The 66,842-nt window shown below is 43.4% G+C and overlaps 1 protein-coding gene across 1 annotated transcript; it reads right to left on the minus strand.

The window, feature by feature from the left end:
* Positions 1-35,554: 35,554 nt before the first annotated feature.
* vrtn (vertebrae development associated) lies at positions 35,555-41,779 on the minus strand. The gene is made up of 6 exons (XM_014206139.2): positions 41,430-41,779; positions 40,191-40,504; positions 39,311-39,927; positions 39,009-39,101; positions 38,468-38,806; positions 35,555-38,313 (listed from the first exon to the last, which is right to left on the minus strand). The coding sequence occupies exons 2-6, from the start codon at positions 40,500-40,502 to the stop codon at positions 37,458-37,460; spliced, it is 2,217 nt and encodes a 738-aa protein (XP_014061614.1). The 5' UTR covers positions 40,503-40,504; positions 41,430-41,779; the 3' UTR covers positions 35,555-37,457.
* Between the last annotated feature and the right edge of the window lie 25,063 nt (positions 41,780-66,842).

Raw genomic sequence — 66,842 nt, forward strand, 5'->3', positions numbered from 1 at the left:
TATAAACTCAGATCGATCTGATCATGGATAAATGATCACAGAATCCAAATCATTCAGACCCCCCCACCACCAAAAAAAGTTTCAAAGCAGCGCCAGAGGACATGTACCTCTGTCACAAATGTAGTGCTTTAATCAAACATTTTATTAGAGTCCACACTTGCAGCTTTAGATTTAATTCCTCTATGAACAAATTGTCAGTAACTAAACGTCCCTTTTTCAGGATCCTGTCTTTCAAAGATGAATTGTAAAAATCCAAATAACTTCACAGATCTTCATTGTAAAGGGTTTAAACATTGTTTCCCATGCTTGTTCAATGAACCATAAACAATTAATGAACATGCACCTGTCGAACGGTCGTTAAGACACTAACAGCTTACTGACGGTAGGCAATTAAGGTCACAGTTATGAAAACTTAAAACACAAAAGAGGCCTTTCTACTGACTCTGAAAAACACAAAAAGAAAGATGCCCAGGGTCCCAGCTCATCTGCATGAACGTGCCTTAGGTATGCTGCAAGGAGGCATGAGGACTGCAGATGTGGCCAGGGCAATAAATTGCAATGTTCGTACTGTGAGACGCCTAAGACAGCGCTACGGGGAGACAGGATGGACAGCTGATCGTCCTCGCAGTGGCAGACCACGTGTGACAACACCTGCACAGGATCGGGACATGGGAACATCACACCTGCGGGACAGGTACAGGAAGGCAACAACTGCTCGAGTTGCACCAGGTACGCACAATTTCTCCATCAGTGCTCAGCCTGTCCACAATAGGCTGAGAGAGGCTGGACTGAAGGCAGGTCCTCATCGATGTCGCCTATGGGCACAAACTCACCGTCGCTGGACAAGACAGGACTGGCAAAAAGTGCTCTTCACTGACGAGTCGCGGTTTTGTCTCACCAGGGGTGATGGTCGGATTTGCGTTTGAGCGTTACACCGAGGCCTGTACTCTGGAGCGGGATCGATTTGGAGGTGGAGGGTCCGTCGTGTCACAGCATCATCGGACGGAGCTTGTTGTCATTGAAGGCAATCTCATCACTGTGCGTTACAGGGAGGACATCCTCCTCCCTCATGTGGTACCCTTCCTGCAGACTCATCCTGACATGACCCTCCAGCATGACAATGCCACCAGCCATACTGCTCGTTCTGTGCATGATTTCCTGCAAGACAGGAATGTCAGTGTTCTGCCATTGCCAGCGAAGAGCCCGGACCTCAATCCCATTGAGCACGTCTAGGACCTGTTGGATCGAAATGTCCGGGAACTTGCAGGTGCCTTGGTGGAAGAGTGGGGTAACATCTCACAAGAAAGAACTGGCAAATCTGGTGCAGTTCTTAATGCATCTGGTGTCCACAACACATTATTCCATTTGTTAGTCACATCTGTGGAACTTGTTCAGTTTGTCTCAGTTGTTGAATCTTATGTTCATACAAATCTTTGTATGTTAAGTTTGCTGAAAATTAACACCTGACAGTGAGAATTCCCCCCCCAGTATAGTTGCTTGAAAATCCTAAAATATCAGAACGCTAAGTGTTTTTTGAAATTGTTTGAAGCCTTGATAACAAAAAAGCAAAAGTAGTTAGTCACCAGCCAGGCTTAAGAAACAATTCATATTTACATCTCTAGATAAGCTCTCACTTTGTACAAAATTAAGTGCACCTTTTAAAATCTAAAGTTTCTGCCAGGGGGTTCTGCAAGTGCAACCTCATTGTGGTCAGGTAGAAATGGATTGTGCAGAAGACCACATTGAGAGTTGACATATTTTTTACAGCTGAAAGCGATGAACGCATATACACGATTGCATCCATGTGTCTGGCCAGACCAACATTGTAGAACAGGCAAAATGAGTCAAGTTGATTTAATGTTTCTGAATAAGGCCAAGGAGAAACTTTAGCGTCCCTGGGACAGGTTAGTGACAGGCAATGGGACGATGAGGTAAACTGCACTCGCATTCTTTAGGCACCTATGGTAACAGGCAGATTACAGTAAATCAAACACCCTTCACAAAGGGACAGGTAAAGTATGAACATATGAGGGAGCTCTGACAATTTAGAGAACTTGAGCATTTGAACTACCAGAAACAAAGGTAAACATACCTGTTTACACAAGTGTTGTGATCCACATTCCCTTTTACTCCAGACCCACAGTCTGTTCCCAAACAGCAAGCACATGGCAGGCAGAAGAGAATATTATATTTTAAGGACAAGGTATATTGAAAGTCAAATTGTTTATTGAGCAGATCATGGAAGAGTAGCAGGAACACCAGGCTAAATCAAAAGCATAACCATAGAACCAAAGTGTGTCAGCAATATTGGCAAGTCAGAAGTCAATTTTAGTCCATTGTAGCGTCCACCCCTGTAAACAATTTGCATGACGCTGGACAAGTGAAGGAGATCCTCATTTCAAACAAGAGCATTAGTTGGCACATTTCCCCACCTCAGTTACCTTTTCTTCTAAAGGGAGGCACAGTAACAGGGGAACGACAATTAAGGAGTTATGCAAACCAAATTATGATCTCCCTAGTTGAGTGGTCGGGCGGTCTGTTAAAGGCTTGACGCTTCTGCTGAGGCGCCGGGGCCGGACGCTATTGCTGAGGCGCCGGACGCTTCTGCTGAGGCGCCGGACGCTTCTGCTGAGGCGCCGGGGCCGGACGCTTCTGCTGAGGCGCCGGGGCCGGACGCTTCTGCTGAGGCGCCGGGGCCGGACGCTTCTGCTGAGGCGCCGGGGCCGGACGCTTCTGCTGAGGCGCCTGGGCCGGACGCTTCTGCTGAGGCGCCGGGGCCGGACGCTTCTGCTGAGGCGCCGGGGCCGGACGCTATTGCTGAGGCGCCGGGGCCGGACGCTATTGCTGAGGCGCCGGGGCCGGACGCGTCTGCCGAGGCGCCGGGGCCAGACTTCACACTTGACGGGGCATTGTGGCCAGTAGCTTCTGCTGACGTGGCATTGGGGCCAGTAACTGCTGACGTGGCATTGGGGCCAGTAACTTCTGCTGACGTGGCATTGGGGCCAGTAGCTTCTGCTGACGTGGCATTGGGGCCAGTAGCTTCTGCTGACGTGGCATTGGGGCCAGTAGCTTCTGCTGACGTGGCATTGGGGCCAGAAGCTTTAGCATTTGGACTACGCACCACACTTGCTTGGGCATAGGATCCAATTGGTTCAGGTCCAGTGTAGGCAGGATGCCCATAAGAATTACCTAGAAAACAAAATAAACATTGTGGTAAAATGCCAGCCTTAAGCTATCGGAACTAGACTGATTTGAACTGAAGTAGTGTAAACCAAAACACACCTTTAAGTGTAAAACAAGTTATCCCTCCAATTAGCAGGCAGCAAATCCAAGAAACACTACAAAACATTCAGACAGTTAAACACAAGTAACCAGTGAAAACTTTAAGACAAGGTAAACCAACCAGATGACTACATTGAAAAACTAACCTCAACGAGAGTCCAAAAGTCACAGCCATTTTAGTGATCAAAACCACAACGGTATTAAGAACAAATGCTAGAGAGACACCTTGACAGAATATCCCTGTTGCTATGTCAAACAGCTGTTTTGGTTGCACCTCATAAAGGAATCCCAGACCCTTCTATCCTGGATGGCTAATTATGTACAGCTGTTAGCCAATGAACTTCATTTCAATTGGTTCAATTTCCCAATTGGATTAGGTGCTCTGGATTTCATTCAGCTGGTGTACACTGGTGTGCTGGAGGGTGGAGTTTGCACATTGATATTTTTTTTCATCTTTATTTAACCAAGTAGGCTAGGTGAGAACAAGTTCTCATTTACAACTGCGACCTGGCAAAGATAAAACAAAGCAGTGAGACACAAACAACACAGAGTTGCACATGGAATAAACAAACATGCAGTCAATAATACAATAGAGAAAAAGTCTATATACAGTGAGTGCAAATGAGGTAAGATAAATGAGGTAGACAATAAATAGGCCATAGTGGCGAAATAATTACAATTTAGCAATTAAACACTGGAGTGATAGATGTGCAAAAGATGAATGTGCAAGTAGAGATAGGTACTGGGGTGCAAAGGAGCAAAAAAATGAATAATACATTATTTTATGGGGATGAGGTAGTTGGATGGGCTATTTACAGATGGGCTATGTACAGGTGCAGTGATCTGTGAGCTGCTCTGACAGCTGGTGCTTAAAGTTATTGAGGGAGAAATGGGTCTCCAGCTTCAGTGATTTTTGCAATTCGTTCCAGTCATTGGCAGCAGAGAACTGGAAGGAAAGGCGGCCAAACGAAGAATTGGCTTTGGGGGTGACCAGTGAAATATACCTGCTGGAGCGCGTGCTACGGGTGGGTGCTGCTATGGTGACCAGTGAGCTGAGATAAGGCGGGGCTTTACCTAGCAAAGACTTATAGATGACCTGGAGCCAGTGGGTTTGGCGATGAATATGTAGCGAGGGCCAGCCAACGAGAGCATACAGGTCGCAGTGGTGGGAAGTATATGGGGCTTTGGTGACAAAACTGACTGCACTGTGATAGACTGCATCCAATTTGCTTAGTAGAGTGTTGGAGGCTATTTTGTAAATGACATCGCCGAAGTCAAGGATCGGCAGAAAAGTCATTTTTACGAGGGTATGTTCGGCAGCATGAGTGAAGGATGCTTTGTTGCAAAATAGGAAGCCGATTCTAGATTTAATTTTAGATTGGAGATGCTTCATGTGAGTCTGGAAGGAGAGTTTACAGTCTAACCAGATGCCTAGGTATTTGTAGTTGTCGACATATTCTATGTCGGAACCGTCCAGAGTAGTGATACTGGACGGGCGGGCAGGTGCGGGCAGCGATCGGTTGAAGAGCATGCATTTAGTTTTACTTGCATTTAAGAGCAGTTGGAGGCCACAGAAGGAGAGTTGTATGGCATTGAAGATCGTCTGGAGGTTAGTTAACACAGTGTCCAAAGAAGAGCCAGAAGTATACGGAATGGTGTCGTGTGCGTAGAGGTGGATCCGAGAATCACCAGCAGCAAGAGCGACATGATTGATGTATACAGAGAAAAGAGTCGGCTGGAGAATTGAACCCTGTGGCACCCCCATAGAGACTGCCAAAGGTCCGGACAACAGGCCCTCCGATTTGACACACTGAACTCTGTCTGAGAAGTAGTTGGTGAACCAGGCGAGGCAGTCATTTGAGAAACCAAGGCTATTGAGTCTGCCGACAAGAATGTGGTGATTGACAGAGTCGAAAGCCTTGGCCAGGTCGATGAATACTGCTGCCCAGTATTGTCTCTTATCGATGGTGGTTATGATATCGTTTAGGACCTTGAGCGTGGCTGAGGTGCACTCATGACCAGCTCAGAAACCAGATTGCATAGCAGAGAAGGTACGGTGGGATTCGAAATGGTCGGTGATCTGTTTGTTAACTTGGCTTTCGAAGACCTTAGAAAGGCAGGGTAGGATAGATATAGGTCTGTAGCAGTTTGGGTCTAGAGTGTCTCCCCCTGTGAACAGGGGTATGACTGCGGCAGCTTTCAATCTTTGGGGAACTCAGACGCTACGAAAGAGAGGTTGAACAGGTCTGGAGTTAACCACGGGATATATGTGTTCCTGGTTCAACATTTTTTGAATGGGGCATGCTTATTTGAGATTGTGAGGAAAGCACTTTTAAAGAATAACCAGGCATCTTCTACTGACGGAATGAGGTCAATATCCTTCCAGGATACCCGGGCCAGGTAGATTAGAAAGGCCTGCTCGCTGAAGTGTTTTAGGGAGCGTTTGACAGTGATGAGGGGTGGTCGTTTGACCGCAGACCCATTACGGACGCAATGAATGAGGCAGTGATCGCTGAGATCCTGGTTGAAGACAGCAGAGGTGTATTTGGAGGGAAGGTTGGTTAGGATGATATCTATGAGGGTGCCTGTGTTTAAAGAATTTGGGGTTGTACCTGGTAGGTTCATTGATAATTTGGGTGAGATTGAGGGCATCAAGCTTAGATTGTAGGATGGCCGGTGTGTTAATCATGTCCCAGTTTAGGTCACCTAACAGCACGAGCTCTGAAGATAGATGGGGGGCAATCAATTCACATATGGTGTCCAGCGCACAGCTGGGGGCAGTAGGTGGTCTATAGCAAGCGGCAATGGTTAGAGACTTGTTTCTGGAAAGGTGGATTTTTAAAAGTAGAAACTCAAATTGTTTGGGCACAGACCTGGATAGTAAGGCAGAACTCTGCATCACATCATGGACCAATCCGACAGGTTTTAAGAGGGTGAACTCTACCCACCCATTCTGGATTGAGCCAATTGTTTTTCAACAAGAGTCAACCGTTGACGTATGGTGAACAACAGAGATGATTGTATGACAAAAGAAACACCAAATTCAGTTCAACATTTTACAGAAAAACAGTCCGTTTAACATTCATCAATCCGTTACAGCTCAGACACACCGGTAGGATTGTCAAATGTTTGCCTGCCGATTAGTATTTAACACCTCCAATTATTGTCGGCAGTCAATCTCTTTTATGTTCACACAGAAAAGATTGTGAAGTCGTCAACCACTCAGCCTTGTTAAAATATTCCAAACCAGAAGCTTGCATTTGTTGGCAATGCATGTCCGTGTGTGTTGCTTTATGTTCTAGTCAATGTTAGCTAGCTGTGCTGGTGTTGTAGAAAGACCTTGTTGATACTAGTCAGATTCCCACAGCTAGATAACTAGCTAGCAAGATGACAAAGAAACAATTGTATCCACTCTCCATAATTGCATACAGCCAAAATATAAATTTTTTTAGCTACCTGGCTAAAGTTAGCTAAATGGTTACCATGATTGGCTCGCTAGCTAGCTGTTGTGCTAGCATTATGCTGCACTCACCACACCATTCGTTTCATATGAAGTGTGTGTGACTGCCTTGCTCAGTAGCTAACTAATAATCTAGTGTACATTATCAAACCTAACAAAAAATCCTTCTTCAAACACAAAACTCTTCGCTAGACATAAAATATATAAAGACTTGATATAGAAAAAAAAGTTGTATTATGCAGCATTATTGTTTTACAGTGCCTTGCGAAAGTATTCGGCCCCCTTGAACTTTTCGACCTTTTGCCACATTTCAGGCTTCAAACATAAAGATATAAAACTGTAATTTTTTGTGAAGAATCAACAACAAGTGGGACACAATTATGAAGTGGAACGAAATTTATTGGATATTTCAAACTTTTTTAACAAATAAAAAACTGAAAAATTGTCCGTACAAAATTATTCAGCCCCTTTACTTTCAGTGTAGCAAACTCTCTCCAGAAGTTCAGTGAGGATCTCTGAATGATCCAATGTTGACCTAAATGACTAATGATGATAAATAGAATCCACCTGTGTGTAATCAAGTCTCCGTATAAATGCACCTGCTCTGTGATAGTCTCAGAGGTCCGTTTAAAGCGCAGAGAGCATCATGAAGAACAAGGAACACACCAGGCAGGTCCGAGATACTGTTGTGGAGAAGTTTAAAGCCGGATTTGGATACAAAAAGATTTCCCAAGCTTTAAACATCCCAAGGAGCACTGTGTAAGCGATAATATTGAAATGGAAGGAGTATCAGACCACTGCAAATCTACGAAGACCCGGCCGTCCCTCTAAACTTTCAGCTCATACAAGGAGAAGACTGATCAGAGATGCAACCAAGAGGCCCATGATCACTCTGGATGAACTGCAGAGATCTACAGCTGAGGTGGGAGACTCTGTCCATAGGACAACAATCAGTCGTATACTGCACAAATCTGGCCTTTATGGAAGAGTGGCAAGAAGAAAGCCATTTCTTAAAGATATCCATAAAAAGTGTTGTTTAAAGTTTGCCACTAGCCACCTGGGAGACACACCAAACATGTGGAAGAAGGTGCTCTGGTCAGATGAAACCAAAATCGAACTTTTCGGCAACAATGCAAAACGTTATGTTTGGCGTAAAAGCAACACAGCTCATCACCCTGAACAAAACATCCCCACTGTCAAACATGGTGGTGGCAGCATCATGGTTTGGGCCTGCTTTTCTTCAGCAGGGGCAGGGAAGATGGTTAAAATTGATGGGAAGATGGATGGAGCCAAATACAGGACCATTCTGGAAGAAAACCTGATGGAGTCTGCAAAAGACCTGAGACTGGGACGGAGATTTGTCTTCCAACAAGACAATGATCCAAAACATAAAGCAAAATCTACAATGGAATGGTTCACAAATAAACATATCCAGGTGTTAGAATGGCCAAGTCAAAGTCCAGACCTGAATCCAATCGAGAATCTGTGGAAAGAACTGAAAACTGCTGTTCACAAACGCTCTCCATCCAACCTCACTGAGCTCGAGCTGTTTTGCAAGGAGGAATGGGCAAAAATGTCAGTCTCTCGATGTGCAAAACTGATAGAGACATACCCCAAGCGACTTACAGCTGTAATCGCAGCAAAAGGTGGCGCTACAAAGTATTAACTTAAGGGGGCTGAATAATTGTGCACGCCCAATTTTCCAGTTTTTTATTTGTTAAAAAAGTTTGAAATATCCAATAAATTTCGTTCCACTTCATGATTGTGTCCCACTTGTTGTTGATTCTTCACAAAAAATTACAGTTTTATATCTTTATGTTTGAAGGCTGAAATGTGGCAAAAGGTCGAAAAGTTCAAGGGGGCCGAATACTTTCGCAAGGCACTGTAGGTACAACAATTCTGATGAAAATTGCCTTCTTTTTTTCCTTTTTCTTGTCGCTTCCCCATATGGAGGTTCCTGCTCTCTGATTGGCTCAAAGTCAAGTTGTCAGCCAAAGTTAGGTTCATCCACACACAGCAAGTATGTCTTCTGTTCTAGCATGATAAGGAACGGCCTCCTACCGTGATAAGTACCAATCCGCACTCTGTCGACAGTCAGACAATGAATGCTAGACATTAAAAGAAAGTTGATTTGAACAACTAGAGAGCACATATGAGTTTCTAAAATATTTCCCTCAACATTTCTATGGTAGTATTTTGGCTTGGCTACCTTGAAGCAAGGTAAGACATGCCTCATAATATGAAGAACAAAGGTCCAGGTTTCAAACAATTAAGGAACGAATAAAATATAGAGATGGTAATGATAGACCTAACTGTCTTCTGGTAGATGGAAAGGCTTTCCCTAAAACCTTCTCTATTAAATGTTGACCAGCTACAAAGCTACAAAGTAGCCTATACCTACCTGTCAGAATGATATCATGACTACTTGCATCAATCCAGTGGCCTTTTGTTCGGCAAACTCCATCTCATGTCTTCTACAGAAACACAGCTAACCCAACAACAGTGCTAGGTGCCTGTATTACAGAAACACTGCTAACCCAACAACAGTGCTAGGTGCCTGTACTACAGAAACACTGCTAACGCAACAACAGTGCTAGCTGCCTGTACTACAGAAACATAGCTAACCCAACAACAGTGCTAGGTGCCTGTTCTTCAGAAACACAGCTAACCCAACAACAGTGCTCGGTGACAGTACTACAGAAACACAGCTAACCCAACAACAGTGCTAGGTACCTGTACTAAAGAAACACAGCTAACCCAACAACAGTGCTAGGTGCCTGTTCTTCAGAAACACAGCTAACCCAACAACAGTGCTCGGTGCCTGTACTAAAGAAACACAGCTAACCCAACAACAGTGCTCGGTACCTGTACTAAAGAAACACAGCTAACCCAACAACAGTGCTAGGTGCCTGTACTAAAGAAACACAGCTAACCCAACAACAGTGCTAGCTGCCTGTACTACAGAAACACAGCTAACCCAACAACAGTACTCTGTGCCTGCTCACTTGAATTAATGGATAACTACACAAAAGAACAAATCTAAATTTCATAGGATTTTCCCAGACCTTAAAGGTGGTCTCCTGATTTTCTTTTTACTTTTTTGTGTACATCCAATGTTATTGTTTTTATATTAACAAAGGTTGATTTTGAAAGCAAAAACACGAAAATAAAAAAAATGTCAATAGTAGGCCTACCAACAGCCTACTTGCACAGTATAGAATGCTCACCCACTCTACCCATTGTGAGTGAAAATGCGCTTTGGTGATACAATTTTACTTTTAAATACATTTTTACCAAGACAGATATGAGTCTTCATGTTCTAAATCGTTCAGTGGGGTGTTTCTTTAGCATATCATTATACACAAAAAGTCAGATTTCATCACCTTCTGTTGACAGAGCCACGCAGCTTTCTCTAATCATTTTTGTTTTGTTTTACACGTTGTGGTGATTGTCTTCAAAGTTGCTTCCGTGGGTCTCAAAAAGCAAAATGAACATGACAAGACCTGAATTAAATGTAAAAGGCCTTGAAAATAAAAAGCTTGTGGTACGCTCAGTGCTCCATTGACATTTCACAGAGATACGCTTGTTTTTGTGACAAATATTTTTAAAAGAACAGTAATTTTGCATTAATATGAAAAGCATATATTAAAATATTTACATGTCGTTAAATCGATATCCATCTTGCCTCTATACTGTTTTATGTCCTCTGGATTCTAGAAGAAAGATGACGAGTTCAACAGTAGCCTTAATTCTGACACGGCATCCAGTTTAGCTGACACGATGACATAGACAAGAGTTTCAGTAGTAGAGGTAATATTTCATTGTGGATATAAACATAGGTGTAATACATTTAATTGCTATTAATGATTAAGTACTTATTTCTTTCCCCCATTTTTCATGATATCCAATTGGTAGTTATAGGCTACAACTCCCTTATGGACTCAGGAGAGGCAAAGGTCGAGAGCCATGCATCCTCCGAAACACGACCCCGCCAAGCCACACTGCTTTTTGACACCCGCCCGCTTAAGCCAGCCCACCAATGTGTTGGAGGAAATACTGTTCAACTGACAACTGAAGACTGCAGGCGCCCGGCCCACCACGAGGTGTCACTACAGTTCAATGAGCCAATTAAAGCTTGGCCATCCTACAAGGGTAAAACCTCAAATATTTCTTAACTTCTCCAGACACCACTACACACTGTGTACAGTAATCTGCAGCACTCAGTCATGTTGTCAGAGGTACATCCTCCAGAAACATACATCTGTTTTCCATGTTTCAAGTTTTGTTAGTCGTATGTACAGAATACACATGGTATACACCATCCAACAAAAACATAGTGTGCAAAGCTGTCATCAAGGCAAAGGGTGGCCACTTTGAACAATCTCAAATATAAAATAGATTTTGATTTAACACTTTTTTTTGTTTACTACATGATTATGTGACTACGAAATGTGTTTTTTCATAGTTTTGATGTCTTCACTATTATTCTACACTGTAGAAAATAGTCAAAATTACGAAAAACCCTTGAATTAGTAGGTGTTCTAAAACTTTTGACCGGTAGTGTATGTTTGGGTGCACCCCTGCCCAGTCATGTGGAATCCATAGATTATAGCCAAATTAATTTATTTCAATTTACTGATTTCCTTATATGAACTGTAACTCAGTAAAATTGTTGAAATTGTTGCATGTTGCATTTATTTGGACACACCTACTCATTCAAGGGTTTTTCTTTATTTTCACTATTTTCTACATTGTAGAATAATAGTGAAGACATCAAAACAATGAAATAACACATATGGAATCATGTAGTAACCAAAAAAGTGTTAAACCAATCAAAACATTGTAGTATAACACATATGGAGTCATGTAGTGTCACGGATCCCCCGGTACTGCTGCTCATACCGTTCACTGGCCTTCTAGGCGTCACTGAACTGGATTCATTACCACCTGGTTCCTATTTCCCCTAATTATTGTGTGTATACATGTGCCCTCTGTTCCCCATTGTCCTTGTCGATTATTGTTCCATGTCCGTTGGTCATGTGAGTACCTGTGCTCTGTGGTATCGGCTTTCGTGCTACGTTTGCATTTCGTACTACTGTACATTGTATTTCATTTACATACCATGTTAGTGTGCACTTGTTATTACAGTTCTCGTCCCGTGTATCGTTATTACGGGTCTCGTCCCGTGTATCGTTATAACGGGTCTCGTCCCGTGTATCGTTATAACGGCTCTCGTCCCGTGTATCGTTATTACAGTTCTCGTCCCGTGTATCGTTATTACGGGTCTCGTCCCGTGTATCGTTATTACAGGTCTCGTCCCGTGTATCGTTATTACAGTTCTCATCCCGTGTATCGTTATTACGGGTCTCGTCCCGTGTATCGTTATTACGGGTCTCATCCCGTGTATCGTTATTACGGGTCTCTAGTCCCGTGTATCGTTATTACGGGTCTCGTCCCGTGTATCGTTATTACGGGCCTCGTCCCGTGTATCGTTACTACGGGTCTCGTCCCGTGTATCGTTATTACGGGTCTCGTCCCGTGTATCGTTATTACGGGTCTCGTCCCGTGTATCGTTATTACGGGTCTCGTCCCGTGTATCGTTATTACGGGTCTAGTCCCGTGTATCGTTATTACGGGTCTCGTCCCGTGTATCGTTATTACGGGTCTCGTCCTGTGTATCGTTATTACGGGCCTCGTCCCGTGTATCGTTATTACGGGCCTCGTCCCGTGTATCGTTATTACGGGTCTCGTCCCGTGTATCGTTATTACGGGCCTCGTCCCGTGTATCGTTATTACGGGCCTCGTCCCGTGTATCGTTATTACGGGTCTAGTCCCGTGTATCGATATTACGGGTCTCGTCCCGTGTATCGTTATTACGGGCCTCGTCCCGTGTATCGTTATTACGGGCCTCGTCCCGTGTATCGTTATTACGGGTCTCGTCCCGTGTATCGTTATTACGGGCCTCGTCCCGTGTATCGTTATTACGGGTCTCGTCCCGTGTATCGTTATTACGGGTCTCGTCCCGTGTATCGTTATTACGGGTCTCGTCCCGTGTATCGTTATTACGGGTCTAGTCCCGTGTATCGTTATTACGGGTCTCGTCCCGTGTATCGTTATTACGGGTCTCGTCCCGTGTATCGTTATTACGGGCCTCGTCCCGTGTATCGTTATTACGGGCCTCGTCCCGTGTATCGTTATTACGGGTCTCGTCCCGTGTATCGTTATTACGGGCCTCGTCCCGTGTATCGTTATTACGGGCCTCGTCCCGTGTATCGTTATTACGGGTCTAGTCCCGTGTATCGTTATTACGGGTCTCGTCCCGTGTATCGTTATTACGGGTCTCGTCCCGTGTATCGTTATTACGGGTCTAGTCCCGTGTATCGTTATTACGGGTCTCGTCCCGTGTATCGTTATTACGGGTCTCGTCCCGTGTATCGTTATTACGGGTCTCATCCCGTGTATCGTTATTAGGGGTCTCGTCCCGTGTATCGTTATTACGGGTCTCGTCCCGTGTATCGTTATTACGGGTCTCGTCCCGTGTATCGTTATTACGGGTCTCGTCCCGTGTATCGTTATTACGGGTCTCGTCCCGTGTATCGTTATTACGGGTCTCGTCCCGTGTATCGTTATTACGGGCTAGTCCTGTGTATTTATTTGAGGTTTACACCTCGCTCTTAAGTTTGGGTTACAGCCCTGTGTGATATATATACTCATGTGTTTGTTTTTGTGCTTCGTCCCCATCATGTTCATGACCTATGCTATTTTTGGGTAGTGAAATAAAAAAAGCTATTTCGTATTCCTGCTCAGGTCTCCAATCAATATACAACGTGACATGTAGTAACCAAAAAAAGTGTTAAACCAATCACAACATTGTAGAATAACACATATGGAGTCATGTAGTAACCAAAAAAGTGTTAAACCAATCACAACATTGTAGAATAACACATATGGAGTCATGTAGTAACCACAAAAGTGTTAAACCAATCACAACATTGTAGAATAACACATATGGAGTCATGTAGTAACCAAAAAAGTGTTAAACAAATCAAAACATTGTAGAATAACACATATGGAGTCATGTAGGAAGCAAAAAATGGTTAAAGCAGCTCCTTATTTATAATCACTATATTTACTTCACAAGCAGTAATTATACCAGTTGACTGAACATAGCATGGACACATAGTACTGACACTCACTCTGCAGTGGTTGAGAATGGGAGCTGAACACGCAGCAACCTAGACCCTCTACTGTCGGAGATTACACATACTGACTCAAATAAAAGTAATTCATTAAAAAAAAAATTCAATGAATTCAAAAATAATAATAATCATTATAATTACATGTTTCATTGGACTTACCAATGGAATCATAAGTCGTATTTATATATATATATACTGAACAAAAATATAAACACAATTTTGAGCCACCCTATGAGACTCCCAATCATGGCCGTATGTGAAGCAGCCTGGATTCGAACCAGGAACTGCAGTGACGCCTCTTGCACTGAGATGCTGTGTCTTAGACCACTGCACCACTCGGGAGACATTTTGTGCACGTATTTGTTTACATGCTTGGGATGGGTTGCATTCCCTTCCACATTCTCCTCTACAGAAATTACTACAAACCCAAATGGACATTATATAATGCTTAAAGGAAATCTGGCACAAGAAAAAATCTATTTTCTGAACTGTTGTTTCCCAAATGAAGATGAACCAAAGTTCATTAACCTGTTTAGGATAGGGGGCAGTATTGACACGGCTGGATAAAAAACATACCCGATTTAATCTGGTTACCCCTCCTACCCAGTAACTAGAATATGCATATACTTATTACATATGGATAGAAAACACCCTCAATTTTCTAAAACTGTTTGAATGGTGTCTGTGAGTATAACAGAACTCAAATGGCAGGTCAAAACCTGAGAGATTCCTTTACAGGAAGTGGCCTGTCTGACCATTTCTTGAACTTCTTTTCCATCTCTATCATTTACTAAGGATCTCTGCTCTAACGTGACACTTCCCACGTCGTCCATAGGCGCTCAGAGCCCGGGAAAAAACAGAATGTCGTCATTCCAGCCCCAGGCTGAAACACATTATCGCCTTTCTCAAGTGGCCGATCAAGGGACACTGGCTTATGCCCGTGACCCCGACCGCCCCCGCCTTTGGGATTTTTTCCTCTGTTTGCCGAAAAGGAGATTCCCTGTCGGAATATTATCGCTTTTCTACGAGAAAAATGTCGTAAAAATTGATTTTAAACAGCGGTTGACATGCTTCGAAGTACGGTAATGGAATACTTAGAATTTTATTGTCACGAATTGCGCCATGCGCGCGACACTTCTTTACTATTTCGGATAGTGTCTGGAACGCATACGAACAAAACGCCGCTATTCAGATATAACGATGGATTATTTTGGACCAAACCAACATTTGTTATTGAAGTAGCAGTCCTGGGTGTGTATTCTGACGAAGACAACAAAAGGTAATCAAACTTTTATAATAGTAAATATGATTATGGTGAGTGCTAAACTTGCCGGGTGTCTAAATAGCGAGCCCGTGATGCCTGGGCTATGTACTTAGAATATTGCAAAATGTGCTTTCACCAAAAAGCTATTTTAAAATCGGACATATCGAGTGCATAGAGGAGGTCTGTATCTATAATTCTTAAAATAATTGTTATGCTTTTTGTGAACGTTTATCGTGAGTAATTTAGTAAAATGTTAGCGAATTCCCCGGAAGTTTGCGGGGGTATGCTAGTTCTGAACGTCACATGCTAATGTAAAAAGCTGTTTTTTGATATAAATATGAACTTGATTGAACAAAACATGCATGTATTGTATAACATAATGTCCTAGGGTTGTCATCTGATGAAGATCATCAAAGGTGAGTGCTGCATTTAGCTGTCTTCTGGGTTTTGGTGACATTATATGCTGGCTTGAAAAATGGGTGTCTGATTATTTCTGGCTTGGTACTCTGCTGACATAATCTAATGTTTTGCTTTCGTTGTAAAGCCTTTTTGAAATCGGACAGTGTGGTTAGATTAACGAGAGTCTTGTCTTTAAATGGCTGTAAAATAGTCATATGTTTGAGAAATTTAAGTAATAGGATTTTTAAGGTTTTGAAAATCGTGCCACAGGATAGCAGTGGCTGTTACGTAGGTGGGACGAATTCGTCCCGCCTAGCCTAGAGAGGTTTAATATACGAAAACTATCTCAATATAACAGGAATATTATATAGGGAGTGATTTGAATTGTGCACGGGATGTAACTCTAGACAAGTCCTCGACTAAACTACAGTATATCCTCTTCCTAACATGTCTAAGGTATTAAATCACAGCATCAAAGAGATGGGTCTATGTGAACTGTGGAGATATAAACATCCTGTATGTATCGACGCTGGTAGACGAGAAGCAAATACAGGGAGTGAACATTTCATTAACAACGGACATGAAACAGGACAGGACAGCCTGGCGCCCACGAGCGCCAGAGAGGGAGACCGGGAGCAGGGGTGACACATCCTACTGAAAGAGAATATTCCTTTCCTGATATATTTACAACTCATAATCAATAATTGTACTTTTTTATTGTAAACTTTTCTTTAATTGACTGTTTCTGAATGAATATACCTTCTTAGAATAAATTCTGACCATAACCCATAGTCCTTCATGTTAAAGCCCAAACTTCCTATGCCAATAGCAAAGACTGGGCGATTCAACACAATATTACTTGGAGATAAGGAGTTTACCTCATATCTCAACACACAGATAGATAGGTTTTTGGAAATAAATGTAGATAATGAAGTATGCCCAACTGTTGTCCTAGGGATGCTCTTAAAGTATATATGAGAGGTTGTATCATGTCTTGCTCTTCACGTAAGAAAAACAAGATCCATAAAGAATTAGACTCAGAAAGAAAACAGTTTAGATAGAAATGCGAACACCCTTCAACAGTTGAACACTTTGAAGCTCCAATATAACACAATAAAACACCTGATCTGCAGAGATTGCTGCCATGATATCCAAGACAACAATATGTTGAGCAAGGTGAAAGTGCAGGGAAAAAATGCTTGTTAGGAACGGACCATCTATAAAATTCAAACCCAGATGGTAGCATAACAATGGATCCGTCTGAAATCAACTCAGTCATTAAAACATTTTATCACAAACTTTATCAATTTCAAAACCAAAGTTGAAAGAAGGATATAGACGATTTCCATTTCACCAATGATAAGTGAACCAGACAAAATAAATATGGATAGAAACATTACCGAGGTGACTTTTTGGAGGCTATCAATAATCTAGAGATTGGGAAATCTCCTGGTGATGTTGGATTCCCAGTGGAATTTTATACACACTTTCGTCCTAAATTACTAAAGCCTATGTTACTTATGCTAACAGCAGCTCTAGAGAAAAATGAACTACAATCACCCTACAGTACATAAAATGAAAGATAAGGATCCACTGTCATGAGGATCCTTCCGCCCAGTATTACTCTTGAATGTGGATAACAAAATCATTGCTAAGGTACTGGCTTTTTGCATAGAAACAGTAATGCAAAAGTTGATTCACTCAGATCAAACAGGTTTAATATGGAACAGGATGTTTTCAGACAATCTCCACTGGTTTTATCAATATAATCTATCATACCAGGCACTGGAACGTTCCATATGTGGTAGAATCAAAAGAAGCTGAAAAAGCATTTGATTGCGTGGAATAGGCATATTTGGTGGCTGTTTAAAAAAAGTTTGGTTTTTGTGCGTTATTTATTTCCTGGATAGAGTTATTGTACAATTCCCCCAAAGCATCTGTATAAATAAATTGACAGATCTTTGAGTCATTTAAGTTATCCAGAGGGACAAGACAAGGATGACCTTTGTGTTCTTTTTTCCCCCCTAGCCACAGAACCCCTAGCATCAATAATTTCAACTCATGGTTTAATCCAGGGCCTAGAGATTGGTGGAGATCAACATGTGATGTCATTTATCTGAACCAGAAATGACATTCTCTGTCATTTATTTTACTGCTGTTGGACGCATGGTGATCAGGATTCAAAGTGAATTAGGAGAAAATTAGAAATGGGAATTATTTCAGTTATGGCTTCTCAAGTAAATGTAAGGATAAATGGTCAGTGAGACATATTAAATACTTGGCCGTACTGACACTATACAATCTGGAGGAGGCATATCAAATAAATTATTTCCTTTAAAAGTAACTTTCATTAAAAAAAAATAATGTTTTAGGCTTAGTGATAGTGAAACATCATTTCTGGTCTTCATTTTGACAGTTCATTGCAAAAGTGATATATTTTAGTAGTAAATCTAGCTCTTTCTGCCCCTAGCGGTTAACTCGACCATTGAAATCGTGAAGTAGAGGCACCTTAAGAAGGTACCTTTGGTATGTGGAGCGTGCCAATATATTTTGCCTGATGCTTCCTTGACTAGACTGACATTACACAATTCAAAAGGCAGTAAGGCACATTTCTGCATATGACCAAATTCAACGTTTTTTTGCTTACTGTTTCATACACATCTACATATGCTTTTACAAAGAAATGAAACATGTAAGCTATGAGGATTAGTCGTAGTTACGTCCATCCTAAGAAGAAATAGATCACAACGGTCATCATGTCAACTTGGAGTATTTCTTCCCAACTGATTGGTGGCAATAGTTTGCTAAAACAGTGGCTAAAATGTAAATGTTTGTGAGATCTAATCCCACATGAGGCAGATATATATTATCCTTTATGTACAATATTCATCCCGTGCCCACACCATTTTTATTCCGACAAGTAAAAGCATACCTGGTCACCCTGGTAATAGAAGTTTTTATACAGTACCCTAACCAATCTGAGAGTTAATTCGACTATTGGAATAATAGATGTAAGTCTTTATACAGCACCCTAACCAATCTGAGAGTTAATTCGACCATTGGAATAATAGATGTAAGTGTTTATACAGCATCCTAACCAATCTGAGAGTTAATTCGACCATTGGAATAATAGATGTAAGTGTTTATACAGCACCCTAACCAATCTGAGAGTTAATTCGACCATTGGAAAAATATCTACTGCTTAAATACTGCTGGTTGGATTGAATTGAGCCCCTAATCTTCATTTTCAAGGTGATGGTTGCACTTTTCTTCGCAACACAATACCGCAATAAATGTGAGTCCACATTTCAAAGATTTGTTTTGGGGGGATTGCAACATACATTGCAAGGGGAAATAGATGTCAGAAATCCAGTGCTTTACCACTGTAAGCCAACTGTCCAGAACCATATTTGCTTGCAATGCACATCATTGTATTATCAGATCATGCCAGTGGACTTCTGGTAAGTATACTTTAGTGAGCAAGTGTTGGGATCAAGTGTAACTATGTTTACCCTCACCCAAAATGAATGCTGTATTTATGAGTAATTCCCCCCACCCACAACTTCTCACCAGAATGCATTTTTTATTTTAGGGGGTTGGGCAAAGGCTGAAATTGGGGTTGAGAGTTACCCTTTAATATACTGAACAAAACTATAAATGCAACATGCAATAATTTCAAACATTTTACTGAGTTACAGTTCGTTTAAGGAAATCAGTCAATTGAAATCAATTCATTAGGCCCTAATCTGTTGATTTCAAATGACTGGGAATACAAATATCTGTTGATCACAGATAACGTTAATAAAAATGTAGGGGTGTGGATCAGAAAACCAGTCAATATCTGAATTGAACAACATTTGCCTCATGCAGCACAACACATGTCCTTTGCATAGAGTTAATCAGGCTGTTGATTGTGGCCTGTGGAATGTTGTCCCACTCCTTTTCAATGGCTGGTTAACATTCACAGGAGTCCTCTTACATTTGGGATCTTTACAGTCCCATTGATCAAACAACCATGAAAAGATAGGCTCTCTCTCCCTCAGTTATGCACATAAACAAAATCAATAACTAATGCTAGCCAGAGCAAGATAAGCTAAAATCGAACTAAGGAACAGTAGATAAACCCTCTCAAATGTTTTCAGCTGTGTGTCAGAATTGCACTGATAATCAATGGAGAATTGTAGCCTCCTCGTCCTTCTGCAGCTTGCCTGGCAATCCATGCTTGTGCCAACCAAGCACCCAAGCTAACTGGCTAAAGTTTGCTAGCTTGCTAGCAAGCTTATTCCAGACAGAAACAAGAGAACACCTCACTGACCATTTTACTCAGCGTAGCAGAGCTGGTTAGGCTGTTTACATGTTATCTAGTTCTTGACTAACTATTACTTTTGTTGTCTACGTTTACTGACACCGGTAATATTCAGCAGGTGTTGCACGTTCGTAAATTCATCAGATGTTCTGCGTTCTGGCACACAGACGAGAGTGTTCTGAAATCAGAGTAGATAACCAGAGTGAATTTACCAACGCAAGAGATATGCTAACTGTATATGCTAACAGTCATTCAAATTCTTGCTAGCTGACCAAATGACACCTGCATCTCTAACTGTGTATAGCGACCAAAAACAATATATGGGGGAAAAGTCAGTCACTCACCCTATCCTCCAGTGGCATGGCATGACATCCTCCTAGCAGCTAGCTAGCTACCTAGCTAACGTTAGCCTTGCAAAAATAGCCAACCTAGCATTAGATCACTCGGTGTAAAACCATTTTACACAACATTATCTCATCACCAATAGTTTGCTAATTACACAAACAACATAGAAATACATTTATGAAATATTCATGAACTTTTTACTCATTTTAAACTTTCCAAACATTTACACATTGGAGCGCTGTGAATATCGCTACCTCTCCTCAGTAAACACCACAAAGAGAAAGAGTGAGAGCTCAGTGCAGGTGAAAAAGGAAAGAGAAGAAATCATAAAATGAGTCGCACAGTGCTCCCTAAATAAAACTCCTGGTCGCACAGCAAAGGTATTTCGTTTCATATGAGACCAAAATTGGTCACACTTTAGAGCCTAGTTTAAGACACATTGAAGCCATAAGTCAATGGTGAAACCTGGCAACGATTTTCGTAGGCGGGATACACACACACTCAGACACACACACACTACCTAATAACATCTAAACCACCTGCTATAGGCCTACTCAGGGCATACGTGATTCCACTATCCCAAAGTCTACTATCGAGGCATCAGAACATCACAGCTTCTCTCCTAGTGTGTTGTGGTAACTTATAAAACACACACACACAGCTTCTCTCCTAGTGTGTTGTGGTAACTTATAAAACACACACACACAGCTTCTCTCCTAGTGTGTTGTGGTAACTTATAAAACACACACACACACACAGCTTCTCTCCTAGTGTGTTGTGGTAACTTATAAAACACACACACACAGCTTCTCTCCTAGTGTGTTGTGGTAACTTATAAAACACACACACACAGCTTCTCTCCTAGTGTGTTGTGGTAACTTATAAAACACACACACACAGCTTCTCTCCTAGTGTGTTGTGGTAACTTATAAAACACACACACACAGCTTCTCTCCTAGTGTGTTGTGGTAACTTATAAAACACACACACACAGCTTCTCTCCTAGTGTGTTGTGGTAACTTATAAAACACACACACACAGCTTCTCTCCTAGTGTGTTGTGGTAACTTAACACTCAGATCTAGCTCTAACTATGAGGAAGTTAGACGGATAACTAACTTCAAGGACTAACTTATAAAACACACACACATATACACACACAGCTTCTCTCCTAGTGTGTTGTGGTAACTTATAAAACACACACACACACACAGCTTCTCTCCTAGTGTGTTGTGGTAACTTAACACTCAGATCTAGCTCTAACTATGAGGAAGTTAGACGGATAACTAACTTCAAGGAGAAAGAGAGAACAGAACAACTAGCTTCTAGAACTCTGTCTCCCAAACACATAGAATGCCAAATGTGCCGGGAGCACTAGAGGGATTTAGATTTGAGATTCCTCTCTCCGTCTCTGTGTCTGTGTAAGAGATACGACTGATGGGATTGGAAGTGACAAGGCTATAATTCAGTTTGGTCATGGAGCAGTCCCTTGCAGGATCCTTCCCCTCTTCTCTCCTCTCTCCCTTCATCCTTCCCCTCTCCTCTCTCCCTTCATCCTTCCCCTTCCCTCCCCTCTCTCCCTTCCACTCTCCCTTCGTCCTTCCCCTCTCCCCTCGTCCTTCCCCTCCCCTCTCTCCCTTCCACTCTCCACTCTCCCTTCGTCCTTCCCCTCTCCACTCTCCCTTCGTCCTTCCCCACTCCTCTCTCCCTTCCTCCTTCGTCCTTCGTCCTTCCCCTCTTCTCTTCTCTCTCCCTTCCCCTCTCTCCCTTTGTCCTTCCTCTCCTTTCACCTCTTCCCTCTCTCCTTCCCTTCTTCCTCCATATGAACTGTGTGATGGAGAGTGAAACCATGTCAAGGCCTCTATCAAATAGCTGTGTGAACAGCCATGGTCCTGGGTGACTCAATAGACTTTATCCTCTGTTTCATCCCTCTATCCTGCCATCTCCACAACTCCTTTCCTTCACTTCTCATCTCTCCTTTCCTCAGTCTCCATCCTCTCTACCTCTCCTTCACTTCTCATCTCTCCTTTCCTCAGTCTCCACCCACTATACCTCTCCCCCACTTCTCATCTCTCCTTTCCTCAGTCTCCATCCTCTGTACCTCTCCTTCGCTTCTCATCTCTCCTTTCCTCAGTCTCCACCCATTATACCTCTCCCCCACTTCTCATCTCTCCTTTCCTCAGTCTCCATCCTCGATACCTCTCCCCCACTTCTCATCTCTCCTTTCCTCAGTCTCCATCCTCTATAACCCTCCCCCACTTCTCATCTCTCCTTTCCTCACTCACCCTTAACATAGTCAACTTCAAGGACAACGTGTGTGTGTGTGTGTGTGTGTGTGTGTGTGTGTGTGTGTGTGTGTGTGTGTGTGTGTGTGTGTGTGTGTGTGTGTGTGTGTGGGGGGGGGGGGTTGTTAAGACCTGTATGAGCTTCAGGAGGATATTGGAGTTGGATTGTATTCTCTCTGTAAAGGCTGTGATCACAGAGTCTCTGCTGTGGACTACGCTGTCAGGGTAACTAATATTATATACTTTTACCATACAGTCTACAGTCCTCTATTGGACTATATATACATTTTAGTCATTTAGCAGAAGCTCTTACGCAGAGGGACTTACAGTCAGACTAGAAATGGGATATTCTAATTTGCAGTATTTCCCGCATTACAGCGTTAACAACAATTTATTAATAAATGAACCTCTGAAATGAGATCAATTTAATCTCTTCTTTATACAAGTCTTCACACGCAAATCACATGACCTTTTTTCATCAATCACATGCTTGAAGAACAGCAAAGAAATGATCTACTATGTCAGTGTTTACAGTACCCTCTTACAGGCAATTAGGCATGTGTGATATAATCAGAAAGATATTATCAAATTGAGCGCATATCAATTAAGAATCTTTTGTCTGGTGGGTGGGGGGGGGGGTGACTGAATTCCAGTGGAAAGATTCCTTAGGGATGCAAAGACGCATGCGCACGCACACACACACACACACACACACACACACACACACACACACACACACCCTGGAGGTAAAGCTCCCTAGGCACCTTGCAAGCCTTTTCCCCTACAGAAGTAACCCTAAAGCTCTGATCTGAAGCTAACTTCTCTTTGTGAATGTCATTGGATAGATGGAATATAAAACGGAGGACCCTGCCTGAGGCACCTGGAGAAGGCTTTAATCCCAAAGCATTTTTTTGTATGATAACAAAAAAACCTGTACGCAATCCATTTTCTATCAAGAGAGGCTGAATAGTGAGTACTCAGTGTAGTGTACAGTAATGTTTGTTTTACCATGACCATTATATTAAACCAGGCAGGACCGTAAGGTAGTAGAAATCTCTCTCCTTCTGCAGTAGGATTGGAATTGTTTGATTTCCAATCAATGTTTATATTACAGTTAAACTTTAACTTCATTGACCTGTTCCTAGATCAGTGCTTAGGGCTAGCAGCTCTGTATCTCTGCCTACCCTCCTAAACTGCTGTAGCTAGGTTTTCCCTCCACAAAAGGAAGCCTGAAAGACATGAAGTCTGTTATGAAAGACGAAGCCTGAGAGCAATGTTTGGCCAGGGAGTCAGTGGGCATGTTTAGGAAACCCAGGAGAGCTGGAGACATTATCTGGGTCAAATGAAGAGGTGGATAGGGAGATACAGAGATACATGGATATACACTCTGGAGAGATACACTGGATACACACCATGGAGAGATACAGGGATACACTATGGAGAGATACAGGGATACACTATGGAGAGATACAGGGATACACTCTGGAGAGATACAGGGATACACTCTGGAGAGATACAGGGATACACTCTGGAGAGATACAGGGATACACTCTGGAGAGATACAGGGATACACTCTGGAGAGATACAGGGATACACTCTGGAGAGATACAGGGATACACTCTGGAGAGATACAGGGATACACCATGAAGAGATACAGGGATACACTATGGAGAGATACAGGGATACACTCTGGAGAGATACAGGGATACACTATGGAGAGATACACTGGATACACACCATGGAGAGATACAGGGATACACTCTGGAGAGATACAGGGATACACTCTGGAGAGATACACTGGATACACACCATGGAGAGATACAGGGATACACTCTGGAGAGATACAGGGATACACTCTGGAGAGATACAGGGATACACTCTGGAGAGATACAGGGATACACTCTGGAGAGATACACGGATACACTCTGGAGGGATACAGGGGTACACTCTGGAGAGATACAGGGATACACCATGGAGAGATACAGGGATACACTCTGGAGAGATACAGGGATACACTATGGAGAGACACAGGGATACACTCTGGAGAGATACAGGGATACACTCTGGAGAGATACAGGGATACACCATGGAGAGATACAGGGATACACTCTGGAGAGATACAGGGATACACTATGGAGAGATACAGGGATACACTATGGAGAGATACAGGGATACACTCTGGAGAGATACAGGGATACACTATGGAGAGATACAGGGATACACCATGGAGAGATACAGGGATACACTATGGAGAGATACAGGGATACACTCTGGAGAGATACAGGGATACACTGGATACTGAGAACGTATCAGTTTGTCCGAAGCACCGTAACACAGGCGGGAGGCATAAAATGAACAGACCAGAGGCAGTGGTTGTGGTTCCATTTCCTTTGTATCATTTACTAAACAGGTCTTCTTTCGCCCAACAAAATAACTCCACTACAGGGAACATCCAACGCTGAAACACCAGCGTAACAAAACAAATAAAAATAAACTAAGCCGTTGACCAAAATGGCCAAAAAGGAAAGTAAACCAACAAATGGCTACTCCAGTCTTCGACTACCGTCTACACATAAGTTACAGGAGTGACGCTTCTCTCTACGTTAAAGCCTGCCTAGGTTAACAGAGAGACAAGAGGCCCAGTCACAGAAGCTTTCTCTGAGGTAGACAGGTCCCCGTCTACTCCCAATCCTCCCTCAACTCCTCTCCTGGCACACCTATATAGAGGAAGACACAAAGCAATTAGTGGGCCCAGCTGTGTACTAATTGGCTTTACACTGAGTAGCGATCCCCTGAGGAGAGTGCTGTCGTGTCGTCTTCCTCCGGCTGGTCACTGAACTCTCACAATACACTCTGGAGAGATACAGGAATACACTGGATACACTATGGAGAGATACAGGGATACACTCTGGAGAGATACAGGGATACACTGGATACACCATGGAGAGATACAGGGATACACTATGGAGAGATACAGGGATACACTATGGAGAGATACAGGGATATACTCTGGAGAGATAAAGGGATACACTCTGGAGAGATACAGGGATACACTCTGGAGAGATACAGGGATACACTCTGGAGAGATACAGGGATACACTCTGGAGAGATACAGGGATACACTCTGGAGAGATACAGGGATACACTCTGGAGAGATACAGGGATACACTCTGGAGAGATACAGGGATACACTCTGGAGAGATACAGGGATACACTGGATACACCATGGAGAGATACAGGGATACACTATGGAGAGATACAGGGATACACTATGGAGAGATACAGGGATATACTCTGGAGAGATACAGGGATACACTCTGGAGAGATACAGGGATACACTCTGGAGAGATACAGGGATACACTATGGAGAGATACAGGGATATACTCTGGAGAGATACAGGGATACACTCTGGAGAGATACAGGGATACACTCTGGAGAGATACAGGGATACACTCTGGAGAGATACAGGGATACACTCTGGAGAGATACAGGGATACACTATGGAGAGATACAGGGATACACTCTGGAGAGATACAGGGATACACTATGGAGAGACACAGGGATACACTCTGGAGAGATACAGGGATACACTCTGGAGAGATACAGGGATACACCATGGAGAGATACAGGGATACACTCTGGAGAGATACAGGGATACACCATGGAGAGATACAGGGATACACCATGGAGAGATACAGGGATACACCATGGAGAGACACAGGGATACATAAGAAAAGGTCATGTGTGTAACCTTTATTTAACGAGGCAAGTCAGTTAAGAACAAATTCTTACTTACAATGAGAGCCTATTGGGGAACAGTGGGTTAACAGTCTTGTTCAGGGGCAGAATGACAGATTTTTTACCCTGTCAGCTCGAGGATTCAAGCGCTCTAACCACTAGGCTACCTGCCACCCCAAAGGCAACCCAAGACCCTAAAGATGCTATTGTCTTCCTGTAACGAAAAAACCCTCTCTATGGCCAGGGCGTTACACTTCCTCCATGTCAGCTCTTACATCATCTTCATAATCAGCCTAATGTTTATCTCTGCCGGTATATTTCATCCTGTTTTGTTATGCAAATTGTTTGTTTTTGTTTATTGCAGTAATGAATCACAAAACAGAACAATAAAGTTCAGGATGTCCTGAATACATCTAGAGATGCATGAAAAAAATCAACGAGAAAAAAGCACATTCAAAGATTGACATTAAATAAATCATATTTTGAGAAGGTACTGAAGTCCATTTATTTGACATATTGTTTTATGATACCTATTTATGTTATTCAATGCATTCAGAGAAAGATGAAGGGGCAGGGAGGTATTCTGACAGGTGGCTATTACCGAGGGCGTGCGTGGGGGACGAGGCCAAGCTGCCTAGCGCCAGCTGATATAAGAATCACTCCGTTAAAAGTTTTAAGCCAGGGAATTAACACATTAACATAAAAAAAAAGATAGGCTATTATGGAAACACTATTGTCCTGTTCTGAATTCACATCTAGTCCCTAGTGTCGTCCAAAATGGCACCCTGTTCACTTCTTTTGACCAGTGCCCTACGGAATAGACTGCCATTTGGTCCCTTTGTGGCATGACTCTCTCTCCCTTTACTTGTTCTGAAACAAAATACAGAAAATAGCTTGTTGTCCAGTCATTCTGCATACAATAGACCCTATCAATACACACACACACACACACACACACACACACACACAGAGACACACACACACACACACACACAGACACACACTGAAATGAATTCATGGTTCACTGTTGCTGTGTTTTTAATTTGCATCAATTTAAGTAACTTTTATTTTTAATTCCATCAAAATCCGTCAATTTAAGATGGAGATATCTGGCTTTTTGCATTGGATGTTGCATTTGCGGTAAAAAAAGGTGGCAGAGCTAGAGCGATGTTTGTCAGACCATGAGACATCCCCGAAAATCGGTCTTCTCACGAGAACGTATATGTGGCATCCGAAATGGTTTGGCCCACAAACTATTATGACCCCTCTATGGAAAGGGAAGACTGTCACGAACAAGATGATGGTCTCTCTCTCTCTGAGAGCCTGGGGTGGGAACAGTACAAAGCAGAGAAAATATCTCTCGGGACTAACAGAGGAAGTTACTGCAAGCTAAATAGGGATTGTGCTATGCATCCAACTCTTGTTTATTAAATGTGTCAACGTTGTAATTATATCCTATCCGTCTTTATATTGTCCGAAATAAACTATTGAAATAAATATCTAGACTTTGTTACTTACTACCTGTCCAGAAAGACAGTTTGTTAGTACAAAGGCAATAATGAAGTCTGTGACTAAATATGAAGAGGCATGTCGTCACCTCAGGCTGTCAGCTGGGCGTTACCGTGGCATCAGTGTTGCTCCTCTATGTGTTATGATAGAGCTACAGTGCCCTCATCCTGTCCTCTGTGGAATTACAACATCACCTCGTGGAGTCACAGGTGAAGAAAGATTTACTAGCTGTTAGGAGAAGTGGATAAGGATGTTAGGAGAAGTGGATGAATATGTTAGGAGAAGTGGATGAGGATGTTAGGCGAAGTGGATGAATATGTTAGGAGAAGTGGATGAGGATGTTAGGAGAAGTGGATAAGGATGTTAGGAGAAGTGGATGAGGATGTTAGGAGAAGTGGATGAGGATGTTAGGAGAAGTGGATGAGGATGTTAGGAGAAGTGGATGAGGATGTTAGGAGAAGTGGATGAGGATGTTAGGAGAAGTGGATGAATATGTTAGGAGAAGTGGATGAATATGTTAGGAGAAGTGGATGAATATGTTAGGAGAAGTGGATGAGGATGTTAGGAGAAGTGGATGAATATGTTAGGAGAAGTGGATGAGGATGTTAGGAGAAGTGGATGAGGATGTTAGGAGAAGTGGATGAGGATGTTAGGAGAAGTGGATGAGGATGTTAGGAGAAGTGGATGAATATGTTAGGAGAAGTGGATGAGGATGTTAGGAGAAGTGGATGAGGATGTTAGGAGAAGTGGATAAGGATGTTAGGAGAAGTGGATGAGGATGTTGATGTTAGGAGAAGTGGATGAGGATGTTAGGAGAAGTGGATGAGGATGTTAGAAGTGGATAAGGATGTTAGGAGAAGTGGATGAGGATGTTAGGAGAAGTGGATGAGGATGTTAGGAGAAGTGGATAAGGATGTTAGGAGAAGTGGATGAATATGTTAGGAGAAGTGGATAAGGATGTTAGGAGTAGTGAATAAGGATGTTAGGAGAAGTGGATAAGGATGTTAGGAGAAGTGGATAAGGATGTTAGAAGGGAATAAGGATGTTAGGAGAAGTGGATAAGGATGTTAGGAGTAGTGAATAAGGATGTTAGAAGGGAATAAGGATGTTAGGAGAAGTGGATAAGGACAAGAGGAGAAATGGATAAAGATGACCTTCTCTCCGTTCTTTCTCCCCCCTCTCTCTCCCCGCTCTCTCTCCCTCTCTTAATCTCCCGCTCTTAATCTCCAGCCTCTCTCTCTCCTCTCTTTCTGCTCCCCCTCTTACTCTCTTTCGGCTTGTTTCTGCTTATTCAAATCAGAAACAAGCAATTAACAGCCTCCTCCCTCCACTGCAGCAACAGACTAATAAACAAAGTAGAATAGCATCTGTAATACAGAATTATACAGTACTGACACAGTATTATACAGTACTGACACAGTATTATACAGTACTGACACACACATACAGTATTATACAGTACTGACACAGTATTGTACAGTACTGACACATATACAGTATTATACAGTACTGATACAGTATTATACAGTACTGACACACACATACAGTATTATACAGTACTGACACAGTATTATACAGTACTGACACACACATACAGTATTATACAGTACTGACACAGTATTGTACAGTACTGACACACATACAGTATTATACAGTACTGACACAGTATTATACAGTACTGACACACACATACAGTATTATACAGTACTGACACAGTATTGTACAGTACTGACACACATACAGTATTATACAGTACTGACACACACAGAGTATTATACAGTACTGACACACATTATTATACAGTACTGACACAGTATTATACAGTACTGACACACATTATTATTAAGTACTGACACAGTATTATACAGTACTGACACACACCTACAGTATTATACAGTACTGACACACACATACAGTAATGACTCACAGTATTATACAGTACTGACACACACATACAGTATTATACAGTACTGACACACACACACATACAGTATTATACAGTACTGACACACACACATACAGTACTGAAACAGTGTTATACAGTACTGACACACACATACAGTAATGGCTCACAGTATTATACAGTACTGACACAGTATTATATAGTACTGGCACACACATACAGTATTATACAGTACGCATACAGTACTGAAACAGTAGGGGAAAAAAGAGAGAGAGAGAGAGAGAGAGAGAGAGAGAGAGAGGATGGCGGGAGGGAGGAGGGAGGGAGGGAGGGAGGGAGGGAGGGAGGGAGGGAGGGAGGGAGGGAGGGAGGTGGGCACTACTAATTATTTCATTCCCTCATGCTCTATTGTTCTTTCCTGTGATATTGACTAAGATTCTGGATGATGTTTTATGGAGATATCAAGCTATTTAGGAACACTAGGCTTCCACCCCAGCCAAAGATACAACAAGATACGACAAGCAATAGGATAATTGATTAACTGTCTAAACCAATGTGTGTGACCGAGCTGAGAGCTCACCTTTCTACAAAGCCAGAGAGTTGAGAGTTCACCTTTCTACAAAGCCAGAGAGTTGAGAGTTCACCTTTCTACACAGCCAGCGAGTTGAGTTCACCTTTCTACACAGCCAGAGAGTTGAGAGTTACCTTTCTACACAGCCAGCGAGTTGAGTTCACCTTTCTACACAGCCAGAGAGATGAGAGTTCACCGTTATACACAGCGAGAGAATTGAGAGTTCACCTTTCTACACAGCCAGAGAGTTGAGGTCACCTTTCTACACAGCCAGCCCAGCACAATTCATCATTGTGGAATGAGGAGCATCACTACCACCTAGTGGACAAACAATGCACATACAGTACCTCTTTGTCTCTAGTAAAATGTAGGTTGGTGAGTGGACTGCCGTAGTATTGTATTTAGAAATTGTAGTTTATGGTAGATGGTAGTTCTCATATGTTTTATTTGTTTACTGAGAAGCTAATTGGTATCCATGAAAACACTGTTGAGCTTTACTCTGAGAGACACACAAGCGTTTATGCACGCCACACACACACACACACACACACTACTCTCTCTGTTATATGCTAATGCTGGAAGGCTCCAACTCCCACAGCCCCCAGCCAAACCAGATAAACAAAGTGATGTAGTTTAAGTTTAGCACCTCAGACAGACTCTATAATCTGGGGGGGGGCACAGAGGGAGAGGGAACACTGTGATTAGAAATGATTAGATTGGGGTACACAAGATGGGGGGGGAAACTCCACATTATGGTGACCACAACGGGTACACAAGATTGTGAATTTACCTAGCCTATCAGAGGGCAAGGTGGAGCTATTACCTATATGTCCTGTACTGAAGTTTAAGAAAGGAGTTTCTCCTGACCACATAAGGAAAAACGTCTGTTCAAGGTGGTCAGTACATGAAGTGTGTAGGCAGTGGGGTTTACTAGGTGTCGCTGACCTATCTAATTTGTACCGGTCAAGCAAAAGATTGTCCTCCACTCCTCGATAGTCTTCAACTCTCACAGCCCCCAGCCAAACCAGGAAGTTCAAGTGTGTCCTATCAGCTCTCTATCCCAGGAAGACTTTTGGTATTTGATTAGGATCCCCATTAACTGTTGCAAAAAAGCTACTCTTCCTGGGGTTCCACACAAAACATGAAACATGACATAATACAGAACATTAATAGACAACAGATCAAGGACAGAACTACATCAAAACAATGTTTTAAATGCACACGTAACCTACATATCAATATATACACACACTATCTACAATGGCAAGAAAAAGTATGTTAACCCTTTGATATTACCTGGATGTCTGCATACATTTCATCATCAAATTTGATCTGATCTTCATCTAAGTCACAATAATAGACAAACACAGTGTGATTAAACTATTAACACACAAATTATATTTTTTTGTTATATATTGAATACATAATTTAAACATTCACAGTGTAAGTTAGGAAAAAGTATGTGATCCACCAGGCTAATGACTTCTCCAAAAGCTAGTTGGAGTCAGGAGTCAACTAACCTGGAGTCTAATCAATGAGACGAGATTGGAGATGTTGGTTAGAGCTGCCCTGCCCTATAAAAAAACTCACAAAATGAGTTTGCTATTCACAAGAATCATTGCCTGATGGTGAACCATGCCTCAAACAAAAGAGATCTCAGAAGAACTAAAATGAAGAATTGTTGACTTGCATAAAGCTGGAAAGGGTGACAAAAGTATCTCTAAAAGCCTTGATATTCATCAGTCCACGGTAAGACAAATTGTCAATAAATGGAGAAAGTTCAGCACTTTTGCTACTCTCCCTAGGACTGGCCGTCCTGGAAAGATGAATGCAAGAGCACAGCGCAGAATGCTCAATGAGGTTAAGAAGAATCCTAGCGTGTCAGCTAAAGACTTACAGAAATCTCTGGAACATGCTAACATCTCTGTTGAGTCTACGATACGTAAAACACTAAACAAGAATGGTGTTCATGGGAGGACACCGGGGAAGAAGCCACTGCTGTCCAAAAAAACATTGCTGCACGTCTGACGTTTGCAAAAGTGCACCTGGATGTTCCACAGCGCTACTGGAAAAATATTCTGTGGACAGATGAAACTACAGTTGAGTTGTTTGGAAGGAAGGAACACACAACACTATGTGTGGAGGAAAAAGGCACAGCACACCAATATCAAAACCTCATCCCAACAGCAAAGTATGGTGGAGGGAGCAGCGTGTCCTGACTTAGAGCATCTGGACGGTTCTGACTTAGAATCGGTGGACAACTATAAATACCTAGGTGTCTGGCAAGACTGTAAACTCTCCTTCCAGACTCATATTAAGCATCTCCAATCCAAAATTAAATCTAGAATCGGCTTCCTATTGCGCAACAAAGCATCCTTCACTCATGCTGCCAAACATACCCTCGTAAAACTGACCATCCTACCGATCCTTGACTTCGGCGATGTTATTTACAAAATAGCCTCCAACACTCTACTCAGCAAATTGGATGCAGTCTATCACAGTGGCATTCGTTTTGTCACCAGAGCCTCATATACTACCCACCGCTGTGACCTGTACGCTCTCGTTGGCTGGCCCTCGCTACATATTCGTCGCCAAACCCACTGGCTCCAGGTCATCTATAAGTCTTTGCTAGGTAAAGCTCCGCCTTATCTCAGCTCACTGGTCACCATAGCAGCACCCACCCGTAGCACGCGTTCCAGCAGGTATATTTCACTGGACACCCCCAAAGCCAATTCCTCGTTTGGCCGCCTTTCCTTCCAGTTCTCTGCTGCCAATGACTGGAACAAATTGCAAAAATCACTGAAGTTGGAGACTTATATCTCCCTCACTAACTTTAAGCATCAGCTGTCAGAGCAGCTAACCGGTCGCTGCAGCTGTACATAGCCCATCCAACTACCTACCTCATCCCTATATTTGTTTTTGTTTTTCTGCTCTTTTGTACACCAGTATTTGTACTTGAACATCCTCATCTGCACATCTATCACTCCAGTGTTAATTGCTAAATTGTAATTACTTCGCCACTATCGCCTATTTATTGCCTGACCTCATTTGCACACACTGTATACATATTTTTCTATTGTATTATTGACTGTATGTTTGTTTATTCCATGTGTAACTCTGTGTTGTACGTGTCGAACTGCTTTGCTTTATCTTGGCCAGGTCGCAATTGTAAATGAGAACTTGTTCTCAACTGGCCTACCTGGTTAAATAAAGGAGAATTATTTATTTTATTTTTTTAAATGGTTTGGGGCTGCTTTGCTGCCTCAGGGCCTGGACAGCTTGCTATCATTGACGGAAAAATGAATACCCAAGTTTATCAATACATTTTGCAGGAGAATGTTAGACTATCTGTCCACCAATTGAAGCTCAAAGGAAGTTGGGTGATGCAACAGGACAACGACCCAAAACACAGAAGTAAATCAACAACAGAAGAAAAATACTGCAGTGGACCAGTCAGAGTCCTGACCTCAAGCCAATTGAAATGTTGTGGCATGAGCTCAAGCCGATTGAAATGCTGTGGCATGACCTCAAGCCGATTGAAATGCTGTGGCATGACCTCAAGAGAGCGGTTCACACCAGACATCCCAAGAATATTGTGGAACTGAAACAGTTTTGTAAAAGAGTTAATGGTCCAAAATACCTCCTGACCGTTGTGCAGGTCTGATCTGCAAGTACAGAAAACGTTTGGTTGAGGTTATTGCTGCCAAAGGAGGATCAACCAGTTATTAAATCCAAGGGTTCACATGGTTCACATACTTTTTTCCACCCTACACTGTGAATGTTTACACGGTGTGTTCAATAAAGACATGAAAACCTAATTGTTTGTTAGTTTAAGCACACTGTTTGGCTATTGTTGTAACCTAGATGAAGATCAGATCTCATTTGATGACCAAATTACACAGAAATCCAGGTAATTCTTAAGGGCTCACATACTTTTTCTTGCCACTGTAGGCTCAAATCTGCCACATTGTCTTTGAATCAGTTGTTGTTTTCTCAGAAAAGAAACACATTTAAAAACCACACACTACTTATCCTTTAATCTATGAAAGGTCTTTCACAACTAGCTAAATGTATTTATATCACTTTACACATTTCATTGGGATTCTACCTATATAAATGAAATTTGCCTTATGACGCATCAGTGGAGTTATTTCATGCCAACGCATTTGTTTCCATGTTTCCTCGCCGCGATTACCTTTGACCTTTTTCAAAGTGTTGAGGACGGAGGACAGGAGGCAAGCAAAACCAAAACTGGGATTCATCCACAAGATGGTGAAACTATCCGAGGGCAAGATGGAGCTAGTTCCACGTGAGTAGAAAATACTGTACAAGGCCAATCTGTTCAGATCAACAGAACATGAGGAGCCTTGGGGTAGGCAGTAGGGTTCGCTAGGTATGTCTGATGGCCCTCCTGATACCCAATCTGGTCTCTCCCTCCCAAAGATTGGATAGGTTCTCCCTTCCTCCCCCCACCATCTCTACCCAGACCCCAGATCTTTCTCTCTGCACCCCTGGAACTCCTATCCCTCTCATCTATTTTACACCCCCCCTTCATTAGCACAAGTACAGTAGAGCAGACATTAAGGAGACTAGGCAGAAGATGAATGTGTCATCATGGTCAAAGATTGAGTTGTGCATTTCATGCACTGTAAATCCCTATTGGGGGGGGGGTAAACAGTTGGCTTTACTACCATCTTGCTCTTATGCGGTCAGACAACATCGTCTGAACATTAGACAATACAATAGAAACACTACGGCTGTGTTTAAAACACTTGTTGGTCGGACAGATTCAGTTGGCAATTGACATTGATTTCATGGCTACCTGTAATATGACCTGAGCGTTAGATAATACCCCCCCTGTCGAAGCGGATTGGTCAGGCCACTGATGTCAAAGCGGATTGGTCAGGCCACTGATGTCAAAGCGGATTGGTCAATACCACTGATGTCAAAGCGGATTGGTCAATACCACTGATGTCAAAGCGGATTGGTCAATACCACTGATGTCAAAGCGGATTGGTCAATACCACTGATGTCAAAGCGGATTGGTCAATACCACTGATGTCGAAGCGGATTGGTCAATACCACTGATGTCAAAGCGGATTGGTCAATACCACTGATCACTGTGTTTTGTGTCTGTTAAACTCAGCATGGTCGATGCCTCAGAAGAGTAGTCCTTCATCATGGTCTCCTCAAACTAAGGGGACAAGGAACTACAACGGAATAAAATCACGCGTCTAAACTAAAGCAAGAGAACCTGCTGCCAGGTATATGAATGAATCAAGCACAAGCCGAGTTTGAGTTGGTGGTTTATTGATATTCTGCCTTGTAGCAACAACAACAACAACAACAAAAAAATGGGGAAAACAATATTTTCACTTTGTGAGTGAGAAAAATATGGTTGTTGTACACTCCACCAGATAACAAAACAAATAAATATTCAGAAATTGAAATATAAAAATGTTTGGTTAAGTATGATGGCAGTTATACACCAGTGTCTAAAATGTCAATACTCAGAGAAAATTTGGTTTTGAGAAGAAAAAAATATATATAACTGGACATAAAAAAAACATAATTGATCAAAACTAACATACTATATCAAGAAGATACTTCACAGTATAGTTACTAGAAAAAAAACGTAGGTAGTTAAAAAATAAAAAGCAAGAAAAATAGAGATTCATAAAGGAAATATACTTAAATGAAGCCAATTAGTATATTCTAATTACACGTTCTGGTAGTGAGTCCAGAAGTGTTGTAAACATTCATTAGTAAACAAACTTGTCAATGAAAATAAACTTGAACCCTGTAACATATGAACCCTGTCTTGAACCCTGTAACATATGCTGGAAAACCAATGAACCCTCTCATACTGTATGTAAGTAGCACTGAGGCGGCAGGTAGCCTAGTGGTTAGAGCGTTGGACTAGTAACCAGCAGGTAGACTAGTGGTTAGAGCGTTGGACTAGTAACCAGCAGGTAGACTAGTGGTTAGAGCGTTGGACTAGTAACCGAAAGGTTGCAAGATCGAATCCCCGAGCTGACAAGGTAAAAATCTGTCGTTCTGCCCCTGAACAAGGCAGTGGATGAACATTCAATTGTCAATTTCCTTGGGGGGGTAGAATCAAAACTCAGTGTTTGCAGAACATGCTTGGAAAACAAAAAGGGAGCTAAACAATAAAGGAGAAACTTGATTTCTGAAACAAATGCCTTTCCCTATAACTCAGACTTCTTTCAATACAACACATCTAAAAAAAAAAAATAAAAGAACGTTTTTAAAAAAGTCAACCACTAGGAATCTTCTAGAACAGATAAACAGACATCAAATGGATTAACAAAAACAGCACACCTTAAACAATTAACTAACTAAAATGAGAACATGGAAATAAAATGGTGTTGAACACAATACTGAGAGAGAAATTAAAACCAACCTTACTGAAAGAGACGGGATTAAAACCAACAATGCTGAGAGATGAAAACCCATCATAATGAGAGAGATGGGATTAAAACCCACAATACTGAGAGAGATGGGATTAAAACCAAGACTAGCGAGACAAGAGAAGCAGAAACAACCAGTCTCAAACAAAGAGACATTTAAATAAAGCCCCACTGTCACCATCATGGTGACTTTCAACTGCCTTTTGCCTGGAGGCCAGCGGCACATTAGTGGAACAGTGTCTTTTCACACACATGCAAATGTCCATGAGCTGAAGGTGATAGGTAAAGGAATGAGGGAGGGAGGAGGGGAACAGACAAGGAGAGAAGGACAAATCAAGATTAAGATGCATTTAGCTACAATTCCAATGCATTAGGTTTCACCCACATGCTCAAACAAACCTCTAACCAAACAAATAGTGTGTTCAGTTGAAGAAAAATCAACAACATTTTTAAAGAGGGTGAGGGGTGAGTTGATACTGATGGCTCTGTTTGAGGAAGTGAAGGAGGGAGAAGGGATTTTTTGTTGTTGTTAGTTTAGTTTGTTTTTTAGTTTAGGATTCTGAAGAGACGAGAGCATTTCAGTTTGTTACAGGGGGCACCGTTCTGCTTAAAGCTAGTGTAAGAGTGTATGACCACCATTACACTCGGTACCCTCTCTCAGCCATGCCCTCTCTCTCAGCCATGCCCTCTCTCTCAGCCATGCCCTCTCTCTCAGCCATGCCCTCTCTCTCAGCCATGCCCTCTCTCTCAGCCATGCCCTCTCTCTCAGCCATGTACCAGTGGCACCCCGTGATGCAAGGCTCTTTTCCACATATAGTAGGTGGAGCGGGGAGTCAGGGGGAAATAGGACCTGAACTCTTTGAAGGTGGGGAAGGACTTCTCCTCGAAGCGTTTCTGGAGGAACAGTTTGGCCTTGGCCTTGAAGTTGGCCAGGGCCACCAGATCCATCACAAACATCTGGTCGTCTGTTGTGGTGGTGGTGGTGGACATCTTGGTTGGGTTGGGGAGGGACAAGGGGGACCTGGGTAGAGGGAGGGGGGCATCGAAGGGGGGTGTCACAAAAGTCATTGTGGAAGGGCCTCTCAGACCCTCTGTTGGATCCCCCCCTAAGAACAACACATCCTGAGTCACGTCCTGAGTAAGACCTCTCGACTTTATCTCACTCTCCGTCACGCCGTTAACATTCTCCATTACTGCATTGTTGTTTTCCATAATATTCTCAGGCCTGTTCACCTCTAGAGACAGAGACGGGTGGGTGATTTTCTCCTTCCTGTTTTGACTCGGGCCGTTGCGCCACATCCAATAGAAACAGAGTGACAGGGATGGGTAGTTCACTTTGAACTTGGACATCGGCCATCTTGACATCCACACCTTCACCTTGGCTGCTTCTCTCAGCTTCTTCCTGTGTAGGAACACCAACCTGAACCCTTTGTGGTTGTTTCTACAGATCTTCATTCTGGCGAAGGCAGCAGAGGCATGACCATGGCTCTCAGTTCCCCCGATAGGGGACAGACCACCAGTGGGACTACTCTTATCCACATCAGAGTTGTCTTCACTACTCCTAGCCTTGTAGCCTCTATTGAACAGCATGGCTTCCCTCCTCCAGTTGTAGTAAGTTGATCTGTATTCATTCATATTAAACTTGAGTTAAATTGCATTTAAAATTGTAACACCTTAACAGTAAAATCAATAAAATGAAGGAGATTAATAAAAGAACAAAAGAAAATGATTGATTAATGGCCAAGCTATATATCAGTTAAATCCTTGTCACTGACCTGGAGATGCCTGGGAAGCTCCTCTTGAAGATCCTGAAGGGGAACGAGGTGTTCATAGCGATGCAGTTCTGAAGAACTTTCTTGGCTTCCTGCATCAGCGCCAGATTCTGGGCCCGTTCCCCGTCCACCTTATCATTGTTGTAGTTCAGGCCGAACATACTGGCCACGCTGTCGTGGTGCTCTGGGTTTGGCTCTACCTCTTGGTCCTCCTCGTGCCTGGGCTTGGACTCTGGGGAGGACCAGGACTCCTGCTCCGTGCTGTCCCCTGGACTCACCTCGTCAGTGGAGAAACTACCGCCGGATGAGATCAACTCGTGCTTCCAGGCATAGTAGGTGGACCTGGGAAAGAATGACGTTGTTTTTTTTCCCCAAAAGGAAAGGTAATTTAGAGGCAACAGAACTATACAAGACAGCGGCAGCATAACTACAGCTTTCTGGGAACAGAAAAGTCAAGTTAAAAATCAAGATATTTTTTAACCATTTAAATTTTTTTTTTTTTTTTGTAAAGACATCCTGTATAGACATCCTAAAGACAATTTACCGGGAGATCTCAGGGAAGAACTCTTTAAACTGGTGCAGAGGCATAAGCTTCCCTTCCAGATAACACGCCTGGACGAAGTGCTTGGCCTCGTACCTTCATAGAAAGAGATAGACAGATTAATACTCATTCAATGTCAGCAGAAGGTTAAACATACAGACCAAACAACACCACAATAAACACCAGAACAAACACCACAACAAAACACCACAAGCCATTAAAGTGAGAATGTCCCAGAGTGCCATGATGCTGTCATCAGTATCTACAACTGATAAAGAGTATAAGGGAGTTATATAGAGGTGGACCTGGCAGCTGATTTCTTGCGGTGCTCCTGTGTCTGCCGTCTCCAGCGGTAGAAGGTACTCTTGGTGATGTTGTACTTGTCCTTCAGACTGGAGTAGGACAGGTGCGAGTCCTGCTTGAGAAGCTGTTGGGTCTTCAACGGGGAGTGGACCCTATTCTCAGTGTTAGGACTGCCCATCTGGAGGTCACTAGCCTGGACTAACGCTACAAAGACTATGGGTCTAAACCTGGAGCTGGTGGAGCCCTCCTCTAGCTCTCCAGACCACATAATGTGCATGGTGATAGGATCCATGTCTTTGGGGTAGGACCTGGGTCTTATCAGGCGGTTGAAGTAGGGTCGTATCTTGAGGTTGTACATGGGGTAGACAGAATAGATGTTGCACTGGAGGACAGAGGAGAGGGCATAGAGGTGCCACATGTTGGCGTAGGAGCCAGAGAAGCAGGAGGCTTTGACATCAGCATCAAATATAGCCTCGAGGACAGACAGGGGGAGGTTGAGCATGTCCTGGGACTCCTCGGCACACAGGCTGAACCTGGCTGCCTGCAGCATCACCTTAGAGTCGATCATACCACACAAGTAATACCTCTTCCACAGCAGCATGTCGACCACTGTACGCACCTGGAGGGAATAGAGTACATCTTTCAGTACTATTCAAAATACAGATTAGGCTACAAACTAATATAGTAACTAATTATATCTTTCTAAATGTGTTGTCAGAATACAGTATTTTATATTTTCAAAACAGAGAAATACATTTTAGCTCTGAGTTATCCACATTCAAAATGACGGAATTATAACCTTCATGCTTTGCAAATACAAATCCACACAAGCCAATGAAACGCATATTTCATTCAAATGCATGTGAAACACTTCCTCCTCACCTGTAGCTCCAGACTGAGACTAGTAGTCCCCACGAGCAGCATGCTGGCTGCATCAAACAACAGGTTCCCTTCTCCCTTACAGACCAGAGGTAGGAGGCCTCCGGGGGCGTCAGCAGGGTACAGGCTATGGGCCTTCCCATCGATGCCTGCCCAGTTGGGGAAGTCCTGGCAAGGGGAGGAGGGCAGGGTGAAGGGGGTCAGGACCTGGTGGACCTCCTGAGCTACCCTGGTGAGGGCGTCCAGGCCGGAGCTCTCTGTAGCATCCTGCAGCTGCCCTAGAACTGACATAACCACATCCTTCCTCTGAATCATACCTGCTAGGACACAGAGACAGAACAGAGTTAGTTATATAGGAAGATGCACAAAAACCTTACAGAAAGATATTGTACAGAAACTGGACAGAAGCTGTCCAGTAAATGAATTCAATGTAGTGTTGTCGCTCTTGTCATCATGTGCGTTTTGTCCTATATTTATACTTTTATTTTGAATCCCAGCCCCTGTCCCCACAGAAGGCCTTATGCCTTTTGGTAGGCCTTAATTGTAAATAATTTGTTCTTAACTGATGTGCCTAGTTAAATAAAGGTGAAATAAATACAAATTAATGAAAAATGTAATTCTGCTGTTGCATGAAACATTTAAGAGTAGACTAAACAAGACACCTGTTTACGGTTTTGATTGAATAGGCCTTGAAGATACATACATTTAGAACTGACTACATGTGATTGAATTCTAGTGTCCCGATGAATGTGCAAACATTAGCTGCACATGTTCAAACTAACAAGAACTACACTGTTTAGTGAAGGAATATTTATATGCCTGTGACAATGTTATTTTAAGGCATTTAAAATATATATTAAATTCCCTATTTGAAAATGTAACCTGTGTAAAACACCCAATAGCAGTCTCCACAGAGAGAAAAGTCGCTTATTTACCGTGCTAAGTGAAGTGCAATAATTTCAGCCTAATACAACGCACGAAGAAGTGTGACACGCAGTACAAGAATAAGTGTGCTGAACCGAGGAACTATGGGTCATTACAATTATAATAATGTCATTCAAAAAGGAAACACTCTCTACCACTACTGATTCATTAATAAACGAAGCGTGCGCAAAATTGCACCAGCCAACTTTGCCCGAAAACAGTTTCGGACTACGTGCCAATTTTTCTTCCGATTACATCTCTGCGATACTTTATACACTGATAAAACATTTTTTTAAGTCATTCGGGAACATTCCTTACCTGAAATATTTGTTATAAATAGTTTTCCAAGAGGACGTCACTCACTTCTGGAGTGGTAAAACGCACAGCATAGATTCTGAGCTTTCGTTCCAGTTGCCCCTCAGATAGTTAGTCCATTGTGTGTGCATGTAACAATGTAATCTGCGTGCTTGCACCAATTCAGCCAACCTGTGTCCACTCCAGATGGGACACTTTTGGAGAGAAATTTGAGAGTGATAAGCCCAACCTCCCTTCAGGAAATTGTCAATTGCCGAAAAGTTTTTTTGTTGTTGTTGTCTGTGGCTTCAGAAAACACTGCCCTCCTTCCCACGCGCAGGGCCACGGTCAATTTCAATGTGAAGTGTTAACAAAAGCCGTGGTGTCAAAGGCTATCTGTAGAGCAACAGTTATATGGGTATATATCGGGTTGCTGACTACCTTGGGATTTTTACCACGTTATTATGGGTTTGTTTTGCTTGGAGTGTTTGTGTTTTTTCAAGCTGTTGCTTAATTAGGCCTAGTTCATTTCCAAGTTTATTTAATTTCCAAGTTCTAGGGCTTTCCAAAACATGATATAAATGTTTTACTCATATCAGGCTTGTAGAATATTGAATAATTTACACAGAATGTGGGTTACTTAACTTGAGTTACAACAGCAAATTTTGTGTTGTGTGGTGACCTGGCCTCCCTGTTTCTCCTCAGATAAGGCCTTCTTCATAGAAGTGCAGAAAGTCCACCAAATAAGGGTGACCTCACTTTGTACTTTCTATAACTTGAGCATATTAACATTGATAGTCTGATGACCCATATCCAAACTCTCCCATTGTCGCGTCAGGCCAGTATCATTCTCAGAACCTGTACTGAACAGACTAGAGTAGAGGCATTGTCCCGTGTGGCTCAGTTGGTAGAGCATGGCATTTGCAAAGCAAGGGGGACCAGAATGAAAACGTATGCACTCACTACTGGATAAGAGAGTCTGTTAAATGACTCACTACTGTAGTGTCTCTGGATAAGAGAATCTGTTAAATGACTCACTACTGTAGTGGCTCTGGATCAGAGAGTCTGTTAAATGACTCACTACTGTAGTCATTCTGGATAAGAGAGTCTGTTAAATGACTCACTGCCATAGTGGCTCTGGATAAGAGAGTCTGTTAAATGACTCACTACTGTAGTGGCTCTGGATGAGAGAGTCTGCTAAATGACTCACTACTGTAGTGGCTCTGGATAAGAGAGTCTGCTAAATGACTCACTACTGTAGTGGCTCTGGATAAGAGAGTCTGTTAAATGACTCACTACTGTAGTGGCCCTGGATAAGAGAGTCTAAGTGACTCACTACTGTAGTGGCTCTGGATAAGAGAGTCTGTTAAATGACTCACTACTGTAGTGGCTCTGGATAAGAGAGTCTGTTAAATGACTCACTACTGTTGTGGCTCTGGATAAGAGAGTCTGCTAAATGACTCACTACTGTAGTGGCTCTGGATAAGAGAGTCTGTTAAATGACTCACTACTGTAGTCATTCTGGATAAGAGAGTCTGTTAAATGACTCACTACTGTAGTGTCTCTGGATAAGAGAGTCTGTTAAATGACTCACTACTGTAAGTGGCTCTGGATGAGAGAGTCTGTTAAATGACTCACTACTGTAGTGGCTCTGGATGAGAGAGTCTGTTAAATGACTCACTACTGTAGTGGCTCTGGATAAGAGAGTCTGTTAAATGACTCACTACTGTAGTGGCTCTGGATGAGAGAGTCTGTTAAATGACTCACTACTGTAGTGGCTCTGGATAAGAGTCTGTTAAATGACTCACTAATGTAGTGGCTCTGGATAAGAGAGTCTGTTAAATGACTCACTACTGTAGTGGCTCTGGATAAGAGAGTCTGTTAAATGACTCAGTACTGTAGTGGCTCTGGATGAGAGAGTCTGTTAAATGACTCACTACTGTAGTGGCTCTGGATGAGAGAGTCTGTTAAATGACTCACTACTGTAGTGGCTCTGGATGAGAGAGTCTGTTAAATGACTCACTACTGTAGTGGCTCTGGATGAGAGAGTCTGTTAAATGACTCACTACTGTAGTGGCTCTGGAATAAGAGAGTCTGTTAAATGACTCACTACTGTAGTGGCCCTAGATAAGAGAGTCTGTTAAATGACTCACTACTGTAGTGGCTCTGGATAAGAGAGTCTGTTAAATGACTCACTACTGTAGTGGCTCTGGATAAGAGAGTCTGTTAAATGACTCACTACTGTAGTGGCCCTAGATAAGAGAGTCTGTTAAATGACTAAAATGTGGTGTGGAGCCGTTCCTCACAGCTCTGTCCTGCAAGTCTTTTGTTCTCCACACACTGCACAACAACCCTGTATGTCAACCACACCAGACTAAACACATCTAATCTATATACACACACACACACACACACACACACACACACACACACACACACACACACACACACACACACACACACACACACACACACACACACACACACACACACACACACACACATCTAAAACAAATGTATTAACCCCAACCTTTGTCTCCTCTCTGTCCAATGCCGTCCTGGGTAGACGTGCTGGTGCCTGGGTGTTCTAGTGACTGGGGTTCAAGGGGTTGACCTGCAGCTTATCTGCTATATGGAGGGAGATAGAGATAGAGAAGAGAACAGACTGGTTGTAATTTATCTGGGGGTTTGGGTCAAATGAACAGAAATTAGCTACAGGTGGATGGGAATATTCAAACCTATTTTAGGATAGATTATAGACAGGAAAGTCTAAAACAATCTCTCTACCTCTTTCACTCTGTTTATTTAACTAGGCAAGTCAGTTAAGAACAAATTCTTATTTACAATGACGGCCTACCCCGGGCCAACTGTACACTGCCCTATGGGACTGTGGGACTCCTAATCACAGCCGGATGTGATGCAGCCTGGATTCGAACCAGGTGACGCCTCTTGCACTGAGATGCAGCGTCTTAGACCACTGAGCCACTCGGGAACCCACTGTCTCTCTTGCTCTGTCTCTCTCTCTTTCATTATGTTATCCACTTTTGATTGGACTGGCATCGATGTGTTAGGAGTACTGGCTTCCAGATTGATTGAATAGCTTCTGATTCCACATCCCAGGGAAAATATTGGCCACATCCCAGGGAACATATTGGCCACATCCCAGGGAAAATATTGGTTTGGAGTCATTTTTCCCCATTTGCTTCAAATCTGCCAAGTCTGGTTCTGTCTTCGGGAAACTTGTGGATGTTTGTCATTTTCTATGTAAGTCTTATATTTGTGTGTGTGTGTATGTGTGTGTGTGTGGGGGGGGGGGTGTTACCTGCTTGCTTTGGACTGACCCCAGCAACCCTTTACAATGAAAGTGTCATTTGTGATCTGTACATGAGCTGTTGAACTGACTCTTCGGGGCGAAGGATATCCTGCTGTGTTTTTATTCACTTCCCATTGGCTGGTCAGATTGATATTCTGGTCTTGTGGAGTCCATTGACTGAGGTCAGTCCCACACCTTAAGTGTGTTGATTAGCTGTACTGTGCTACACTGTGGACACAGGAGGGAGGGCTGGCCAAAGGTGTTTGAATGCAAATAGAGCAACACTGAGGTCGGCTCCGATAGTCTCTCACATGCTGTGTGTGTGTGTGTGTGTGTGTGTGTGTGTGTGTGTGTGTGTGTGTGTGTGTGTGTGTGTGTGTGTGTGTGTGTGTGTGTGTGTGTGTGTGTGTGTGTGTGTGTGTGTGTGTAGGGGGAAGGGGGAGACTGCAGATCAGTGAAGACAGTCCACTGGTTCTCCTTTGTGCCCAGGGGCCCTGGACTCCAGGGGGGCCCCATTGATTTTGTTAGTCACTCTAACTCAGATATCATATGAACATGGCATAAATCATGGCAAAATGAGTAGAATTGCATAACATTTGTATTAAAACAGCAACATTGTCTTTACACGGCAAAATGAGTAGAATTGCAGAGAATTTACTTTTAACGTTGCATTTTTTTTTTACGTTTACACCCCGACAGCTGATGAAACTGAAGAGTTTTTCTGTCTGTAATAAAGTCCTTTTGTGGGGGAAAACTCATTCTGATTGGCTGGGCCTGGCTCTCCAGTGGGTGGGCCTGGTTCTCCAGTGGGTGGGCCTGGTTCTCCAGTGGGTGGGCCTGGCTCTCCAGTGGGTGGGCCTTTGCCCAGTCATGTCAAATCCATAAATTAGGGGTTAATGAATTTATTTAAATTTACTGATTTCCTTATATAAACTGTAATTTAGTAAAATCTTTGAAATTGTTGCATGTTGTGTATATATTTTGTTCAGTAAAGATCGATCATGTCTATTTGTTCAGCCCATGGCCCACCACTCAGATTATATTTTGGCCCACCACTCAGATTATATTTTGGCCCAATACTCAGATTATATTTTGGCCCACCACTCAGATTATACGTTGGCCCACCAATCAGATTATATTTTAGCCCACCACTCAGATTATATTTTGGCCCACCACTCAGATTATATTTTGGCCCAATACTCAGATTATATTTTGGCCAACCACTCAGATTATATTTTGGCCCACCACTCAGATTATATTTTGGCCCAATACTCAGATTATATTTTGGCCAACCACTCAGATTATATTTTGGCCCACCACTCAGATTATATTTTGGCCCAATACTCAGATTACATGGTTTATGTTTTACCTGATTAAGACTATCAATAACAAATTTGCACATAAATATAGATTTCTCGTAATTCAAGTATTGATGTCAGCATGAGTTGATGTGTGAAGATGATAACAGCATCTGTTCTAGTTAGTTGTCAGTTTTTTTAATATTTGTTTATATTGAATGTCAGCTCCACTGCTAACGTAATGGGCCACTTGGCAGCAATATCCATCTGTACCTACAGTACCCGCAGGGCACTATCTCTGTACCTACAGGACACTATCTCTGTACCCACAGGACACTATCTCTGTACCCACAGGACACTATCTCTGTACCCGCAGGACACTATCCCTGTACCCGCAGGGCACTATCTCTGTACCCACAGGACACTATCTCTGTACCCGCAGGGCACTATCTCTGTACCCACAGGACACTATCTCTGTACCCACAGGACACTATCTCTGTACCCACAGGACACTATCTCTGTACCCACAGGACACTATCTCTGTACCCATAGGACACTATCTCTGTACCCACAGGACACTATCTCTGTACCCGCAGGGCACTATCTCTGTACCCACAGGACACTATCTCTGTACCCACAGGGCACTATCTCTGTACCCACAGGGCACTATCTCTGTACCCACAGGACACTATCTCTGTACCCACAGGACACTATCTCTGTACCCACAGGGCACTATCTCTGTACCCACAGGACACTATCTCTGTACCCACAGGACACTATCTCTGTACCCATAGGACACTATCTCTGTACCCACAGGACACTATCTCTGTACCCGCAGGGCACTATCTCTGTACCCACAGGACACTATCTCTGTACCCACAGGGCACTATCTCTGTACCCACAGGGCACTATCTCTGTACCCACAGGACACTATCTCTGTACCCACAGGACACTATCTCTGTACCCACAGGGCACTATCTCTGTACCCACAGGACACTATCTCTGTACCCACAGGACACTATCTCTGTACCCACAGGACACTATCTCTGTACCCGCAGGGCACTATCTCTGTACCCACAGGACACTATCTCTGTACCCACAGGACACTATCTCTGTACCCACAGGACACTATCTCTGTACCCACAGGGCACTATCTCTGTACCCACAGGACACTATCTCTGTACCCACAGGACACTATCTCTGTACCCACAGGACACTATCTCTGTACCCGCAGGGCACTAACTCTGTACCCACAGGACACTATCTCTGTACCCGCAGGACACTATCTCTGTACCCGCAGGGCACTATCTCTGTACCCACAGGACACTATCTCTGTACCCACAGGCATCCTGGCCTGCCACATCCTGTCCTGTAGAGTAACGTCCTGGCCTACAGAGTGACATCCTGACCTGTAGAGTGACATCCTGTCCTGCCACATCCTGTCCTGTAGAGTGACATTCTGTCCTGCTACATCCTGGCCAGTAAAGTGACATCCTGTCCTGTAGAGTGACATCCTGTCCTTTGAGAGTGACATCCTGTCCTGTAGAGTGACATCCTGTCCTGCTACATCCTGTCCTGCAGAGTGACGTCCTGCCCTGTAGAGTGACATCCTGTCCTGTAGAGTGACATCCTGGCCTGTAGAGCGACATCCTGTCCTGTAGAGTGACATCCTGTCCTGTAGAGTGACGTCCTGCCCTGTAGAGTGACATCCTGGCCTGTAGAGTGACGTCCTGTCCTGTAGAGTGACATCCTGGCCTGTAGAGTGATGTCCTGTCCTGTAGAGTGACATCCTGTCCTGTAGAGTGATGTCCTGTCCTGTAGAGTGACATCCTGGCCTGTAGAGTGATGTCCTGTCCTGTAGAGTGACATCCTGGCCTGTAGAGTGATGTCCTGTCCTGTAGAGTGACATCCTGTCCTGTAGAGTGACGTCCTGCCCTGTAGAGTGACATCCTGTCCTGCAGAGTGACATCCTGTCCTGTAGAGTGGCTTTTCATAGCCAATCACCCAGAGTATCTCTACCGTTCCTGCTGTCTCTAGAGAGTTGAAAACAGCAGGTCTGGGACAGGTAGCACATCCGGTGAACAGGGTTCCATTGCCGCAGGCAGAACAGTTGAAACTGGAGCAGCAACACGGCCAGGTGGACTGGGGACAGCAAGGAGTCATCAGGCCAGGTAGTCCTGAGGCATGGTCCTGGGCTCAGGTCCTCCGAGAAAGAAAGAAAGAAAGAAAGAAAGAAAGAAAGAAAGAAAGAAAGAAAGAAAGAAAGAAAGAAAGAAAGAAAGAAAGAAAGAAAGAAAGAAAGAAAGAAGAGCATACTTAAATTCACACAGGACACCGGATAAGACAGGAGAAATACTCCAGATATAACAGACTGACCCTAGCCCCCCGACATATAAACTACTGCAGCATAAATACGTGTCTTCATGTGAGGCTGAGAGGAGTTTCAGTGCACTCCACAGGTTGAAGACTTGGCTAGCATGGGCCAAGAGAGACTGAACGGCGTTGTTGTCTGTAATCAAATCAAAACAGTTTATTTGTCACGTGCGCCAAATACAACAGTGAAATGCTTACTTACAGGCCCTAACCAACAGTGCAATTTTTAAGTAAAAAATAGGTATTAGGTGAACAATAGATAAGTAAGGAAATAAAAACAACAGTGAAAAGACAGTGAATAATAAGAGTCGCGAGGCTATATACAGTAGAGAGGTAATATACAGTAGAGATGTTATATACAGTAGAGAGGCTATATACAGTAGAGAGGTTATATACAGTAGAGAGGTTATATACAGTAGAGAGGTTATATACAGTAGAGACGTTATATACAGTAGAGAGGCTATATACAGTAGAGACGTTATATACAGTAGAGACGTTATATACAGCAGAGAGGCTATATACAGTAGAGAGTCTATATACAGTAGAGAGGCTATAACAGTAGCGAGGCTATATACAGGCACCGGTTAGTTGGGCTAATTGAGGTAGTATGTACATGAACGTATTGTTAAAGTGACAATGCATATATGATAAACTGAGAGTAGCAGCAGAGTAAAAGAGGGCTTGGGGGGCACAATGCAAATAGCCCGGTTAGCCATTTAATTACCTGCCTTTTGGTCCTAGACTTGGTGCTCCGGTACCGCTTGCCATGCAGTAGTAGAGAGAACAGTCTATGACTGGGCCTTCCTCTGACATCGCCTGGTGTAGAGGTCCTGGATGGTAGGCATCGTAGCCCCAGTGACGTACTGGGCCGTACACACTACGCTCTGTAGTGCCTTGCGGTCGGAGGCCGAGCAGTTTCCGTATCAGGAAGTGATGCAACCAGTCAGGATGCTCTCGATGTTGCAGCTGTAGAACCTTTTGAGGATCTGAGGACCCATGCCAAATCTTTTTAGTTTCCTGAGGGGGAATAGGCTTTGTCTTGGTGTGTTTGGACCATTCTAGTTTGTTGTTGATGTGGACACCTAGGAACTTGAAGCTCTCAACCTGCTCCACTACAGCCCCATCGATGAGAATGGGGACGTGCTCGGTGCTCCTTTTCCTGTAGTCCACAATCATCTCCTTAGCCTAGGTTACATTGAGGGATAGATTGTTATTCTGGCACCACCCGGCCAGGTCTCTGACCTCCTCTCTATAGGCTGTCTCGTCGTTGATCAGGCCTACCACTTTTGTGTCGTCTGCAAACTTAATGATGGTGTTGGAGTCGTACCTGAGAGTATTTTAACTTTTTGTATTGTTTGTTGGTTTGGCAATGCCACTGTCAGCCAAAGAAATATGTTAAGAAGGAATATTACCACAGCAAGCAAGGTACTTGGAGTCAAACAGTCAGGCCTGGATGAGATCTTTAAGGTCAGGGCCCTCCGTAAGGCTCACAAAATCATTTTAGACCCAAGCCACCCCCTGTACCTGGACTTTGAACTACTCCCCTCTGGGCACAGGTATAGGGCAGCCATCAGCAGGAAAAACACAACTAGACAATCATTTGTGCCAGGTGTGATATCCCTCCTAAATAGCTAGAGCTAATGGTCCTATCGACTCCATAATGCCAGCAGGCTAGTCTTCTTTTTTTAAAATGTTTTATTTCTTTTTTAAATTATTATTATTGGTATGTAACTGTTATGAAAGTTGTATTGTCAATTTTGTTTTGTATTTAAACGCCACTTTAAATGTGTACATGACACTGCAACAAAATTTCCCCATGGGGACAATAAAGTCAGTAAGTAAGTAAGTACCTGGCCACGCAGTCGTGGGTGAACAAGGAGTACAGGAGGGGACTGAGCACGCAATCCTGAGGGGATCCAGTGTTGAGGATCACCGTGGCAGATGTGTTGCTACCTACCCTCACCACATGGGGGCGACCCGTCAGGAAGTCCAGGATCCAGTTGCAGAGGGAGGTGTTTAGTCCCAGGTTCCTTAGCTTAGTGATGAGCTTCGTGGGCACTATGGTGTTGAACGCTGAGCTGTAGTCAATGAATAGCATTCTCACGTAGGTGTTGCTTTTGTCCAGGTGGGAAAGGGCAGTGTGGAGTGCAATAGAGATTGCATCATCTGTGGATCTGTTTGGGCGGTATGCAAATTGGAGTGGGTCTAGGGTTTCTGGGATAATGGTGTTGATGTGAGCCATGACCAGCAATTCAAAGCACTTCATGGCTATAGACGTGACTGCTACGGGTCTGTAGTCATTTAGGCAGGTTGCCTTAGTGTTCTTGGGCACAATGACTATGGTGGTCTGCTTAAAACATGTTGATATTACGGAGTCAATCAGGGACATGTTGAAAATGTCAGTGAAACACCTGCCAGTTGGTCAGCACATGGCCGGAGCACACGTCCAACCAACATTGTTCCAAGTGAGTACACACACACACACACACACACACACACACACACACACACACACACACACACACACACACACACACACACACACACACACACACACACACACTCCCCTCCTTTCCCAACAGTGAGAGACATTGATGACATTGACAGGAGCGTTTGTTGATACACAGAGGTTAGTCTCGGTGGGTGTTAGTATGTACTACAGATCAGCTTTCCCACGACAGACTCATAAAGACATGTTGTGACATGTTGTGACTGACTCGTTGAGTGGACATTAGTCATACCACATCCTGTTTCTCTGGATGATTCATGTCTTACAGTCTATTATACTATATCCCAGTGGTTGATTCATGTCTTACACCCTCTGTCTCTGTCTCTGCATTGTGTCATCTGTCATGATTGGTGAGGTCTCTCTGTAAACAATTTGTCTACTAAAAAACGAAATCTCTCAATTACTGACATAACATTGGCTACAGATGTAGGATCTTAATTTGATCCGAATTGCTGCAGAAGGAAAACAATCCTGCAGCAACAGGAAATGCGATTTATTACGTGGAGTATAATTAACTGACATTTTCTGCTACATTTGTTGTGAGGGCAAATCAAGTCTGAAATTTAAAAGTGGAAATTACAAACTTCAGAAGCCTTTTCAAACCCCAAATACACTACAAGTTTCACATTTTCTGGGGTGATCAAATTACGATCCTACACCTGTATGGCCCAATATGCCTCATTGGGATTGAACACAGGTCTATTGTGCACCAAAAGACTGTGCTATCCTGATGAGCTAAAGCCTAACATGACGACAAACTGTATGTTGTCTGGATGTAAGGTACCGTCTGGGAACGATGACGTCATCACACGTTAATATTTTAAAATCCTCACCCGTCTCCTCTAAAGCTTCTATTGTCAATGTTGATACACCAGACCTAAAGACCCGGAGGCTCAGTGATCTGGTACGAACACGTCCCAAGCTGGTGCTGGGACGATGCCCTCTGAGACGTTGAGGAGCAGTTGCATCATCTGTATAAAGAGAATGTAGAGCTTTCTTTTTGGGTGAGAGTGCAGTTCACTAGAACACAGATGACTGATGTTACCGACAGACCACACTGGACTAGAAAAGCCTGACAAACACAGTCAGAATGGAGACAAAGAAGACAGGGAAGGAGGAGGGAGAAAGAGAGAGAGAAATAGAGAAGGATTATTAGAAATTGTGAGGGAGGAAATGTATTTTGTGAAAGAGAGAGAGAGAGATTATAAAGAAAGAAAAACGTTGAAGAGAACAATAGATTACAAAGATGGCAGTTAGAAGTGTATTTGAATACACAAGGCAAGCTCAGGTGACTTGAGAGAGAGATGGTGTTAGTCTCCACAATTCAGAGGTTAAATGCCTGCTCTTCGCAGATGACCTATGCCTGCTGTCACCCACAGCACATGGCCTACAGCAGAGCCTGGACCTGCTAGAGCAGTACTGCCAGACCTGGGCCCTGGCAGTAAACCCCAAAAAGACTAAAATAATGATTTTCCAGAGAAGATCCAGATCTCAGGGAATTAGACCAAAGTTCTCAATTGGTACAAAATATATAGAGTACTTCACACACTAGAATTACTTAGGTTTAAAAATAAGCTCAACTGGACACCTTAATGAGGCAGTGAATGAACTGAGAGAGAAAGTGCGGCCTTGTGAATGTTGACCTGTTTAAAGGTCTCACTCACGCCGGCTACGGAGAGCGTGATCACACAGTCGTCCGGAACAGCTCATGCTCTCATGCATGCCTCAGTGTTGCTTGCCTCGATGCGAGCATAGAAGTGAATAAGTTTGTCTGGGCACGAGCTCACTGTAAATAAAGACTGGCTGGACAGTCTCAAGAGGTAAAATATCTACCAACAATTTGTTGGATCCATTGAAACCCGCAAACATATGTTTGGTTCTTTTGTTCATTAGTTCAGTAGTGTGTATAGCAGTGGTTCTCAAGCTTTTTTGGGTACTGGAACCCCTGCATATTTTGAGGCAAGGCAGGCAAGGTTTTGAGCGGTCCTCAGGGACCTCCACCCCCTCTATATTATATGTAAAGTTACTGGAAACCTTGTGGTACTGAATACGTTCATTACACTTTTTGATTTCACGGACCCCTTGCAATTACACCAGGGACCCCTAGGGGTCCACGGACCCCTGCTTGATAACCCCTGGTGTATAGTATGATATTTATTATTTTGTTTAGTAGTTTTCAGTTTTTAGTACATGACAGTACACTTACTAATGATTTATTTTATGTTATTTTATTTGAAATTGCATGCTTTGTGTGACATACTTGTCCAGCTGTTGTTTGAAGAGTTGAGACACTGACTGAACAATAAATAGTATTTTTTAAGGATCTTTTAGTTGATTTATTTGGGTTATTTCGCATTTAGAACGGTACTTATTATGAGTTTTTTGTTTTTGTTCAGGCCAGTGTCATATTTATTTCTTTATTTTATTTCACCTTTATTTAACCAGGTAGGCTAGTGGAGAACAAGTTCTCATTTACAACTGCGACCTGGCCAAGATAAAGCAAAGCAGTGTGACACAAACAACAACACAGAGTTACACATGGAATAAACAAGCATACAGTCAATAACACAATAGAAAAAAAGAAAGTCTATATACAGTGTGTGCAAATGGCATGAAGGGGTAAGGCAATAAATAGGCCATAGTAGCAAAGTAATTACAATTTAGCAAATTAACACTGGAGTGATAGATGAGCAGATGGTGATGTGCAAGTAGAAATACTGGTGTGCAAAAGAACAGAAAAGTAAATAAAAACAATATGGGGATGAGGTAGGTAGATTGGGTGGGCTATTTACAGATGGGCTATGTACAGCTGCAGTGATCGGTTAGCTGATGTTTAAAGTTACTGAGGGAAATATAAGGCTCCAGCTTCAGCGATTTTTGCAATTTGTTCCAGTCATTGGCAGCAGAGAACTGGAAGGAAAGGCGGCCAAAGCAGGTGTTGGTTTTGGGGATGACCAGTGAGATATACCTGCTGGAGCGCGTGCTACGGGTGGGTGTTGTTATCGTGACCAGTGAGCTGAGATAAGGCGGAGCTTTACCTAGCAAAGAATTATAGATGACCTGGAGCCAGTGGGTCTGGCGGACGAATATGTAGCGAGGGCCAGCCGACGAGAGCATACAGGTCGCAGTGGTGGGTGGTGTATGGGCCTTTGGAGACAAAACGGATGGCACTGTGATAGACTGCATCCAGTTTGCTGAGTAGAGTGTTGGAGGCTATTTTGTAAATGACATCGCCGAAGTCGAGGATCGGTAGGATAGTCAGTTTTACGAGGGTATGTTTGGCGGCGTGAGTGAAGGAGGCTTTGTTGTGAAATAGGAAGCCGATTCTAGATTTAATTTTGGATTGGAGATGCTTAATATGAGTCTGGAAGGAGAGCTTACAGTCTAACCAGATGCCTAGGTATTTGTAGTTGTCGACATATTCTAAGTCGGAACCGTCCAGAGTAGTGATGCTAATCGCGCGGGCGGGTGCGGGCAGCGAACAGTTGAATAGCATGCATTTAGTTTTACTAGCGATTAAGAGCAGTTGGAGGCCACGGAAGGAGAGTTGTATGGCATTGAAGCTCGTTTGGAGGTTAGTTAACACAGTGTCCAAAGAAGGGCCAGATATATACAGAATGGTATCATCTACATAGAGGTGGATCTGGGAATCACCCGCAGCAAGAGCGACATCGTTGAAATATACAGAGAAAAGAGTCGGCCTGAGAATTGAACCCTGTGGTCCGGACAACAAACCCTCCGATTTGACACACTGAACTCTGTCTGAGAAGTAGTTGGTGAACCAGGCGAGGCAGTCATTTGAGAAACCAAGGCTGTTGAGTCTGCCTATAAGAATACGGTGATCGACAGAGTCGAAAGCCTTGGCCAGGTCGATGAAGACGGCTGCACAGTACTGTCTTTTATCAACGGCGGTTATGATATCGTTTAGTACCTTGAGCGTGGCTGAAGGTGCACCCGTGACCAGCTCAGAAACCAGATTGCACAGCGGAGAAGGTACGGTGGGATTCGAAATGGTCAGTGATCTGTTTATTAACTCGGCTTTCGAAGACTTCAGAAAGGCAGGGCAGGATGATATATATTTTGTAGGTCTGTAACAGTTTGGGTCTATAGTGTATTTAATGACTTTATAAAATGTATCAGAAAAAGTCAAATAAACATAGTCAATTCAATACAATACTGAGAGCAGCTATGTTATGGTTCTCAAGGGAGATTTTTTTAGATGAGATCGCACCATGCTCATTGTATTTACAAAAACTGCCCCCACACACAGTGTACAGTACCATTGCCACCTACTGGCCTTTCTTAGTATTGCTGGTTGTAAATACAAAATACCTGTATACATACTGGACTGATAAGGAACACTGCTATAACTATTATTAGTAGTAGTATTATAATGATTTAAACATTTGAACAAGTTGGGACAACGCTTCAGTTAACTACTGTACCTATCAATTATCCAGTAGTAGGAATTATGGTTCCTCAATATACATTTACCATATTACAACGGAGGCTATGTGTTACAGCACTACTTTTGGAGTCCGCCTCAGGAATTGCTCTTGAGAAAATGTCATGTAATTGTCCCCTCCAATGTTGATATCAGATTTTCACCCCTGCTGTAGTGTCCTGTACTGTAGTGTCCTATAGTGTCCTGTCCTGTAGTGTCCTGTCCTGAAGTGTCCTGTCCTGAAGGGTCCCCTCCTGTCCTGTTGTGTCCTGTCCTGTAGGGTCCTCTCCTGTCCTGTTGTGTCCTCTAGTGTCCTGTCCTGTAGTGTCCTGTGCTGTAGTGTCCTGTCCTGTAGTGTCCTGTCCTGTAGTGTCCTGTCTTGTAGTATCCTGTCCTGTAGTGTCATGTCCTGTAGTGTCCTGTAGTATCCTGTCTTGTAGTATCCTGTCCTGTAGTGTCCTGTCTTGTAGTATCCTGTCCTGTAGTGTCCTGTCCTGTAGTGTCCTGTCCTGTCCTGTAGTGTCCTGTAGTGTCCTGTAGTGTCCTGTCCTTTAGTGTCCTGTCCTGTAGTGTCCTGTCCTGTAGTGTCCTGTCTTGTAGTATCCTGTCCTGTAGTATCCTGTCCTGTAGTGTCCTGTCCTTTAGTGTCCTGTCCTGTAGTGTCCTGTCTTGTAGTGTCATGTCCTGTAGTATCCTGTCCTGTAGTGTCATGTCCTGTAGTGTCCTGTCCTGTAGTGTCCTGTCCTGTAGTATCCTGTCCTGTAGTGTCCTGTCCTTTAGTGTCCTGTCCTGTAGTGTCCTGTCCTGTAGTGTCCTGTCCTGTAGTGTCCTGTAGTGTCCTGTCCTGTAGTGTCATGTCCTGTAGTGTCCTGTAGTATCCTGTCCTGTAGTGTCCTGTCCTGTAGTGTCCTGTCCTGTAGTGTCCTGTCCTGTAGTGTCATGTCCTGTAGTGTCCTGTCCTTTAGTGTCCTGTCCTTTAGTGTCCTGTAGTGTCCTGTCCTGTAGTGTCCTGTCCTTTAGTGTCCTGTCCTGTAGTGTCCTGTCTTGTAGTATCCTTTCCTGTAGTCTCCTGTCCTGTAGTGTCATGTCCTGTAGTGTCCTGTCCTGTAGTGTCCTGTCCTGTAGTATCCTGTCCTGTAGTGTCCTGTCCTGTAGTGTCCTGTCCTTTAGTGTCCTGTCCTGTAGTGTCCTGTCCTGTAGTGTCCTGTAGTGTCCTGTCCTGTAGTGTCATGTCCTGTAGTGTCCTGTAGTATCCTGTCCTGTAGTGTCCTGTCCTGTAGTGTCCTGTCCTGTAGTGTCCTGTCCTGTAGTGTCATGTCCTGTAGTGTCATGTCCTGTAGTGTCCTGTCCTTTAGTGTCCTGTCCTTTAGTGTCCTGTAGTGTCCTGTCCTGTAGTGTCCTCTCCTCTACTGTCCTGTACTGTGGAGTATATCGGACTGAATTCAAATAATTTGAAGAAGGAAAAGCATGTTAATTGGCCTACTAAGGAAGGACAAAGGAAGCATTACCTCTTGGATACGTCCCAAATGGCACCCTGTTCCCTACAAAGAGCCCTATGGCACTACAAAGGAAATAGAGTGCCATTTGGTGATGCAGAACTTGGCTGAGGCCCAAATGGATGGAAGGATTTGTATCCTCCCCATCATTATTGCTATCTGTGTTTCTAAATATACGTTCCACTGTCAGAGGAACTGAGGGAAACGGACACACGCGTTCCACGGTCAATCCTCGACCTTCACCGAGTTTTATGACCCCCTGTGGCTATAGTAGAGGTTCTGAGAAGGAATCTCTCTGAAGTCCTTGGACACATTAATGAAATGTTCTTCAAATGTTCTTTCTATAGTTTTGGAACACCAACTCATGATGATCAACAGAACTGTTTGTTGCTGGATTACTCCCCCACCCTGACATTTCTTTGTTACTTGAGAAAAATATGCTTATTATTGCATTCAGAGGCATCATACCCATGTTGCCCCCGTGCCCCCTATGGGTGTGTCCTGTTAAAAATATAATAATTCCCCCAAAACATTTTTGGGGTTTTTCTCTGTAATACTACTAACCACTGTCACGTTCGTCGTATGAAGGAGACCAAGGTGCAGTGTGGTTGGCAAACATTTTTTCCTTTTATTAAAATGAACACCGTCAAAATAATAAAATACAAAAACACGAACGTAAAGTCTTGCAGGCTTCTAAGCAGCTATACAAAAACAACATCCCACAATCACAGGTGGGAAAAGGGCTGCCTAAGTATGATCCCCAATCAGAGACAACGATGGATTGGGAATCATACCCAGCCAACAAAGAAATAGAAAATCTAGAATGTTCCCACCCGAGTCACACCCTAACCAAACACAGAGAATAGTAAGGATCTCTACGGTCAGGGCGTGACAGCCACACCATTTTTATGAAGTTGGCTTTAGCTAGCCTAGATTATTTCTTAATCTCCCAACCTCATAACTGGCCATTTCAGTCTATCAATCGAGTTAGAGTAGCTAGCTTGTCTAACTATCTTAGCTGGCATGCCTGCTGGCAAGGTTGGTAGACTTTCGAAAAGCAAGCAATAACGAAATGTACTGAATAATACTTTCAATATTTTACCCAGATTTTAGCAGAGATGCAGAGAAGCAAGATACAAACAGCTCAAGAGGTATGGTTAGATATGCAGAAAAATATATATTTTTTGACATACAATTAGGCATAATGATTAAAACTCTAGACTGCAGGAAAAAAGCTCTTTCAGGTGTTTGAAAAATACAAAATTCTCCAACTTCTCCAAGCCCCCCCCCCCCCCCAGACGACCCTCCCAGCCATCCTCACATATTTTCCGTCCCCTCAGCCACCCCAGAGTCATATTTGTGGATGTAAAATATTTTTTATTCTTGTGTGATCCTTCAAAAATAAAACTAGTTTGCTTTGAACTTTAAGAATAGGCCAGCTTATGATGATAACTGACACATGAAACATTCAAGTTTATATTGACGAACAAACTATTGAATTAGTAAAATGTAAAACTCTGCAGTGTCTTCTCCTTTCAAAGGAAATTCATTTCAATTAATAAAGTGTAATGGCTCTTTGTTGCAATTAATCTTTTCTTTTAAGCTGTGAAACAAATCAAATGGATTGATCGATAAAAGGGTACTTCTTCAACTTCATGTTTTTCTTCATTCATAAAGACAGATTTATATCTTCATCATTGATTCAACCTCGATCTCAGACACTGTCTTCTCAGTCACTTCTGGCTGTCTCTGTAAACACCATCAGACTCATCCTTCTTGTACAAACCATCCAATCAAATGGCCTCAAACTGACAGTCCAGCCAATCAGACTGCCTCATACTGACAGCTTAGCCAATCAGACGGTCTCATACAGCAGCATCCCGCTGAAGATGGTGAGGGGTTCAGAAGAGTGGGCCAGTTTCCCGGTGACCAGGTTGATGCAGACGGTATCTCCCGCCTTCATAGGGAGGATGATGTTGAAGACAGCCAGGGCTCCAGGCGTGTGTCTGGCCTCTGCCATGGGTTTCTCCAGTCCCTCTGGTAGGTAGCCTGCTGAGTCCCCACGCGCCACACCGTAGATAGACTTAGATAGGACAGCCTCAAGCTTCACATTCTTATGGCCTGTTAGGGTAGCACTGTTTACCATTCACTGGGGTTGTGAGGTAACCTGGGGAGACGGAGACATGGTGGCGAGTTATAGCAAGTGATATTAACTTCCATTTTGTTGGACAACAAAGTTGTATTGTAAAATATAAAATAACATCGCAAATAAAATAAATTGTGTCGTGAGTGTTTTGCATTCATACAAGTACAACATACCAGAATTCAGTATTCATTATTTACTCAAACGGAAATTACTCCAGTTTAAGATTCAAGAACTAAGAGATGTACAGTCGTGGCCAAAAGTTTTGAGAATGACACAAATATTAATTTTCAGTCTGCTGCTTCAGTTTGTATGGTGGCAATTTGCATATACTCCGGAATGTTATGAAGAGTGATCAGATGAATTGCAATTAATTGCAAAGTCCCTCTTTGCCATGCAAATTAACTGAATCCAAAAAAAAACATTTCCACTGCATTTCAGCCCTGCCACAAAAGGACCAGCTGACATCATGTCAGTGATTCTCTCATTAACACTGGTGTGAGTGTTGACGAGGACAAGGCTGGAGATCACTTTGTCATGCTGATTGAGTTCGAATAACAGACTGGAAGCGTCAAAAAGGAGGGTGGTGCTTGGAATCATTGTTCTTCCTCTGTTAACCATGGTTACCTGCAAGAAAACACATGCCGTCATCATTGCTTTGCACAAAAAGGGCTTCACAGGCAAGGATATTGCTGCCATTTATTGGATCATTAACAACTTCAAGGAGAGCGGTTCAATTGTTGTGAAGAAGGCTTCAGGGCGCCCAAGAAAGTCCAGCAAGCGCCAGGACCATCTCCTAAAGTTGATTCAGCTGCGGGATCGGGGCACCACCAGTACAGAGCTTGCTCAGGAATGGCAGCAGGCAGGTGTGAGTGCATCTGCATGCACAGTGAGGCGAAGACTTTTGGAGGATGGCCTGGTGTCAAGAAGGGCAGCAAAGAAGCCACTTCTCTCCAGAAAAAACATCAGGGACAGACTGATATTCTGCAAAAGGTACAGGGATTGGACTGCTGAGGACTGGGGTAAAGTCATTTTCTCTGATGAATCCCCTTTCCAATTGTTTGGGGCATCCGAAAAAAAGCTTGTCCGGAGAAGACAAGGTGAGCACTACCATCAGTCCTGTGTCATGCCAACAGTAAAGCATCCTGAAACCATCCATGTGTGGGGTTGCTTCTCAGCCAAAGGAGTGGGCTCACTCACAATTTTGCCTAAGAACACAGCCATGAATAAAGAATGGTATTTTTCAAAATCAAATCAAATTTTATTTGTCACATACACATGGTTAGCAGATGTTAATGCAAGTGTAGTGAAATGCTTGTGCTTCTAGTTCCGACAATGCAGTAATATCCAACGAGTAATCTAACCTAACAATTTCACATCAATTACCTTATACACACAAGTGTAAAGGAATGAATAAGAATATGTACATAAAAATATGGACATAAAAATATATGAATGAGTGATGATCTAGAACGGCATAGGCAAGATGCAGTAGATGGTATAGAGTACAGTATATACATATGAGATGAGTAATGTAGGGTATGTAAACATATGAATGTGGCATTGTTTAAAGTGGCTAGTGATACATTTATTACATCAAGATGGCAAGATGCTGTAGATGGTATAGAGTACAGTATATAACATATGAGATGAGTAATGTAGGGTATGTAAACATTAGATGAAGTGGCATTGTTTAAAGTGGCTAGTGATACATTTATTACATCAATTTTTCCATTATTAAATTGGCTGGAGTTGAGTCAGTATGTTGGCAGCAGCCACTCAATGTTAGTGATGGCTGTTTAACATGTCTGATGGCCTTGAGATAGAAGCTGTTTTTCAGTCTCTCGGTCCCTGCTTTGATGCACCTGTACTGACCTCGCCTTCTGGATGATAGCGGGGTGAACAGGCAGTGGCTCGGGTGGTTGTTGTACTTGATGATCTTTTTGGCCTTCCTGTGACATCGGGTGGTGTAGGTGTCCTGAAGGGCAGGTAGTTTGCCCCCGGTGATGCGTTGTGCAGACCTCACTACCCTCTGGAGAGCCTTACGGTTGTGGGCGGAGCAGCTGCCGTACCAGGCGGTGATACAACCCGACAGGATGCTCTCAATTGTGCATCTGTAAAAGTTTGTGAGTGTTTTTGGTGACAAGCCGGATTTCTTCAGCCTCCTGAGGTTGAAGAGGCGCTGCTGCGCCTTCTTCACTACGCTGTCTGTGTGGGTGGACTATTTCAGTTTGTCCGTGATGTGTGCGCCGAGGAACTTAAAACTTTCTACCCTCTCCACTACTGTCCCGTCAATGTGGATAGGGGGGTGCTCCCTCTGCTGTTTCCTGAAGTCCACGATCATCTCCTTTGTTTGGTTGACATTGAGTGTGAGGTTATTTTCCTGACACCACACTCCGAGGGCCCTCACCTCCTCCCTGTAGGCTGTCTCGTCATTGTTGGTAATCAAGCCTACCACTGTAGTGTCGTCTGCAAACTTGATGATTGAGTTGGAGGCATGCATGGCCACACAGTCGTGAGGGAACAGGGAGTACAGGAGAGGGCTGAGAACGCACCCTTGTGGGGCCCCAGTGTTGAGGATCAGCGGGGTGGAGATGTTGTTACCTACCCTCACCACCTGGGGGCGGCCCGTCAGGAAGTCCAGGACCCAGTTGCACAGGGCGGGGTCGAGACCCAGGGTCTCGTTTTTGATGACAAGTTTGGAGGGTACTATGGTGTTAAATGCTGAGCTGTAGTCGATGAACAGCATTCTCACATAGGTATTCCTCTTGTCCAGATGGGTTAGGGCAGTGTGATTACGATTGTGTCGTCTGTGGACCTATTGGTGCGGTAAGCAAATTGGAGTGGGTCTAGGGTGTCAGGTAGGGTGGAGGTGATATGGTCCTTGACTAGTCTCTCAAAGCACTTCATGTTGACGGAAGTGAGTGCTACGGGGTGGTAGTCATTTAGCTCAGTTACCTTAGCTTTCTTGGGAACAGGAACAATGGTGGCCCCCTTGAAGCATGTGGGAACAGCAGACTGGGATAAGGATTGATTGAATATGTCCGTAAACACACCAGCCAGCTGGTCTGCGCATGCTCTGAGGACGTGGCTGGGGATGCCGTCTGGGCCTGCAGCCTTGCGAGGGTTGACATGTTTAAATGTTTTACTCACGTCGGCTGCAGTGAAGGAGAGCTCGCAGGTTTTGGTAGCGGGCCGTGTCAGTGGCACTGTATTGTCCTCAAAGCGAGCAAAGAAGTTGTTTAATCTGTCTAGGAGCAAGACATCCTGGTCCGTGACGGGGCTGGTTTTCCTTTTATAGTCCATAATTGACTGTAGACCCTGCCACATACCTCTCGTGTCTGAGCCATTGAATTGCGACTCTACTTTGTCTCTATACTGACGCTTAGCTTGTTTGATTGCCTTGCGGAGGGAATAGCTACACTGTTTGTATTCGGTGATGTTTCCGGTCACCTTGCCCTGATTAAAAGCAGTGGTTCATGCTTTCAGTTTTGCGCGAATGCTGCCATCAATCCACGGTTTCTTGTTTGGGAATGTTTTAATAGACTCTGTGGGTATGACATCGCCGATGCACTTGCTAATAAACCCGCTCACCGAATCAGTGTATTCATCAATGTTGTTGTTTGCCGCAGTGCGAAACATATCCCAGTCCACGTGATCGAAGCACACTTGAAGCATGGAATCAGATTGGTCGGACCAGCGTTGGACAGACCTGAGCGCGGAAGCGTCCTGTTTTAGTTTCAGTCTATAAGCTGGGAGCAACAAAATGGAGTCGTGGTCAGCTGTTCCGAAAGGAGGGCGGGGGAGGGCCTTATATGCATCGCGGAAGTTAGAATAACTATGATCTAGGGTTTTGCCAGTCCTGGTTGCGCAATCGATATGCTGATAGAATTTATGGAGCCTTGTTTTCAGATTAGCCTTGTTAAAAACCCCAGCTACAATAAATGCAGCCTCAGGATATGTGGTTTCCAGTTTACATAGAGTCAAATGAAGTTCTTTCAGGGCCGTCGATGTGTCTGCTTGGGGGGGAATATACACGACTGTGATTATGATCGAAGAGAATTCTCCAGGTAGATAATGCGGTCGGCATTTGATTGTGAGGAATTCTAAGTCAAGTGAACAGAAGGACTTGAGTTCCTGTATACTGTTATGATCACACCATGACTCGTTAATCATAAGGCATACATCCCCGCCCTTCTTCTTACCAGAAGGATGTTTGTTTCTGTCGGCGCAATGCGTGAAGAAACCAGCTGGCTGTACCAACTCCGATAGCGTGTCTTGAGTGAGCCATGTTTCCGTGAAATAAAGAACGTTACAGTCTCTGATGTCTCTCTGGAATGCAACCCTTGCTTGGATTTCGTCTACCTTGTTGTCAAGAGACTGGACATTGGCGAGTAGTATGCTGGGGAGCGGTGCGCGATGTGCCCATCTACGGAGCCTGACCAGAAGACCGCTCCGGCTGCCCCTTCTACGGTGTCATTGTTTTGAGTCGCCGGCTGGGATCCGGTCCATTGTCCTGGTTGGTGGGCAAAACAGATGATCCGCTTCGGGAAAGTCGTATTCCTGGTCGTAATGTTGGTGAGTTGACGTTGCTCTTATTGTCACGTCGTAATAATGGATGGACCAAGGCGCAGCGTGTGTTAAGTTCCACATCTTTATTAGAAGTGAAACTTCTCAACAAAAACAATAAACAAGCAACGAAACGTGAAGTAACGTAGTGCAACAAGCACATACACAAACAATATCCCACAAAAGCAGGTGGGAACAGGGACACCTTAAGTATGATCCCCAATTAGAGACAACAATAATCAGCTGCCTCTAATTGGGAACCATACTCAATCCCAAACATAGAAATAAATCGACTAGAACACCCCCTAGTCCCGCCCTGACCTACAACACCATAGAGAACCATGGGTTCTGTCAGGGCGTGACAGTAACGTAGTGCAACAAGCACAAACATAAACAATATCCCACAAAAGCAGGTGGGAACAGGGATCAATCAATTAGAGACATCGATAATCAGCTGCCTGTAATTGGGAACCATACTCAATCCCAAACATAGAAATAAATCGACTAGAACATCCCCTAGTCACGCCCTGACCTACAACACCATAGAGAACCAAGGGCTCTCTATGGTCAGGGCGTGACACTTATATCCAATAGTTCCTCCCGACTGTATGTAATAAAACCTAAGATTACCTGGGGTAACAATGTAAGAAATAACACAGAAAAAAATTAAATACTGCATAGTTTCCTAGGAACGCGAAGCGAGGCGGCCATCTCTGTCGGCGCCGGAAGTAGAATTTACACATCCTCTGAGAGCAACTTCTCCCAACCATCCAGGAACAGTTTGGTGACGAACAATGCCTTTTCCAGCATGATGGAGCACCTTGCCATAAGGCAAAAGTGATAACTAAGTGGCTCGGGGAACAAAACATCGATATTTTGGGTCCATGGTCAGGAAACTCCCCAGACCTTAATCCCATTGAGAACTTGTGGTCAATCCTCAAGAGGCAGGTGGACAAACAAAAACCCACAAATTCTGACAAACTCCAAGCATTGATTATGCAAGAATGGGCTGCCATCAGTCAGGATGTGGCCCAGAAGTTAATTGACAGCATGCCAGGGCAGATTGCAGAGGTCTTGAAAAAGAAGGGTCAACACTGCAAATATTGACTCTTTGCATCAACTTCATGTAATTGTCAATAAAAGCCTTTGACACTTATGAAATGATTGTAATTATACTTCAGTATTCCATAGTAACATCTGACAAAAATATCTAAAGACACTGAAGCAGCAAACTTTGTGGAAATTAATATTTGTGTCATTCTCAAAACTTTTGGCCACGACTCTACACTATCCCAAACACACACCTGTGCGTGGATTATAGACCCCCTTCTCGTTTACAAAGACCTTGTTGAAGACTATGGTTCCTGCCCTGGCCTGAAGGCGGGTCAGAGCTGTTGAGAAGGACAGACGAGGAACATGGGCATCTGATCCTGCTGGACCTGGTATCAGGGGAGAGATGTGTTTATCTTGATGGACCTGGTATCAGGGGAGAGAGGTGTGTTTATCCAGCTGGACCTGGTACCAGGGCAGAGAGGTGTGTTTATCAAGCTGGACCTGGTATCAGGGGAGAGAGGTGTGTTTATCCAGCTGGACCTGGTACCAGGGCAGAGAGGTGTGTTTATCAAGCTGGACCTGGTACCAAGGGAGAGAGTTGTGTTTATCAAGCTGGACCTGGTATCAGGGGAGAGAGGTGTGTTTATCCAGCTGGACCTGGTATCAGGGGAGAGAGGTGTGTTTATCCAGCTGGACCTGGTACCAAGGGAGAGAGTTGTGTTTATCAAGCTGGACCTGGTATCAGGAGAGAGAGGTGTGTTTATCTTGCTGGACCTGGTATCAGGAGAGAGAGGTGTGTTTATCTTGCTGGACCTGGTATCAGGAGAGAGAGGTGTGTTTATCTTGCTGGACCTGGTACCAGTGTAGAGAGATGTGTTTATCCAGCTGGACCTGGTACCAGGAGAGAGAGGTGTGCTTATCCAGCTGGACCTGGTACCAGGAGAGAGAGGTGCGTTTATCCAGCTGAACCTGGTACCAGGGGAGATAGGTGTGCTTATCCAGCTGGACCTGGTACCAGGAGAGAGAGGTGCGTTTATCCAGCTGAACCTGGTACCAGGGGAGATAGGTGTGTTTACCTTGCTGGACCTGGTACCGGGAGAGAGAGATGTGTTTACAGATATAGATGTATCATAACACAATAAGCCTTCACATTGGTGGCGTTAGTTAAAGCATAGCCTATGTAGATGTACTACCATAAAACACAATAAAGGAGGACTCAGATTACCTAAAGGCTACACGACATACACTGAGTACAAACATACACAACATGCTAACAAACTTAAATAGTCAAATTCAGGATTGGTGTGGGATTCAAGTAAGGACAAATGAGAGAGTAATCACACAGTGCTTTCATGTTAACATTATTAATGAAGAGATACATGAACATACCTTCTTCACCTATCAGACCTGGGATGAAATAACAAATGTACAGATGAAATAACAGAACACTGATTTAGTTCATTTTAGAATTTAGTTTGTTTTTAGTATAGTGATGGTTGTTATAACTTTGTCAGTATTTTTCACTTTTATAAGATTGAAACCTTGCACTCTGCACCTGCCACTGTCAATTGCGTTTATTGAGACCTCACAGCCTTTCCAGAGCTTCTGTATCACTTGGTGAAGATCAAAATGTGTGTTTGTTTCAGCTGGAGGTCCCAGGGGCCCCTTCTTGCCAGGTTTGCCTTGGGACCCTTCTCCTCCTTGGGGTCCCATTGGCCCTGGTAGTCCAGAGTAGCCCCTCTCTCCCATTGGACCGGGCAGACCAGGGGAACCTTACACATGGTGTGTTATTTTAGGACAGCTGATGCATGCACACATAATTCTTCTCTGGAAATATACCTTTTCTACTTTGTTGTTGATGCTTATCAATACAAAATGAGTATGTGGGCACAGAGTGCCACAGGTAATGACAGAGTGCCACAGGTAATGACATAGACTGCCACAGGTAATGACAGTGTCACAGGTAATGACAGAGTGCCACAGGTAATGACAGAGTGTCACAGGTAATTACATAGAGTGTCACAGGTAATTACATAGAGTGTCACAGGTAATTACATAGTGCCACAGGTAATGACTTAGACTGCCACAGGTAATGACACAGACTGCCACAGGTAATGACACAGAGTGTCACAGGTAATGACATAGAGTGTCACAGATAATGACATAGTGTCACAGGTAATGACATAGTGTCACAGGAAAATCCATAGTGCCACAGGTAATGACATAGAGTGTCATAGGT

This window comes from Salmo salar, chromosome ssa06, assembly GCF_905237065.1.
Source record: "Salmo salar chromosome ssa06, Ssal_v3.1, whole genome shotgun sequence".
Classification (NCBI taxonomy): domain Eukaryota; kingdom Metazoa; phylum Chordata; class Actinopteri; order Salmoniformes; family Salmonidae; genus Salmo; species Salmo salar.

What these genes read in the sequence shown, in the direction of transcription:
- vrtn (XM_014206139.2), bottom strand. Translation starts at nt 40,502, where the DNA reads ATGATTCAGAGGAAGGATGTGGTTATGTCAGTTCTAGGGCAGCTGCAG. An exon ending in TTCTTCCCTGAGATCTCCCG is followed by an intron (nt 38,807 to 39,008) that starts GTAAATTGTCTT and finishes ATTCTTTCCCAG; the next exon opens with GTCCACCTACTATGCCTGGA. An exon ending in AGCTTCCCAGGCATCTCCAG is followed by an intron (nt 38,314 to 38,467) that starts GTCAGTGACAAG and finishes GAATGAATACAG; the next exon opens with ATCAACTTACTACAACTGGA.